The sequence below is a fragment of the Bidens hawaiensis genome, unplaced genomic scaffold (genome assembly GCF_021521415.1).
Source record: "Bidens hawaiensis isolate Kalapana, Puna unplaced genomic scaffold, B.hawaiensis_p1.1 tig00002132_1, whole genome shotgun sequence".
In the NCBI taxonomy this organism is placed as follows: domain Eukaryota; kingdom Viridiplantae; phylum Streptophyta; class Magnoliopsida; order Asterales; family Asteraceae; genus Bidens; species Bidens hawaiensis.
The window spans coordinates 734,851-806,939 of record NW_027491114.1 but is presented as its reverse complement, the minus strand read 5'-3'; the positions used below and the strand labels follow the sequence as shown (position 1 = coordinate 806,939).

The following is a 72,089-nucleotide window of genomic DNA, read 5'->3' as shown; positions in this document are numbered from 1 at the left end:
GCCACAAAAACTTATGGTTTTGCTCGATCGAAAGGGTAGGTAACCGTTGGGGAAGACGGTAATCTCTTCATTTTAGTTGCTTGCAGATTGGAATATGCTTCTTTGTTGCTTTATTATATGATTTTTTGCGCGCAGAAGATTAGGGGTTGCAGTTTCTAATTTATGAGGTATGTACTGTGTGGAATTGATAATTTTGATCTCAACTCTGATTGTGATCTTTTGGTGCGCACGTTAGCAAAAATGATTCGTGACTCAGTTCAGGTTTGGTTAATATTGATTTAGCGATCAAATAGGAATTACACGATTAGCAACCTGAGATATATTTGCAATCAACGTGGTGTGTATTTTTGTCTAAATTCAGCTTGCATAGATAATTGAGCTCAAAAAGGGACCCAATTGGGATGCTCCAAACAGCATTTACTGCTTTTGAAAGTAGAACTTGAAACACTTCAACTGATACGTTTTTGAACTACTGATTAGATATGGTTAATTTTCCATCGGTAAAATGGAATGTAAGACAAACAAACAAAAAAAAGTAAACATTGAATCATTTGGTGTAGGGAATAAAGTTATAAAAGCATATAGTGAGATTTTGTAATTGGGCAACTTTTGTTCCAATAGACGACAATAACATCCCGATTTTTACTATTCTTTAGGTATTCTTTTTATAAAACTATGCAACTGTTACACTTTGTAATGAAGCCATGCAAGTAACTGTTTTGAAATGAAGCCATGAAAGCTTAGTCTCAAGACTTTGTAACAACAAAGGCAATAATCCACACATCCATGCCCGCGCAGCGAAGCTCGGGTACGCATCCTAGTTATATATTTATTTTGGGAAAAGTATTAGGTTAAAAATACATTTAAAAAATATAATATATATATTTTTATTAGTCGTTAAGAAACTTATTAACGTGTATACACACATTATTTATTTATTTAGGAAACCTCATATCTAGTAAAATAAATAATGTTTTAACAAATAATTTAAGTACATTTTGTCGTGTGATCGGTTTAGTAAGCATGTTTATTAGTTCCTTTAAGATTTCTTGTTTTGATAACTTGGGTGAACCTACTCTAACATAACCTAATAACTAAAATCATATGAACAAGAGAGTGAGTTAGATCTAGGCTTACTATAGGTGGCAAACTCCTATGTTGAAGCTGAAGAAAAATAACATCTTTGACTTGAGTATCCCAAATCAACCTCTAGCACTTGTAAAATCTTCTTACTCCTTGGTTTTTCCTCTAGTACACAAACACCCTTTCCTTGAGCTTATTTAGGCAATGGAAGAACTTGTTTAATATTTAAAATGGGATTCAGAAGGTTATTGAGGGTGGTTTTCAGTTTACTAGAACCGAGAGCAGGTTGCGTGAGTGTGATTGATTCTAAAACGAGTGTAGGGAGGTAGGGATAAGATGGATCGGTTATGGTGGAGCTAAAACCGAAATGAGGGAGTGGTGGTGAGGTTTTGGGTCGAGAGAAAGCAATTGGGAAAAAGAAAAAGAGTTGTATGTTTGTGGTGTGGTTACCTTCAAGTCATAGGTCTAGTTTTATAACCCCTACCTTATGAATATATATATATAATATGTATATATATATTGCATATGTATATATCTACATGTAATGACCATGTGTGCATAACAATCGAGATACATATAGAGAGAAATGGAAATGGATGGTTGGTGTGATGGGTGGATATGGAAAAGTCTTGGAATGCTTTCTTTTATTCTGATTTGTTTATATTTATATTTGGTGTAAGATTATTTGGGATATATCTTTTACCTAGGTGTATGTTTGCATGCATGCATCCTACTACCCTTCACCAATTTGTGTAAGTTTAGGGATGTGGGTATGTTTTGTGTGTGTGCATATCGTAATAGTGAAAAGGTGAAGGGTCAACAAAGTTTTTGGTAAAATGAAAAGGGTTTAATGTGCTTTTTATTTAGATTGACTTTTCTTTATTCTCTTTTGATGAATAATTTATTAATGCACATTCTTTGATTTGCTTTTCAAATTGTACGCATTCATCCGAAACGCTATTTATGAAACATAGGGAGAGTAATTCATATGAAACCCCATTTATGCAACATAGGGAGAGTAATGTTATGTTTTATATCACATGGATAAATCAATTTGTGGTAGGAGGAACCGATTTCTTTTCTTTTTATCTTTAGTTCAAGTTGTATGTAAAGTTGAATTTAGTTTAGAGATGTTTAGGCTTAACATTGCATTTATAATAACTATATGAGTTCAACCAAATTACTAAGAGGTTGTGTGTGTATATATATATATACTTATGCGAGTTTGCTTATTTCATGCAAAGTACTGTTACGCTTCGGACATGGTTCAGAGTCATATGTATGAATAAAGATAGTATGTTATTCCTATAAAATATATATATGTTTCATTATAATATTCAGAATATAGTATCACCAACATACGTGTGGGTGTCGATTTATTGGGTGGGGTGTGGTAATACCCATAACTACCTAAGGTACTTGACATGAATGCATTGAGTTACTAGGCTTTGGCTGATATAATAAACATGCATGTGATTTGAGGTTCTTATGATTAATAATAATGTTTAATTTTCGCTAATAACTTGTATGGATGTTAAGGGTTGTCACAGTTTTTGTTACAAAAGGTGCGTATTCCACAATCAGGTTTTTTTTTTTTTTTGAAATTTGTTTTTTGTTTATTTCAATTGAGGTATATAGTTGTAGTAATAAAATATTTTCACACCCAACACTCTGGTAAAAGGAATTTTACAAAGCTTGAGTCTCAAAATTCGGGATCTTGATTCAATTATGTTTTCTTGTTATTCTACTTTGGGTTAATATAGAATATAGTGTGATCTATATGCCAATTATAATTAATGAATCACTAGTTAAAAAATGTCATATTGTAAATTTTTCACAGTTTGGTCTTGGTATTTGAATCAAGAATTACATGATTTTGTTTATTTGGAAGGTTGGAAAAGTGAGAGAATCGCAAAGAGCATGTCATTTTGCAAGTCCTATGTTACATAAGAGGTCCTACAACATTACTTTTAAGGTTATTGTATAGTTTTACGTTTTACCTCAACTGCACACGCTTTTCATAGTAATGTGTAAGCAATCTGTATACAAAGAATGTGTAAGTTCACATGTAACCCGCGTAGGTAGTTTTTAATATGTATAAGGCTCTTTAAGTTTATGTGTAAGTTCATGTCTGATTATGTGCAGGACTCTGTGTAGGTAATTTGTAATCTATGTGGGGCTTTGTAAGTTCATGTCTAATTATGTGTAGGTAATTTGTAATATGTGTAGGCTTTGTTACAACCCATGTGTAAGTTCATATTTTGGGGCCGTCTTGAATCTAAAAAAAATCTCATTATTATTGTGTATGTACTTTGTTAACTGTGTAGGTTTACTGTGTTTATTGTGTGTGTACTTTGTTTCTGTGTAGATTCACATACTTTTATGTATATGCTGGTATATTTTTTAAATGATCTTAAATGGATTGTACGATGTATGTTGAAAGCTTTGTTTGTGTAGGATGTTTTAGAGGTTTTTTTATAATTTTATTATACAAGATATGTAAGCTTTGTTTGTGTAGGATGATTTAGAGGTTTTTATTTTATAATTTTATTATACAAGATGTGTACTGTGTGGGTTATAGGATTATGTGTGGAACATTTGTATATTGGGCATAATGGTGTTATGGGTAGGTTTTAATGTATGGTATAATGTCTGTGTGTATGTTGTAAATTTATATATTTAGTTTATGATGGTAAATTTGTTGTTATGTTTTTTTGTTTATTATGTATGACGTAATGTTAATTTTATAAAATTCGTAACAGTAATTTTTATCTAGAATTTATGGCTTGTCATATATTAATGAATATATGTTTATTATGTCATGTGAATGAAGTTTGGTTATGCGGAATATATGCTCTTTAAAAATTTGGCGTTCAAAGATTTCACAATCTCAAAATCGAGGGTTGGGTTTGGTGAAAAACAATATCAAGCGCATTATGAATGACGATGTGACTAAAATCACATAGCCATCTATATATGAAGGTGTTGCGATATTGCTTAGATTACAAATTTTAATGTAAAATGTTTGTAAACCGTGTAGGTATTAGCGTTGATTAAAATTACATAAGTTGATATTTTTGAATTTGGTTGTGCAAAGCTGGTTAATGCATAAGTTTAATAGAGTATTGCACTCTGAAATGCACATTATGTTGAAATGGTCATGTTGTATGTATGGTTAAGGGTATATAAATATAAGATTTGTGTAGGATTAATTAAAGAAAATAACATTACTTTGTGTAAGTTTATGTGTAATAAATTAGCTTATTAATATGCTAAGTTATTATAATATGATATATGATGTTGGATATTTAAAAAAGTGTACTACGAACACTGGTTACGCTAAATCTATTAGCAAAACTGAGAATGCACAATAGATTGAAATAACTGGATGTAGGCTAATTTAATGATAATATGAAATTATTAATTTGAACTTATCTTCTTGAATTCGTTTAAAAATAAGAATAAATAGGAGTTCAATTAAAATTAATAAATTTGTAACTTCCTTAAAACCTACTAAATATGAAACAAACTATTTTTACAAATATACCCTTATTATTAAATTAATCTTAATACAAAAGAAAAAAATATGATTGGTAATATGAAATTATTAATTTGAATTTATCTTCTTGAATTTTGAAATTCGTTTAAAAATAAGAATAAATAGTTCAATTAAAATTAATAAATTTGTAACTTCCTTAAAACCTACTAAATATGAAACAAACTATTTTCCTAGAATTGTTTTCACCATAATTTGTAATGCTAAATGTCAAAAATTTGTTGGTTCTTACCATTCTTAGGAAACTCCTTATTCTTATTTGAACCATTTTCTATATATATATATATATATAAATTATAAATGAGTGATAAGCGTATTAGGTGTTCTATGTTCCAATAAACGAGTGTTCATTTACTAAAAGCACCGGATAAAAATAAATACTTGCACACATACATATAGTTCGCAACCGATCATTTATGTATTCATGCTTTTGCAATAATTAGCGCAGACTTTTGAGACTTTCCTCCATCCCTTATTTCTTGCCTAGAACCGGCCATACACATCTATACATTATGTATGTTTGCGATTCGCCCTACTCCGTAAAGTCTTTGATCGGTTCAGGTCAAATAAGAAGAATTAGAATATTCCATCTCCGGAAAGGGCCTCGCCGTTCAGAAAATAACAAAAAAAAAATCAATGTAGTGTTTGATATGTAAGAATGAGAGACCAAATGAACTAGGCCATTGTGCATGTATGGAAAAAATAGTGTTTGGTTGATAAATGAAATGTACTTCTCCATTTCATTCCCCGAATAGTACAATTTCGTCTCTTTGTTGCTCTAATTGACTACCTCTAATTGACTACCTTCCAAACATCCAAACATATACACATATACACTTGCCAAATTTAAAACACTTTAATTTACAACATTATCTATCTTAGATCCTCCCATGAACACGAAGATTTGCTTTAACCTTGCAACCCCTTCGTGTCCACTTTTTCACAGCAGTTTACAGACCCATTCCAAGCTTCCAAATGTCCTCCAAGTTCAGCCCCATATGTTGGTAATTAATATTCTCTAAAACGTTTGTTTGTTGCATTTAACTCGTGAGCCGTGAAAACCGGTAAGTTACGCGTTAAAACACTACGTAACTGGCACGAACACGGTGAAGTGCAGCCAGTCATTTTGTTTTGTAAAACTAATATTACTGCAAAAATATGTTCAAAACAGTTTACTTATGGTCCACATGTGTTAACTTGACCTTAGTTCTACGTGTGACCGGTTAGAACCGCTAAAACGTATAACGCTTACGTGGTGACAAAGCCTACTAAAATGGGACCCGAACCCTATGAATATATAAATAACCATTTAAAAGTTATTTTGATATAAAAAGGTTAAAGGTGATACTTGGTGAAACAAATGGAAATCCCCATTTTTAGAAGGGTGTTGTTAAACGTACCCTCTTACACCATTTTTACTAAATATACACCTCCCTTTAACTTATTAAATAAATCACTATTACCTCTTAACATTATTTATATACATATTAGTCCCTACAATATTTTTTCACTTAATAATATTCACTACATATATCAAATTAAAACAATCAAGTATTACTATTAATTTATTTTTTTAGTATTAATATTGTAAATATTTATAATATCTATTTTATTAATTTAATAGTATATATATTTATAATATCTTTATTTTACCTCTTTATCTTTTACAAAATAAACTCGAAAATCTAAAACTATAAACCCTAAACCTGAACCATAAACCCTAAACCCGAAACACTAAACCCGGTCCCCGCTGTGTAGCTCAGTTGGTTAAGGGGGGCTTAAGACTTGGAACAATAAACACTAAACCTGAAACCCGAAAACCTAAATCCTAAACCCGAACCCTAAACCCTAAACCCGAATCCTAAACCCTAAACTCTAAACCCGAAAACCTAAACCCTAAACCCAAACCCTGAACCCTAAACCCGAACCCGAAACCCTAAACCCAATCCCTAAACCCTAAGCCTGAAACCCTAAACCCTAAGCCCGAAACTCGAACCCTGGGCCTGATGGGTTCACCGTGGTTAAAAAGAGAAAGAAGAAGAAGACCAAGCCCAAGGTCCAATTTGCGGATGACCCTAATTCATTTGGGGTGGGCCGTAGTAAACAAGTAACGATCCAGGCTCCTAGCTGGAAGCCCACTTTAGCGCCGGGGGCGGGTCCATCAAAACAACCAGGGGGTTCAAGCCCATCTCAATTAACAAATGCTACATAAAAGAGGATGGAGGTCCAATCCAAACCGATTAAATTTGAGGTAACAAATTTTCTAACCTTGATCAAGACAACTTTGGTGAGGATGATTATCATATATATGAAAGGGATGTGGATTCCGACACAGATGGAACGGCACGTTACATGACAAATGACAGTTTAAGGAGCAAAAGAAAGAACAAGCATCGGAGAAAGCCACAGTATCATTGATTGTTGAGTTTCTTAGTTTGCTTTGTTTATGTTTCTATTATGTCTTAATTTGGTTTTGTGGTCTCCTCTCGTCCATGGTTTTATGTCCAGGATTGGGGAGATGCACTTGTTTGTAACCAACTTTTTCTTTTTTCAGTAAATTTTACCAAGGGCTATGCCCTTTTACCAAAAAAAAAAAACCGAAACCTTAAACTCGAAATCATAAAAAAACGCAACTTGTAAAAAATAATATCAAATTCTTATGTTTATGCTAATTTGGTAATTATATAATTCAATGGGTGATATGAAAGTTGGTTTTTCCAGGGGAGGGGATATGACAAGCAACTAGTGAGGGTACGTTTAGCCTGACCCTTTTAGAATAACGGTAAATTTAAACTCGTGATTAAATTATCTTACTAAAAATACAAATCAAGGCTTACTATATTATAAAGCGGGGTTTTTGTATATTTTTATACTTAAAACCACCGATGTATTTAAAACGTGTTTAATGTTTTCCGTTTAATATTTATCGAAACCAACAACAGTCGTTCGTAAATCACTTATTATTTTGCACATAAGGCTATAGGATGGGGTTAAGAGAAAGAACATGTTCTACGTGGACCAAAATGATGAGCACCCTCTCCTTCACTTCACTAGTGACGTGATGGGGCCGAACACCCTCAAACATGTCACGAAGTCTTCCCCTTCTTTTTGCCCAATTGCCTTTTTTTTCTTTTCTTTTTCTTCTTTTTTTCCATTACTTTTGGTTTTCAAATATCATAAATAAATGGAATAGTGGGCGTAGAATGATGGATAATGATATATAGCATGGGCATTTTGATGAGGTTGAGTGTTGGAGAAAACGCTAAAGTGACGCTGATGTATGAAATGATGAAGATAAGGGAGAATGAATCATACTGCATAACCTAATAGTTTGGAGATTTAAAGGACCCTAAACATATTTTAAAATCTTTAATTAATTATTAAAGTTAATATATGAACTATTTGGCGATTAGATTACGATTTAGCACGTTATCGACATGTTTACGAAATACCAGAGATATTTCATGGTGTTTTCTCTAAACTAAATATATAAATTCACATATATATTTACCATACAAAATAAGTCATGATATTTTATATCATCTATACATATATACTTTTTATAAAGACAGAATTACAAATTTTGTCCTTTAAAAAAAGCCAAATTACGGTTCGTGTCCTTTTCTAAGTTTCCTTGCAGGCGGTGTACTTTAAACTTTTTTTTTCTACACGTTATGTCCTTTACGCTAACTGGGTTAGAAAAACTCAGTTAAATGCCCTCACGTGAGACGCATGTGAGGGCATTTTTGTCTTTTCACCTGTACCTGCAACTTCTTCTTCCTCTTTCTTCTTCTTCATTTTGCAGACCCTCCTTCCTCTCTTATTTCTCTCTCTACGCCACCACCATCACCATACCACAACCACTCCTATGACGCAGACCACTATCAATCCCTTGTTCAGTCATCATCTCAACAGCACTTCGATTTGGACCAAGTATACATAAACAGCTCCGACCATGGGTATCGAGAGCATCTTCACAGGGTATCGAGACCAAGTATACATAAACATCTTTTCTTCACCATAACTCACAACTACTACTACCGCCGCCGCAGCCGTCGTCTCCGATTGACCACGGCACTTTCTCCGATTGACCACCACTTCCGTCGTCTCCACTGACAAAATAACATCTTTACAGGTAATTTCATTTCTAGGGTTTGCAATACAATATTTCAAATTAATCATTATCACTACTTTCTCTACAACAATGAACTTAAATTGAGCTCATTTAATAATCCTATACACGAATTAACTTTTAATAATTTTACAATTTCAATTGACACAGTGCAGAAATGGCGGGTGAAAGACGAGTAATAACCCTAGGTGGAAAAGGCTTCTCATTATCTTCGTCTTCGGTATTCGAACTCGCTACCGCTTCGCCTCCTCCGGTTCTCAAACTAGATCTTTCCGCTCTTTCGAGTCGAAAACCGGACCCGAAGTTGTCTCCAATTAAGATTCAATTATCAGTACCTGAGTTACTAACTCCTGAGGAAGTTAGGGCTTCTATTGTTTTACTATTGTACAAGCTATTGCTCGGTGGACCGTCATTGGCCACGACTGCTTCTCAGTTATTGGATGTTGAAAATAGTGAATCGGGAACGGGAACGATTGACCTTGACTTTGACCGGAAAGAGGATGCTGAGTTGATGAAAGAACAAAAATGAAGAAGAAGAAAGAGGAAGAAGAAGTTGTAGGTACAGGTGAAAAGACAAAAATGCCCTCACATGCGTCTCACGTGAGGGCATTTAACTGAGTTTTTCTAACCCAGTTAGCGTAAAGGACATAACGTGTAGAAAAAAAAAGTTTAAAGTACACCGCCTGCAAGGAAACTTAGAAAAGGACACGAACCGTAATTTGGCTTTTTTTAAAGGACAAAATTTGTAATTCTGTCTTTTATAAATATATATTCGAGGAAACAAAAATATATCACCAATGGATCATCTAAAAACTAAAGTATGAAATGTTACTTACGAAATAAGCGAAATGATTGGTTGGTTGAAAGAAGCTAACACGATAAACAAAACGACCAATTGGTGAAATTAACCAGCACAAACGAATTAAACGAAACTAACTAGTTGGGTGAAAGCGACTAGCAAAAACTGACTAGCGAGTCAAAGATTAGGATTAACTGATCTTATGCATTTAGGACACAAAAAGGCTACGGGGAAAGACGCTTAAACGATTTGCCAGCCAAGCATATATGAATTCACGAGTTGAGTTTCGTGATAACTGAAACTGATGTTAATCATTATGTGAACACGAGTTGGTAGATCTATGGATCGAAAGGTCATCACTTTGGGATCGAAAGATCATTCAATTTTGGATTAAAAATTATTCACTTTGGGATTGTTAAGATCAGACACACTGTAACCACTAACTATAACCTAGCCTTGAATTATGTGGTACTACTGGGGTGACCTCCCTGCTCATGTCGACACACATTATCGAGTGAGGCGCATATAGTTTTTAAAAATTAATCATGCAAGTTGGGTATACTTATGATTAATAAGTCTTGAATTGATTATGAAGTCCGAGCTAGCTCATATATTGCATATTAACTTTCTTACAAAGGATCATTCATGGTTTGATTTAATTCTCTCTCTTATTAAAGGTTTTCTTAATAACAACCGTTTTGTTATCGCGTTAATTAAATCTCTGAACTCACCAGTCTGATGCTAACTTTTTTAAAAGTATGTTTTTCTGGGAATTAACCAAAGGTTTTCTTAATAACAACCATTTCTAAAAGCGGTGTTAACTTTTTAAAAGTATGTTTTTTTTACATAATAGTTTTTATAAACAATAACATAAAATTAAGGGATTACAAAAAATATGTGACATGACATAATAATATTTTATAAAAGATGGAATAAAAATAATAGATCATAAAAAATAGGGTGTGTAACATAATAATTTTTATGAAAAATGACACTAAAATAGAGAATCACATAAAATAAGGACATGGCATAATAATTATTTTTAAAAATGGCATAAATATAAGAGATTACAATAAATATATATATATATATATATATATATATATATATATATATATATAGATATAGATAAAGGATAGAATATGAAAATCATGTATTGTACATTACGCTCGTGAGGCTTTGGAACGTTCGATCGATCTAGGATTCTTCGATCAGAATAGCGAGTAACAACAACGGCGAGCAAGTCTTCGTCCACCACTGCTCCGATCGATTCTGTCCACCTTCACCAAGGCCGTTCAAAAATCCGCCACTATCCAATGAGTTTGTCCACCGTCCACCATCCAACGATTTCGTCCACCGTACACCATCTTCCTCCTTCGCCACTTGTTAACAGCTTAGTTGATCAAATTGATCAATTGAAATTGATGAACTAATTGATCAATTAAACTTTGAAATTGATCCAATTAATCATCAATTTGAAGTTTCAATTGATCAATTTTGAGTTTTGAGTGATGGGTTTTAACTGAACGTTTAAAGTTTTAAGCCTGAACGTTTAAAGTTTTTGTTAGAACTTCTAAAGTTTTAAGCCTGAATGTATTTGAACATTTAAAGTTTTTTGTTAAAACTTCTAAAGTTTTTGTATTGAACAAACTTGAACGTATTAGAACGTTTAAAGACATGTTTTTTTGGTTAGAACGTTTAAACGTAATATTTTGAACCCTAATCAGAGCTCGATTGAGTGCATTATTTCTGCAATTCCATAATCGATTGATAAATCTAAATGCTTCTACACATCAATTCGATTGATTAAATCATTATTTTTTGATCAATTTTGAAGATTTCTTGATGTTCAACGTCGTTCGATTTTGATTTGGTTTTTGACTGTAGAGATTTCATATTTTAAGCTGTGATTAGAGTTTAGAAATTGGATTAGATTGAGTGACGAGTTCCGAATTTGGATCAGACTCGATTTGTAATCGACGAATTAAAATCGCGAACTACTGTTGGGTTATTTACGAAATTGCCACTGCGCGTTTTTTAATCTAACGCTCTGGAAAGTCGCGTACCTAATGTACAATAAGCCGTTATTGTACGTTAACCCACCCCTATATATATATAGTAACTTTTAGCCCCCGTGTTACGCGGGTTTATTTATCTTTTTCTTTATATTTTTGTGAATATATAAGGTTCCAACTTAAACATAAACTTTGTGGTTTCATTTAATTATGTCGAGAATTTTACAATTTTTTAGTTTTATTAAGTTTAGTTTATGAATTTTTAGTATGTTTGTATGAGTTTTTTGTAGGGTGCTTGTTTTGTGCTTACATGAGTTTATAATTGGGTTGGAATTTAAGTATAGTTTTAGGGTTTATTTGTATTAATGAGTTATGTATTGTATTAATGTATATTTTGTTATGATGTGTTGTTTCCAAACATATGCAAAGATGGCCTTTTTAAGTATCTTATTATTATTATTATTTAATACTTTATACATATATTCTAGTTATGTTTTTTAATTTTAATATTTATTATTTGTTTTTTTTTATTTTTTAAATTGGAAAATAGGTGTATTTAATTGCAGTCATTTTTTTGAAGACCACGCATGGGAATCTTACAGCAAAATCATTAACATTTGTCATCATAAAACATTAATAATGCTTAAGATTTAAAATGAAAATTTACATCTGATAAATATTAATTATACCCAGATATTAGACTCGTGCTTTACGACGGGACTGTTGAACAAAAAAACATTTCAAAATGCAAAGGTCAAAGACAAATATGATAATTGTTTTGGTCATGGTTTAAGTTGTCTTGTATTGGGCTATGTTTGCGGGTGTTTATAGTTGGTTGAGTTCAAGTCTAGTTGTTTTCTTCTTGTGGACTTAAAAATAAGTTTTGCTTGTGGTAGATTGTCGTTGGTTGGTGTCTTAGTTTGTTTTGATTAGTTATTTGTGTTTTTAGGGTTAAGGTGTCCTTAGGGTATGTCCCGGATCCCTAATGCCTTTGTTTGTAGTTAGTCTTATAATTTTTTTGTTGTGGTTATTCTCCCTTTTAACAAAAAAAAAAGGAATAAAAAAGATAAATATGATAAACATGTTACCCTCCTCAGACCCTACCATAGCATTGCTATTGGTGTGAACCCTCGGGTGGGTAAAAGTAAAATTGCACTAATTTTGACGTTATTTTACTAATCTCGTGAAAATAACGTTAAAAGTGGCGGAAGGTTAATCAGGCATCATGTGGTGGCGTTGATAGCCGAAAGACAAGGGCACATGCACCGATCAGCCGGTGTCCCGATGATTGAGTGCAATGTGCCTTATGTCCAAGGCTTGATGCAAAACTACTATCGAGCCGGGGGTCTCACCGGAAGCAGCCTCTCTATCCCTATGGGATAGAGGTAAGGCTGTCTACATCTTACCCTCCTCAGACCCTACCATAGCATTGCTATTGGTGGGATATACTGAGTACGATGATGATGATGATGATAAACATGTTCATGATCATTCAAGACAGTACAACTATAAAGTGTAATTAACTAATGAGTTAAATATGATTACAAAAATCACACCATTACATAATTAGAAAGCAACAAAAGAGACTTTTGATTTCATATTTTTGGTGCTAGCGAATCGAGGAATTTTTGCATATGCAGGAACCTGCACGCATGCACAATGTAATGGTGAATTAGTAACAAAATGAAAACGCCATAGTAGATCAAATTACATGACATGATTAACAGAAACAACCTGAGGAATGTTGACACATTTGATGTAATCTTCTAACTGGCAGCCATGGTGAAAGTGTTCCAATCTCCCGTCAACAATCTAAACATATTAATCATAAACTAACAAACACTTAAATAAAAATTAAAATTAAAACTTGAAAATTCATTAAAAATATATTAATTTATACTATCTATCAAACTAAAGCAATAATTAAACTTAAAACTTGAAAATTCAATCGCAATATATTAATTTATACTATCAATCAAACTAAAGCAATGATGAAGTCAAGTAAATTAGACTAAAAGATCAACCTGCGAATATGGGAATAGTCTCCTTCAAGTACTTTCCTGAATTTGTCACCAGTCCAAGTCTTTGTGATGTTACCAACATTAGCGTTAATATTGATTTAGAGAGTGAATACCACAAAGTCCAACTTGCAAAACACATCACAAAACTGAGTATCAGTTCCATCTAATATTGCCTAAATAAACATTAGTTTATAGTTTTATACAATTATACCTTCATTGTAAGTGGACAATGGCATGGTCTTCTTCGTTAAATCTTTGAGAATAACACATGCAATATATAAGTTAACTGAACTTAAACATACAACATAATATTTTCAATTTATTTTAACCTTATTATAAATATATCTATGCTATTTAATTTTAACATAATTCATATAATAAAAAATATGTGTTGGGCCATTCCAGAAATGATGTTTCTGATTCTTGACAAATATATAACTCAACATTTTGTTGCCTAGATACTAATATATAAAATTTTGTAGAATGTGCAGTTAGTAACAACTAAATAAAAACGACAAATAGATGTAAGGGAATGGCTATGCACTAACCATCGTATTTGTTTACTAAGGCTGAGGTGATCGCGACAACGTCTCTTAGTACTGTTTCGTCTCCAGTGTGGTGTCCCTTTCCAGGCCAAAGGGTGATCTGAACTGGCTTTGGCTGTGGAAGACTTTAAATTTTACTAAGTGACTTTGTGTTATGATGTTGTTTAGTATTGTATGTGTACTGAACTAAAATGTACCTGATATAGTGTTTCCAAAAAAAGCCTTTTTGTCGGTGGTTCTAGCGTTTGACTCTATCACTTGGGTCGCCTGCAAATGTTAAGTAAATGAGTTAGTTTGTCATTTATTTATAGAAAAATGTGTTTATATAAAACTACATTAGCTAGATATTAGTTTGGAACATATTAATGTCATATGCATATAAATGGAGAGAACTGAACACAACATGTTACACGAATGGTCAAATAAAGCTTATAAAACATACCCCACCCGCATCCTTCACTTCAATTGCATATACCTTCAGTTATGTCAGATCTACCCTTTTATGTTACATGCCAGGTCTATCCTATTAATCAACATCATATAACCTAATATTTGATTCTATCAACATAACAACCTTAGATTCTAGCAACAGTAACAATTCAGCCAAATTATCACTTACTAATCCACAAAGAAGTAAACAAATCGGCCACAAAAATCAATGAATTAACACAACAAAATGCTAAAAAATAAAAACTAATATGTATACTATGAATAATTTTATGAGTTAAAGCTTCTATTGCTTTTAGAGTTAGAGATGGACTTTTACTCTGGTCAGGTGGAAATGGCCAAAAAATTGATTATACAATTAAAAATTTTGATAAAGAAATACAATTCAAACATATTAGACTTATTAAAACATATCAACTAAAAAACAAAATAAAAACGCTTTTGATAATATGCAGCTTTTGTAGGCCCACCACATACATCATTAAAACATATAACAACCAATTTCTTTAAATTATATACTATTCATAACAGTGCCAAATCAATAACAAATCTAACAATGTTCAAGTAATTCATAATTATTGATTAAGAATATGTGTATGAGTGAATTGTGATATTCTAGTGTCAACATAAAAAGATATTAAACTATTAGTCAAGTGAATAGATTAACGGAAACGAATTAAGCAGGAGCAGATTAAGCAAGATTCAATTACCAATTTGTTCGCTCCTTGCCTTCTTCATTGCGATCTTCTCCGTTCAATTTTCTTTTGGGTGTCGGCTGCTACTAACTCATCAGCTCTGGAAGTTGATGTTTTTTTAAAAAAATTAATATATAATTCTTTTTTTTTAAAGATAGTAAGTGGTATATTGGTATGACATTACGTGAACATTATAAAAACAACTTACATTACCTGCATCAACAGGGTGTATACAAGTTCACCGGAATCTCATACCCATAAAACCTCCTACACACATAGAAAATTAAAATCAATTTACAAAAAGAAATGTAGCTCAAACCATCCAAATGTATACCACAAAGGACCAATTAGATAAGTCCTTGGACATACCTGGTATCTTTGACAGTTTTAGCAATCTCTTTAAAGCAAAAAACATCTCATATGACTTTAGTGCCTGCCAAAAAACTAAACACGCCATCATCCACTTCAATCCAGTTGTAGCCTTGTAACTTTTCTAAATGAAAAAAAATCTGTAATTTATTATTAGTTAAACAAATAATAGTTCACAAAACATAAATTGCAAAATTAAACTTTAGATATGTTTAGTGTATTTATTTAAATGACTTATAAGAAATCTTGAATTTTTTGTGTGGTTTAAGCCTAGAACCGATCCAACAACTACATTTATTAACAAACAGAAATATATATGCCCACATTCATAATTTTAAGCAAATTTTTAATCTTGTCACAAAATATGAGAATAGTAGGGCCGATTAGATTTAGCGGGTTTGATTTGGTAATGGCAGTGAACACGTTATGAGATTGATATAACCCGTTTCCAATTATCTGTCGATTATACAAACTTGCTGAAATCAAACAGTTTCATTATTTCCAGATTCAGTGCCATCCATCAGTAATCAAATTAAATGTGCGACAAATCATACGACGACCGTGAATCCTAGAACCCTAATTTGGTTCGTCTGAATCTAATTAATGATAAATTTAATAACAAAATGATGAACATATAGAGTGGAACCTGTAAGCGTTCGAGAAGTTGAGCTTTCGAAACCCTCGTAACTCCGATTGATGGAAGCCGCAAAGCAATCTTTAAGAAGAAGACTGAAACAGGATTTGAACGAACAAAAATTAATTCTGTGATAAATCTTTGTTTCCGTCCATCTCAAAACAATCAAACGAACGAAGCAGAGATGGCTGTGAAGCGCTGTAAGGTGTTAGGGTTGACAGTGAAAGCGATAGTGCAAAAACGGGTTATTTGATATCCGGGTCAGCAGGACGTAACATTCTACTTTCGATTATAATAGTGATTATAATAGTAAAAGGGAATTTCGGTTATGTAATAATATGTCGTGTATTGAAAATTTTAAAATGATGGGCTTGGACTTTAGAAGATGGAATGAGCTTTAGGTCCATGGGCTTAAGGGAGTATAAATATCCCATAAACCCTAATCATTTCCATTCTTATCCATCTCTACACCATAGCCTACACCTTGAAAAACACACACAAACACCATCCTCTATCCCGAGCCAAGATCCGAAGGTGTAAACCTGAGTTTGTTGGTGCTAGAACGCTGTGACGAACCAAACCAACATCAAGACTAGTCTGTGTTCGTAGATCGACTCTCTTAAGGTACGTTTGTAACGGAAACTCATTCATTTAGGTTAGGATTCGTTTAGTAATCCTAGAACTATGTACGTATGGTAAAAACGAATCAAACGAAGCAAACCTTACTGAAATCCATTACAGTTAGATAGGTTAATCATTTGTCTAAAGAACCGTATGTAAACATGAATCAAATACCCCATTAAACGTGAATGTTTGGATGTTTGGGTGGTTAGGGTTTGTAGGCGCTACTAATCCGAGTTCAATGATACCAAAATCATGTTATTTGGTCAAGATTTGAGGTCTAATTGAGAATCAGGTGTCTGTTGACTGTTTGGTGTTCTTGACAATTTTGACTTTGACCCTGAGTCAAAGTCTGGATAAGAACATATGCTAATTCGTTATGACAAACGAATCAGGTCATTCGTTATATGCCCAAAATAAGATAACGAATCAGGTGATTCGTTACTCACCAATTCGCTATGTTCAGAATAACGAATCAAGAGATTCGTTACTCACCAATTCGTCATAATAAGATAACGAATCAGGTGATTCGTTACTCACCATTCGCTATGTTAATATAACGAACCAGATAATGAATTAAGGAAGACAGTTAATGGAAATAAAATTTTTCCAAGCTGACCCCGGCCAGGGGTGTGACATTCGTCAAATTCGAATCTCTATTTGGATTCGTTTTGTAAACTTTTATTACGTAAAACCGACTCAATCATTTTTAGAACCTAAATTAATTATTATATAATATTATATAGACCTCGATCATCAATAATCGATGTTTTGTCATATTATAATGTGTTAAGAAAAACACAAGGGGTTTAAAATGATTTTCGTAAACTAGTTATAAGCTTTAGAAACCTTTTAACTCGTTTTAAACATTTATTGAAACTTGGAGGGCCATTTTGTAAATATGTGTTATGCATATATAAAAACAAAACCCTAACCCTAACCTTTCATACATGCCCAGCCGCCACCCCCACCCTCCTGCCGTTTTCCGACGAGTCCGGATTTCCGGCGGACCACCGACGCACCACCGACGCACCACTACTAACCTTCCTTCCCCCTCTGGTCCGTAAACCATCACCCGCGGCCAACCCCACCTCTCCTTTCCCCCCTCGGTTTTCCGGCATTGTCTCCGGCGGCCTGAGCTGCGGTCCAGCTAGTCCATATCACCATCTCCGACCTCTGCAACCCCCACCGACCTCAACCCAGTCGCCGACCCTTTCCCCTTTCCTGTTTCGTTATTCCGGCGACCGGAATGCCGGCCGCCATGCACCATATCTCTTTCTCTTTATCTCTCTCGCGTCGTCTCCCCCTCTCTCTCTCTCTTCTCCCTATCTTTCTTTCCGTCTCTCTCTCTCTCATCTCCGGCTGCTGTCATCGTCTCCGGCGGGTCCGGCTCGGATTTCTTTCCGGTGTAGCCACTAGTATATACACGTCTAATAGGTAAATTTAATTTGGGATTTAGTGGTCGATTGGCAGATTTAAATCATTAATAAATCGGTTATATTGTTTGACTATATACTTGAAACGGGTTGGTTTGTATATAGTGTTGGTTTGATTTGGGTAAAAGACGAACACCCGGGAAATGGTTATATTATTTTAATATGGGTTTAAATTAACAATTTTTTTTACCTTGGTTTCGGTTGAGTTAAACGTTAGTGATTTAAACTAGAGGTCTCGGGTTCGGGTCTCATCCTAGACCGGTTTTGGTATTATTAGTTTTATATACTTAACAAATTTGTTATTTCTAATAATATTAACATTAAAACATAAAAATTTTATTAATATTTTTACATATAACTTACTATTAAATTTAGTTATTGTTAATATTAATATTATTATTATTATTATCATTAATATTATAAATATTAAATTCATTATTATTATTAATAAAGATCATATTTTTATTATTTAGTAAAATCATATTTTACCATTTACTATTAACAATAGTATTATTATATTTATTTTATGAATTCGTTTAGAAATCAAACCGACATCGGGTATGGTATCATAAATACTATCAACATTATTTATTATTATTATTACTTTTATCAAAAACACATTAATAAATACTAAGATCGTTATTCTTTAACTATTACTATTAGTATTATTAATAATAATTATGGTTATTATTTTTACCGTCAATATCTTGCATATCTATATATATATATATATATATGAAACTTTACTTTTTGAAATTATCATTATCATTACTATCTTATCATTAATAATATTATTATAAACTTTATTATCTATTCATTTTTATAAAACCGAACTCTTAAATTAAGCCCGTCTAGTTTCTATTTGGATATTGGTTTAGTTATTTAAAAGCCCAATAAAATAATAATATTTCATCTTTAAATTATCAATTTAGTACGAGTCCCTAATCATTAGTAATACGATTTACAACCAAACCTTATCGTTCATTGTTTCCAATATAGTTACATCACGGTTTCAAGTTCAGTAATATATTACATTATTTATCTTTAGCTAAGGTGTTTATCGTTTCAAGTCGGATTCGTTCGTTTTGTTCACAAGCCTTCTATATGTCCATCATTAATTAGTTCTCAATTCATCAATCGAGGTGAGTACTTTCATACCCCGTTTTCCATCTTTCGTTTTGGGGTGACATTTCATACTTATTAAACTAAATGCTTTAATTACTTGAATCTTTAAACCCACAAACGTGATTGTATACTTTACCTGAATAATTGCTTGATTTGGTGTCCTATGCTTACATGCTTCTATGTTTACGTGTTTATCGCTTTTGGATGGTGGAACTATAAATCCTATACCATTTGGCAACCCCTCATGGTAAGGTGTCGTTAACGTAATGCAATTAACGATAACTATAAAATCCTAGAATAACTAGGTGGTGCTCATGTGTTTAGCAATTGTCATAAAATCCTAGATAGCTAGGTGGTGCTAATGTGTTTAGCAATTGTCATAAAATCCTAGATAGCTAGGTGGTGCTAATGTGTTTAGCAATTGTCAATTTATCCAACTCTAGTGCTTTTATTCATTGTTTTGTATACAAGTGTTGTGGCTTCTTATTACTATATATTTATATGCTCAAACTTATGAATTGCTCACCAACCTTTGTGTTGACAAACTTTATTTTATGAAATGTTACAGGTTTGACTTTTGTTGACTCGAGGACTTGACGAAAAACGTTACCAAGACCATTAGGGTATTAGTAAAACGAACAATATAAATGTTACTTGTATTCAATTTGTTTGTGTGGACGAAATGTGTTGTTTATTGATTTGTTGAAATAAAATGAGTTAATTAAATATTGTCACTCTAATTAGTGTCTTGTGTATTTGGGCAATCGGTTGCACCCCGGCATGTTCCGCCGCCTTTGATCGGGGTGTGACAAGGGGCACTGCCCCTTGGACCCTGCTAGGGGCTGCCGCCCCTAGAACCTCGCTGCCCATAGACCCCCGTTCGTTGAAGGTTATAACTAAACTAGAAAATACGATATGGGTAATGATAGTTAATTGATACGTGTAATTGTTATACCATTAGTTGCGCACAACTAAAAAAAGGGATAACCATTAACGGTGAACGTGACCGAGTTCATGTGAGTTTCTAGCCCCATTCCTTGTTATGTTTTCGGGGTTGTGTGCATACTCGATGTGATTAGTTAATACACACTTATCTTATGTGGTAAATGTATGCCATATATGTTTATGTGAATGATATGAATGATTGTTTGTCGGTACATGAATGATCTTTGGATATTGCATGTATTGTCAGGGTTATAATTAAAGATATGGATGTTATATACAATGTATGGATGATATATGTATGTTATTAACAAATATAAAGGTATGGCAAGGTATAGAAAAAAGGGACCGATCCCTGATAATACTCGAGGCAGAAAAGGGATCGGACCCTAATAATATTCTAGGCAGAAAAGGGACCGAGCCCTAATAATACTCGAGGTAGAAAGGGATCGGACCCTAATAATATTCGAAGCAGAAAAGGGACCGAGCCCTAATAATACTCGAGGTTGTAGGGCGTAATGCTCTTTAAAACGTAGAATTATGTAAAGCAAGGTTTAATATAAGAGTATGAAAGAAAGGAAAGTACGAAAGAAACAAAGAAAATATGTAGTTATGTATGTATGAAAGAAAAGGTAAGTAAGCTATATAATATGTATCTTCGGATGCGTATGTATAAGTATGTGTATGTATTGTACGTTACCTGATTAACTAGAACTCACTCAGCGTAGCTAACTTTTAGTATGCACGCAGGTGAGTAGAATGAGGCAGCTAGCTTGAGCGGGGCACATGGCAGAAGAATAAGAGGCTGACATCTGAAGACTCATGATATTTTATAATTGATGTTTTAATTTTGGAAGACAAAAATGTTTGTTAAGACATGTTTATGATTTATTATGAAATGTTTAATGAAAGTTTTAGATTTCGCGAAATTTTTAACTAACTCTGATAATTGGAACTGTGTTTATGAGTAAATCCAACGTCCAAAGTGAGGCACCGTGAACGGGGCCTTACAAGTTGGTATCAGAGCGTAAGTTCGAGAGAATTAAGCATCCTACATGCTTAGACTCTAATAGAGAATGGGACATAGGTAAGAAAAGAAGGAAGATGCTAGTTCAAGAAAGCCATGTGTCACTCAAACAAGCTAAGTAAAGGTAAAGTACGTGATTAATTTCATGTGTAAAAATGTGTAAGGAAGTTAGCTTAATTGCTAGAGATAGGAGTATATGATTATATTATCTGCTTGATTGTCAAACTGTTAGAAGTAGAACTAGCACAGGTGGACTCACAAAGGGAAGTGTATAGGACACGGAGAGTAACGTGATCAGCTAATCACAGCTGGCCAATGTTATTACCTGTTAGCCTTACTATCCTTGTACTAAATAGTTCCTTGAGTGATGACGTTTGTTTTTTCCCTTCCAGAATACGATGGCTGGAGCTGGGGTAGTTGTTGGAACAGGAGGTCGCACTGGACTTCGTGGTAGGCCACGTATTGTCCGACAACCTTCTGTAGAATCATCTTCTAACATAGGGGAAGAAGGAAGCACAGTGGGGCAAAACCCGAGCAACAACGAAGGGTATCAACTCGACCCTGCAGTTCAAGCAGCCATTGTTCAAGTTATGGCCGTTGCTGTGAAGAGCTTGAGTCCTGAAGGGTCTGCTAAAAGTCATGGAGAAATTGAGAAGTCTGGGGAAAAGAGTAAGATGGATGATGAAGGAGAGAAAGGCGATTCAAGTAAAGTTCGATCTGTTAAGGTTGATGACAGGAAGAGGGGCTAAGACGGGTGTAACTACAAGTCCTTCAAGGGATGTGGCCCGCTAAAGCTGACCGGATTAGGAGACGCAATCGCTACTCTTCAATGGATAACCGCCATGGACAAGGTTATTCGAATTAGCGAGTGCCCTCCTGATCAAGCTGTGGGTTATGCCACCCAATAATATGGTGATGAAGCCATGCACTGGTGGGAATCTGTTAAACAAAGGAAGACCCGGGAGGAGATCAAAGCTATGAGGTGGGATGATCTGAATGAATTGGTGATGAAGAGGTTTTGGGCGGATGCAGAGGTTGAAATGGTTGAAATGAAGTTCTTGAGTCTGAAGGCGGGTAAGATGGCACACCAAGAATACACCACTGAATTCAACCGCATGTCAAGATTGGTGCTAGACATGGTGAACAATGAGGCAAAGCGGATCAAGTGTTACATTAGGGGACTGCTGCAGAATGTTCGCGTATTGGTCAAGGCTAGTAGACCTGGTACCTTTGATTTTGCTGTAGGGCTCGCAGAAATGGTTTACGACGACTTGTCGACAGATGATGTAGTAGCGGAAGAGAAGAAGGATAAGAAATGGGTCGCTCCTGCTAAACGACCCGATACTCAAATGTGGAACCCTAAGAACAAGCAGCCGAGAGTTTGGGAGAAGAAGTTGTGCAAGACTTGTGGCAAGATACACGGTGGTGAGTGCAGATGGTGTAAGGGTTTGGACGTTTGTTATAATTGTGGAAAGAGTCATGCTGGTGAGTGAAAGTTTGGTACGAATGCTTGTTACAAGTGCGGGAAGGTGGGGCAATATGCTCTAGATTGTACCGCAAAGTCCGCATGTTACAAATGCGGTAAGACAGGTCACTTTGGTAGGGAATGCACCGAGAGTGAAGTTGGAGGAAGTGGGAAGAAGAATGGTGATCAAGCTAGGCCAAGGACTAGAGCCTACATGCTAACTCAAGAACAAGCCAAGAAGATTCCAGACGTTTTCACAGGTACGTTTCTATTAAACGGTGTTTCCGCTTCTGTGTTGTTTGATTCGGGTGCGAACAACAGTTTCGAAACCACACCATTTAGTAAATTAGCTAAAATAAAATGTCTTCGAGTGCCTAAAACCTTTATAGTAGAGACCGCTAGTAGCACCTCAGTTAAAATAATGAAAATGGTTAAGGACTGTAAGATAGAGTTAGAAGAACATGAGTTCCATGTTACTTTGTTGTTATGACCTTAGGAGGGTTCGATGTGGTTTTGGGAATGGATTGTTTGTCTGAGTTTGAGGCTTAGATAGTGTGTAAGAGTAGGATAATAAGGTTAAATTCCTTGGATGGTAGTGCAGTGACGGTCTATGGTGATAAGGAAAGTTATGGGCTTAATGTCATTTCGATGATAAAAGCCGAGGGTTTGTTAAGGCGTATGTTGTCAACGCTACGGCCAAGACAAAAGAAATGAAAGATGTTCCTATCGTGTGCAACTACCCAGAAGTATTCCCTGAGGATCTTCCGGGGTTGCCGCCGGAGCGAGAGATATAATTTCAGATAGATTTAATACCAGGAGCCCAGCCCGTCACGAAAGCGCCTTAACTTCTAGCACCGTCTGAGATGAAAGAATTGATGTCCCAGCTACAATAATTCCTCGAAAAATGTTTTATAAGGCCGAGTGTTTCTCCGTGGGGCGCACCGGTGTTGTTTGTGAAGAAGAAGGATGGAAGTATGAGAATGTGCATAGACTATCGCGAGTTGAACAACCTTACGATAAGGAATAGATATCCTTTGCCAAGAATTGATGATCTGTTTGACCAACTACAAGGTTCAAGTTGGTTCTCACGAATAGATCTCAGATCAGGCTATCATCAGCTTAAAGTGAAAGAGGCAGACATCCCTAAAACAGCGTTCCGGATGCGGTATGGACACTACGAGTTCCTCATGATGTCATTTGGTCTAACGAATGTTCCCGCAACATTTATGAACATGATGAATAGGGTGTGTCGGCCGATGTTGGATAAGTCGGTTATCGTCTTCATTGATGATATATTGATCTATTCGAAAAACGAGTCTGATCATGCCGAGCATCTGAGAAATGTATTGGAGACTCCGAAGAAAGAAAAGTTATACGCTAAGTTTTCGAAGTGCGTTTTCTGGTTACGAGAAGTGTAATCTCTAGGTCACGTGATTAATCCTGAAGGGATTACCGTGGACCCAGCTAAGATTGAAGCGATAACGAATTGTAAGACTCCGCATAATCCGACTGATATACGAAGCTTCTTAGGGTTAGCTGGCTACTATAGGAGATTCATCGAATGTTTCTCCAAGATAGCCGCACCGTTGACCGGTATAACCCAAAATTCGATAGTATTTAGTTGGGGTAAGTTTCAAGAAGAATCTTTTGAGGAACTAAAGAGAAGACTCACGCAAGCTCCAATCCTTTCCTTACCCGATAGTGACCAGGATTTGGTTGTTTATACTGATGCTTCGCATCGTGGGTTGGGTTGTGTGTTGATACAACGAGGAAAAGTGATAGCTTACACGTCTAGACAGTTGAAAGTCCATGAGAGTACTAATCCGACGCAAGCTTTAGAGCTAGCAGCAGTAGTGCACGCTCTTAAGATATGGAGGCATTATCTGTACGGTACTAAGTGTACTATTTACACATATCATAAGAGTTTAAAGTAATTCTTCGAGCAGAAAGAGCTGAACATAAGACAGAGAAGATGGTTAGAATTGATAAAGGATTACGACTGCGACATTAAGTACTATCCCGGTAAAGCAAATGTGATCGCCGACGCGCTAAGTCGTAAGAATGAGGAAGTCATTGCAACAGTGAAGTCATACCAGCTGATTATGAATTCAAGTCTTTTTGAAGAAATCATCAAAGTGCAGTCATAGGTGCTGGTAAATGAAGGGCTAGTGAAGAAAGAAAGGATTTTCAGTCAGCAAGACGAGTTGATAGAAAACACGCATGGTGTTAAGACTAGGTTTGACTGTATGTGGATCCCACGCCATAGGGATCTTAGAGGTCGAATCTTAGAAGAAGCTCATAAGTCAAGATAGTCAATTCATCCAGGAATCACGAATGTGTACCAAAATTTGAAAAGGGACTACTAGTGGCCAGGAATGAAGAATGATGTAGTAGATTAAGTCTGTAAGTGCTTAACTTGTTTACAAGTCAAGGCCGACATCAGAAGCCTTGTGGAAAGATGCAACCGCTGGAGATACCTGATTGGAAATGGGAACACCTCACCATGGATTTCATAACTAAGCTACCTCGTACAGCTAAGCATCATGATACCATTTGGGTGATAGTGGACCGTTTGACCAAAAATGCTCACTTTCTACCTATACGAGAGGCTATCTCGTCAGAAACGTTAGCAAGTTTGTTCATCAAGGAGGTCGTGACTAAACACGGAGTGCCACTGTCGATCAGGTCTGATAGAGAAACTCGTTTTACTTCGAGGTTCTGGAAGAAGTTCATGAAGCTATGGGAACGAGGTTGAACATCAATACGGCGTATCATCCTCAAACAGATGGACAGTCTGAAAGGACGATCCAAACCCTTGAGGATATGCTACGTGCTTGTGTTTTAGACTTTGGAGGAAGTTGGGATGATCATCTGCATCTGGCAGAGTTCTCCTATAACAACAGCTACCATTCAAGCATTGGTATGCCACCGTTCGAAATGTTGCATGGGAGACGTTGTAGAACTTTTGTATGTTGGGGAGGGATTGGTCAGAAAGAGCTCGGAAGTTTGGAAGTTGTTCAAGAAACCTCGTCAAAGTTCGATCAGATCAAGGCAAGAATGAAAGCCGCACAAGACCGTCAGAAGTCGTATGCTGATAAGCGGCGCCGGCCAATTGAGTTCAACGTTAGTGACAATGTGATGCTCAAGGTCTCTCCTTGGAAAGGGATTATTCGTTTGAGAAAGAGAGGGAAGTTGAGTCCGAGGTACATTGGACCGTTTAAGATTATGGATCGTGTGGGTGAATCGGCTTACAAGCTAGATGTACCCGAGGAGTTAGAAGGGATTCATCCAACCTTTCATGTTTCTCATCTGAGGAAATGCCTAGCTGATGACACATCGCATGTGCCATTGGTGGATGTTGAGGTTGATGAACAGCTGAACTACATAGAGCAACCTGTAGAGATTGTTGATCGCAAGAAAAAGCAACTTCGTCACAAGGTTATACCCTTAGTGAAAGTGATATGGAAGCATCGCAAGGGATCGGACGCCACTTGGGAAGTTGAGGAAGAGATGCGCAAGTTTTACCCGAATTTGTTTATGTAATAGTTATGTTTCGGGGACGAAACCTCTTTAAGGAGGGAAGACTTGTAACATCCTACTTTCGGTTATAATAGTAAAAGAGAATTTAGGTTATGTAATAATGTGTTGTGTATCGATTTAGATAATAAATTCTAGAAGGATGGGCTTGGACTTTAGAAGATGGAATAAGAAATGGAATGAGCCTTAGGTCCATGGGCTTAAGGAAGTATAAATACCCCTTAAACCTTAATCCTTTCCATTCTTATCCATCTCTACACCATAGCCTACATCTTGAAAAACACACACAAATACCATCCTATATCCCGAGCCAAGATCCGAAGGTGTAAACCCGAGCTTGTTGGTGCTAGAACGTTGCGACGAACCAAACCAACATCAAGACTAGTCCATGTTCATAGATCGACTCGTTTAAGGTACGTTTATAACGGAAACTCATTCATGTAGGTTAGGATTCGTTTAGTAATCCTAGAACTATGTACGTATGGTAAAAACGATGTTGGTTTTATTTTCATTAACTGTCTTAACACATTTTCCATTAGAATTTTTAATTATTTTCTAATTCATTAACTCATTCTTCATAACGAATTATGCCTCCTTCGTTAACTGATTCGTTATCTTACATGTCTGATTCGTTAGCTTATTCGTTAGCTGGTTCGTTATTCTGGTTCGCTAGCCTAATTCGTTAACTTAACGACTTAGGTGAGTAACGAATCACTTGATTCGTTATCTTAATATAACGAATTGGTGAATAACGAATCCTCCTGATTCGTTATCTTATCATAATGAATGGCGAATAACGAGTCCTCCTGATTCGTTATCTTTTCGTAACGAATTGGCGAATAACGAATCCTCCTAATTCGTTATCTTATCATAACGAATTGGCGTAGGTTCTTATCCAGACTTTGACTCAGGGACAAAGTCAAAATTGATATGAACAATGAATAGTCAATAGACCCTCAGATCTGCAATTAACCCTTCGAATCATGACGAAATAACATGATTTTGGTACCAATAGATTCGCAATATCAGTGCTAACAAGCCCTAATCATCAAATCCGTCTAACATCCACGTTTAGAGGGTGCGATTTACACCTAAGCACTTATGGCTCGTTTATCGATCGATTAACCCGTCAATCATTGTTTTCAGTAAGGTTTATTCTGCTAGGTTCGTTTTTATCATTCTCATACAAATCTAAGGTTTCCCAAACAAATTCGAACCTTAATGAACGATTTCTAGATATAAACGTACCTTAAACGAGTCAAACTACGAACACGGTCAAGTCTTGATGTTGGTTTGGCTTGTCACGACGTTCCAGCACCAACACGCACGGGTTTTCGCCTTCGGATCTTGATTCGGGTTTTATGATAGTGTTGGTGCATGTTTTTGATGGTGTAGGCTATGGTGTAGAGATGGATAAAAAATGGAAAGGTTTGGGGTTTAAGGGGTATTTTTACTCCCTTAAGCCCATGGACCTAAGTCCCATTCCATCTCTTATTCCATCATCTAAGGTCCAAGCCCATCATCTTATAGTTTATTTATCAAAACCGATACACGACACACTATAAAATAACCGAAACTTATTTTATTATTATAACCAAAAGTAGGATGTTACAGATTCTGTCCACCGTCCACCATCCAACGATTCCGTCCATCATACACCATCTTCCTCCGTCATGACTTGTTCACAGGTCAGTTGATAAAATTGACCAATTGAAATTAAAATTGTTGAACTAATTGATCAATTAAACTGTGAAATTGGTCCAATTAATCATCAATTTGAAGTTTCAACTGATCAATTTTGAGTTTTGAGTGATGGGTTTTAATTGAACGTTTAAAATTTAAGCGCCATTTGCAGAAACCTAGTTGCAGACGTTCCAAATTTTGTTCATATGATCGAATCGATGATTAAATTGACGGTCGATTGATAATTGTTCGATGATTACGAGATAATATGAAGTGATTTCAGTGTTCAATTTCATGTTACAGGTGTTTAATTTTTTTTTGTTAGTTTAGAAGTTCAGAACTGCTAAACTTTTTTGAACACCCAGAACTTCTTAGAACGTTTAAAGATGCTCATTTTTTTAACACCCAGAAATTCATTGAACGTATTAGGACATTTAAAGATGTTCACACCCAGAACTTCATTGAACGTATTAGAACGTTTAAAGATGTTCTTTTTGGTTAGAACGTTTGAAGGTCTTCAGTTTTGTTTCAGAACGTTTAAACATAATATTTTGAACCCTAGTCAGAGCTCGATTGAGTGCATTATTTCTGCAATTTCATAATCGATTGATGAATCTAAATACTTCTACACATCAATTCGATTGATTAAATCATCATTTTTTGATCAATTTGGAACATTTCTTGATGTTCAACGCCGTTCGATTTTGATTTGGTTTTTGACTTTAGAGATTTCATACTTTAAGCTGTGATTAGAGTTTAGGAATTATAATAGATTGAGCGACGAGTTCGGAATTTGGATCAGAGTCGATTTGTAATCGACGATTTTGATCGCGAACTACGTTGGGTTATTTACAAAATTGCCACCGTGTGTTTTTTAATTTAACGCTCTGGAATGTCGCGTACGTAATGTATGATAAGGCATTATTGTATGTTAACCCACCCCTATATATATATAAGGGTTTAAATAAGAATAAAGAGTTTCCTAAGAATGATAAGAACCAATAAATTTTTGACATTTGACATTATTAATGATGGTGAAAGAACAGTTTTAGGAAACTATGTCGGTTATAATGATGAAAGAGTAATTCTAGGAAACTATGTCGGTTATTGATAATTTTTTATCTCAACCATTTATTAACATGATCCAATGGTTATGATTTATTCCTAGTCTTCCTAGGAAACTACTTATTTTTAGGATAACCCTCTCATATATATACATATAGGGGAGGGATATTTTGAGAATTTGATAAGTTGTAAGAACTTAAAGAACTCAATTTTGAACCACACATTTAATTAAATGAGTTAGAATATGTGGCTCAGATTAAATTTGATTAAAAAATGAATCATGAGAGAAAATAAATATTTTTGCTGATTACACAAGTTTAAACTTTAGTTACACATGCGTAAAAAGTCGATTCGGTATGTAAAAAATTACGGTAATTTTTTGTACATTACTTACACTTACGTATTACACATGTGTAAAAAATATTTTAAAAAAAGTTGTTAAGTTGATTTCTTTCGAGTTCTTAAAACTCAAAGCGGTTCTCAAAAGAAATCAATCATATATATATATATATATATATATATATATATATATATATATATATATATATATATAATATGGGTGGGATCTAGAGAGAACTCCTCTTAAAAAGAGAACTAAACTAATAGAGAATTATTTATTTAAAAAAATATTTTTTGATTTCTTTTTGTTTCCTCCTTCTAACAAGTTGATATTGTTCATTCAAAAAAAACATGTCGATTTGGTGCATATATGCACTAATGTGTATTTTTTATATGCAATAGTATTTTATTACATATAATTCAACGCAATTGCATTATACAATTCACATTATTGAATATGTGCGATTACAACAATATTTGTTGTATGCAATGCACACTAATGCATATACGTAATACAACGTTAATGCACATATGCACTATATCGATTTTTTTTAACTTTTGTATATAAAATAATACTATTGCAAATATACAATACAAACAACTACACATATGCTATTCAACACTATTTCACTTATCAAAATACTACTATTGCACTATGCATTATAAAAAAGTCGACGTGTTGCACAACGAATTTTTTTTATTTTTATATTTTTTGGTGGTGAGGAATAACAACATATAAGAAGGATGAAAGAAAAAAAAAGTAAAAATTTTTTTTAATTAAAATAATAATATTTTTTTATTAGTTCTCTAGTTCTCTCTCTAAGTAGGAGTTCTCTCTTGATCATTTTCCTATAATATATATATATATACACACACACGCTTAAGTTCTGGAGAGAAATGATATTACCCCGAGAAATGAATATGAGCCACTAGTTTTATTTTAGGTTTTAAATGTTTAAAAATAAAAGGAAAATGATGAAAATACAACAATAAATGCACTCAATCTCTTCAGTTAATACAACTAATATAACCATAATAAATTTCTATCTAATTAATATACCTAACTAATTCAACTATAATAATTACAAATATAAAAACACTAATTCAGTTTTATAATTTATTTACCCTATCTTCATTTTATCCAACAAAAATACAATTTATTCATATAATACTATTTCTTGATATTAAAAAAAACAATTTCTTTCCACTAAATTTATCAGCATATATCAACGCGTATTTTTTAACAATAAAAATCAAAACATAATATATATTTTTTTTCAATTGATAAAAATTATTGTGATAAACAATAATAAAAAATATCATACAAATGTGTCCATTAAATACAAACAATAAATGTACAACCTACACTGTTTTGAGCAATAAAAACGTAAAACATACAAAAATGCATACAACTTACATATGTAATTTGACATCAACAATTATATAAACTACAAAAAGATACACATATCCTACACGTGTGTAGGTTAAATGTTTTTTGTGTGTAGGTTATATGTTTTCTTATTCTTAGAACAAGTGTATGTTATATATTTTTGTGTAGGTTGTATATTTTTTATTGACATTTAATACAAATATGTGTAAGATAGTTTTTTGTATTATTCATCACAATGTAACCACGTGTTGATGAATATTGATATATTGAGTTCGATTGGTTTTTGATAGAAAGGAATTTTAATGTATGAATAATTGTATTTGTGTAGGATAATTTTTTGTGTATAGGTTAGATGTTTTTCGTGTGTGTGTGTATTTTATTGATGCTGAATTTTGTGTGTAGGCTATATGTTTTTCGTGTGTAGGTTATATGTTTTCTTATTTTTAGAACAAGTGTAGGTTATATATTTTTGTGTAGAATGTACACTTTTAGTTGATATTAATGCAAACACGTGTAAGATAGTTTTTTGTACTATTCATCATAATGTAACTACTTGTTGATGGATATTATATATTGAGTTGGAATAAACTGGTTTTGGACATAATGAAATTTTTGTATGAATAAGTTGTACTTGTGTAAGATAAAAATCTAAGAAAGAAAAATAAGTTATAAATAGAAATGAATTCACATGTTAGTCATTATTTATTTGCATTTGTATTTGTTAAATATGTTGGTCATTTTTGAAAGTAGATAAGCACTATTGAGTGTTTAGATGAAGAAAAGTGTGTATATGTATGTGCATTGCCTTTTATAACTCAGTCACTAGAGATAATTGTTATATGTTTTGAAATACAGCTATCAGAAACTGATTTTAGAAAAAAAAAATTGAATTCTTTGTGGTGATTACAACCTGCAAATGCAGGTGCAGGGATTTTTTAATGCTTTATTTATATGATTATTAGGTCTAAATTTGTGAAGTTATTTAATTTTTTTGGATTTGAATTTGTAGCCTTTAGTGCTTCATGAAGATATTCTATACAAACGCTTAGATCTTATCATTTGAATTGCAAGGATTTACATAGGTTGAGGTTATGAGGCATACGTAAGTTATACAAATTCAAATCCAGTGGTCCATTATACATTGCGTGGATCCAATTGACCATGCAAACATAATAATTATCTTTCATATATGCTGTTTTATTTTGTAATATCAATCATAATTTTTGTTGCCTATTTTTGGGATCCAATTAACTACATTATAGTTTTTGCTTTTCAGGTTCTCCATTATATTAGGGAAGCCGGATACAATGTGATACAGTTAATTTGGGTAGTTGAGCACAAAGATTATTTTACAGAGTGAGTTTAATTTTCAACAAATAATTTTATATTTACATTCAAAAATCTAAATCCTTTTGGGTAAGTTTGCTAACAAAATAGTCACACTTACCCAAAAGAGAAAACGTATTATTTTGAAGTTTGATTGTAAATGGACAAAAATAATAGGGAAGGTCAACTGCTTTATTAACTGTGGAGTCAAAGTAGTCGACGTCCAAATTCGGTTAGTATATCAGTAGTCAGCTGTCATGTTATATAAGCCAAAAGTCCAACTTAATTTATATATGCAAAAGCCAACTATTAGCTAAATATAAAGACCATTATATAGTGTCTTAGTGTGCTAGAAATTGGTAGATGGTTTGGTATCTTTACTAAGGCTATAACAATCAGGAAATTGTTAGTTGATTTCCTTTTAAATGAGCTATAACAATCAGGAAATTGTTAGTTGATTTCCTATTAAATGAAAGTCAGCCCGGTCTAAACGAGTCAATTTAAAAAACAAATGTATTGTTCGGGTAAAAAATGGCTTGGAAAAAAATATGAACTAACCTTATTTTGGAAGACATATGAGATTGGTTAAGCCACGTCAACCCGAACACAACCTGCGTATTAGCAAGTTAACCCAAACAAGGCCCGTTTAACCATTTGAGTTATTCTTACATGTGCTAAAACCAGTTGACCTATTTATATAGGTAGGATTTATGGCCCATTGTTAAATTTAAAATTTTATAAATGGTTAGGTAACTTAGGTTGGCCTTAAACTCATATTGCTTCTAATTTATATCATCTAATATGTACTAATGGTATCAAAAACGGCTTTTGTAGGTGTCAAGATGGGGATGTTTGTTAGTAGTAATCTGGACTTTAACAGTTCCAATATCATTAAAAAATTTGTTGTCTTTATGTACTAATGGTATCAAAAACGGCTTTTGTAGGTGTCAAGATGGGGATGTTTGTTAGTATGAAATGCCATGTATAACGTTCCAACCACTTAAACATGTAATGCTTTAAACATGATCCGGCGCAACGCACATGTAGTAGTTCACTTTAGCCCTCGCCGCGAAGCGCGGGTAAGAATACTAGTTAATAATCTAAATTTGCAACCTTAATCCACGAAAATCACGTTGGTTCATTTGTTATTTACAATATGCTTTAACAAATAAATAAAGGACAAATGGATTTTAATAATCTCAACTAAATATTATTAATCAATAATAATCCTAATTAAGTTTATTCTCGTTGTTAGTCCCAAATTAATAAAATAATTGGCTCTCAGTGGTCCATCGTTAAAGAAAAAACTTAACGACGTTAAACCTTTATCGAATTTCATACTGATTTTTAAGGCTTTTGGTTGGAAGGAGAATACGGGTTGATTGATGTAACACTTAGCTCGAAACGATGCCCCAAACAACTTGATTAGTACTTCAAATTGAGTGTTTGAACTTCCAAGTAACAAAAATTAAGTCATTTGGAGCATGGTTTCGATCTAAGTTTTACATCAATCGCCTCGTATCATCCTTCCGATCAAAATCCAGAAAAAGTCAATATGAAATTAGAAAAAAACATTTAACGTCATTAAGTTTTTTTTTTAACGGTGAACCACTGAGAGGCATTTTTTTAAAAAATTGAGACCACCAGTGGAAATAAACTCGATTGAGATTATTATTGGCCCTAATTGGTATTATTAAAATCCAAATTTGCCATAAATAAATGCATGTGATTTGCTAATAATTAAAACACAAATGAACTAAAATAATAACTTTGGATGAAGGAGTTGGCCTACAATGGCATGAGGTGATGATTAAAACTTGAAATCTTATAGTCTTTGTAGAGGTAGGGTCCCAAACCCACCTATTTATAGAGTGCACGCTTCTGCCGGCTAGCCAAACGCCGGATACACATTACGACGCTATAAAACATATCATCAGGCGCCAAACATTCCCTGACACCTCGGAAAATAGTCCGTTAAAGATCTCCATAAACATGGTACAAAAATAAGGTATCATCATGGAAAAGGACACCCAACCAATATGAAATTGACAACACATAGTTAATAGTACTACATAGTACAAAACGTCCATGTTGGTTGGCCATATTGCCCACCAACTCCCCTGACGCGCGTATACATATACTGATTCTCATGCCGGAGGGTGGTTACGAGAAGACATCTCCCACATCCTTCTTGTAATGAGCTTACGGTGTTCTGTTTTGTAGGTGGCTCTGCTCATTTGTGTTGGATAATACTAAACCTCTTGTGGGAGATGCTTAATCTTAACCCCTGGACTAAGTTGTTAGGCCTAGGGGTGATTTCGTGTTTATTCATCCTTAAATATGAAATATAATTCAAGAGGTTTCCTGCCTGATAGGTTAGTTAAGCTTGAAGCGACAAAATTAATAGAGACTTAAATTAAAAGAAAAACAAACAAGAAAAATATTAGATAGAGGTAATTCCCTCGTGTTAAAAAGAAAAAAGAAAAAAGAAAAACACAAATGAAACATCTTTCTTATTACTAATTAATTAATTTATTACTATATATATATAAAAAGAAGAGAGGCGTTTAACATTTGTACGCAAGCCTAGAAATAATATTATCACAAATCCTATCCTTGTAATAACTGAATCAGGATAACAATATTAATCAACTGGTTTGTTAGCAGAAAGAAGAGAATCAAGAATGGGTTTGAAATCAGTGGAGTCCGTCTGCATGTCAGACATAGTTGAGCTCGGAATCCCTGTGGAATCCGCCAGTGAACTTCACCAGAAGGTGAGTGAAATCATCCACATCCAGAAGGCTACTCCGGAAGAAACATGGAAGCGAATATCCACCCGAGTTTTGAATCCGGATCTTCCTTTCTCGTTTCACCAGATGATGTATTACGGATGCTACATCGCTTTCGGACCCGATCCTCCAGCATGGCTGCCTGATTCGTAAGTATATATAAGTTTTTTCCTTCATTTCAATTTAGTAATGTAGCTGGCAACTAACTGATTACTACTCGTTGGCATGATATACATACAGGGAAGATGCAAAATCAACAAACATAGGTAGCTTATTAGAAAGAAAGGGAAAGGAGTTATTGGGTCCCACTTATAAAGATCCTATCTCAAGCTACCTTGCTTTTCATGAATTTTCAGTTTCAAATCCAGAGGTATATATTCAATTCAATCTTGAGGAAAACCATTTGGGATTTTTGTTGCATGATTATTTATGAGTTAATGACAGGACAGGTCTATTGGAAAACAATATTGGATGAAATGAGTGTGTCCTTTTCCATGCCTCCAAACCGCATATTAGTCGATGATCCATCTGAAGAAAGTCAACTCTTGCATCCAGGAGGTCAATGGCTTCCTGGAGCTTATGTGAATCCTGCTGGAAATTGTTTAAATTTAGACAGTAAGAGAAAATCAAGTGACATAGCGGTTATATGGCGCGATGAAGGAGGAGATGACGACGACTCACCCGTCAACAAAATGACATTCGAGAAGTTGCGTTCAGAGGTTTGGTATGCTTAATTATTTTTGGATACTTTTGTTATATGCTGTTGAATCAACTTTTATTCTTGTGAAATTATTTAGGCTGGTTGCATATGCTCTTGAAAAACTGGGATTTGAAAAGGGATCGGCAATTGCGATTGATATGCCTATGGATGTTAAATCTGTGGTGATCTATCTGGCAATTGTTTTATCAGGCTATGTGGTTGTATCCATTGCTGATAGTTTTGCTCCAAGTGAGATTTCAACAAGACTTGTATTATCAAAAGCAAAAGCAATTTTTACTCAGGTTATTATTTATTTACTTATTTTATCATTGTATAAGCGATTGAATAACACAATGTTATGTATTTGACTACTTTTAATTTTTTAATTTTTTTCAGGATGTGATTATCCGGGGTGACAGAAGCCTTCCATTATACAGGTGTTGTTCACTTGTTCTTGTATTTATAATTAAATTTTTTAGAAAAAGTTAACATTATTCTCACATAGTGGTAACATGGCACATTCTACAGCCGGGTTGTTGATGCTGGATCGCCTTTAGCTATTGTTATTCCTGCAAGAGGCTCAAGTCTTAGTATGAAATTGCGTGATGGTGATATTTCCTGGCATGATTTTCTAGAACAAGTTGAAAGTTACAAGTATGTTTTATCTTTTTTCTTAATCTTGTGACATTAACAAGACTTTTTAACGTGTGAAGGGTACGGAGTCCCTGTATAGTTACACACCATGTGTTTATAATTACACATCACGCACACACATATATGGGAGAGGGTTCTCTGCATAAGACAGTTTTCTACTAGAATAAGAAGAACAAAGTAAATCATTCGTTTTTTTTTTAAATTATTAAAATACTGGAATATGATTCAAACGCATCGTTTATTCATCTTTTTTAACATTCTAAAAAAAATACATACAACCTGCACATGGTAGCTTATGTGTATTATGCATTGGTATATTTCCTACGCATAATCTATGCATGGTAAACATTTAAAAGTGAAAAAAAAAATCATATGAACAATATAGTTTAGTGGTTTTTTTGTATTTATTTAAATGGTTTAGGCTTATTTTTTTTGTTCTCAATAATAAGTCAACAGTGGTTGCTTTTCCTTCCAATTATTACAAAATTGCCACCACCTCATTTCAGCCACTGATTTCCCTTGATCAATGGTCCTGGACTTCATACACTTCTCACAAAAAAGACTTTTTTATTAAATTCAGCCTCTTTCCGATGATCTGTCTCTGGTGAACCAATGATAAAATAATCAAGTACATTCAGAATGAATATTATTTATAATGTACAGGAATATTGAGTTTGTTTCAGTGGAACGGCCAGTTGAAGCTTTCTCAAATATCCTCTTTTCTTCAGGAACCACAGATAGGAAATACTATATTTGTTATTTTGTTTATTAGTTATGTTCAATATTATTAAACACCTGAATCTAACACAGGGGAACCAAAGGCAATCCCATGGACCGTTGCAACACCATTTAAGGCAGGCGCAGATGGTTGGTGCCACCTGGACATCCGCAAAGGTGACGTGGTTGCATGGCCCACTAATCTTGGATGGATGATGGGCCCGTGGCTCGTTTATGCATCGTTACTAAATGGGGCTTCGATTGCTCTATTTAACGGTTCTCCCCTCACTACTAGCTTTGCCAAATTTGTTCAGGTTGTTTTTTTCTTAACTCTATACCTAAAGTATCTACTTTTTCGAAATAAACCAAATTTAGAAATGGGTTGAAGCGTTGAAGGTTGCACAAATTGGTTTATTAATAAAAATATTTTGATTATGACTGTACTAGTATAGCTTTTGTAATCATATTAATGGTATTAGCTATTGTAAAAAAAGGGTGAAAGTTTCAGGGCTAAACGACTTTCATGCATACTAAAACTGACCGTTTTGGCCCGTTACCCAATCCATCCAACTAGGCCTGTAAACGAACTAATATTCATTGTACAGTTCGTGAACCATTCGGTTGGAAGTTCATTTATTTAATACTTAATAAATGAATGTACATGAACTATAAATTTTGTTCATTGAGCTAAATGAACGAACATGAACACATGTTTTGTTGGTGAGCGTTTATTTACGTTGGTTCATTTAAATTCGTTTATGTTCATTCATTTACTTTCATTTATGTTCGTTGGTTTTTGTTTAATTTCAAACATGAAAACATGTCTCGTTCATTCATTTATGTTCATGAACATTTGTTTATGTTTGTTCATTCATCTGTTTATGTTCATTCATTTACTTTCATTTACGTTAGTTTAAGTTCGAACATGAACCCATGTTACATTCGTTCATTTATTTTTGTGAACGTTTGTTATGTTAAATTCGTTTAAGTTCGTTCATTTACTTTCATTTATGAACGTTAGTTCACGCTTGTTTAAGTTCATCATTTTAATATTTATTTAAAATTTCATTTACTTTCATTTATGTTCGTGAATTGTTCATTATATCATTAAAGAACTAGCATAAATGAGCACGAACATGTTCATTTACTTAAGAACGACAACGAACAAGAAAACCCGTTCGTTTAACTGTTCGTGTTTGATCGTTTGTTCAATTAAAGTTAAAGAACTAACATGAGCATGCTGCGTCCGTATTCGTTCGGTTCATTTATAAGCCTACATCCAACCAAGCCTTATGTAATGTATTTTCATTGTTGAAACTTTTCAGGATGCAAAAGTAACAATGTTGGGAGTTATTCCAAGTATTGTAAGGGCATGGAGAACAAAGAATTGTACAGCTGGCTTTGACTGGTCAACCATCCGGTGAGTATTGCTGATTCTTAATATTAGCGTCAAATCACTCCCTTTTATTCTGGTCTACTACTATCTAGGCCTGTAAACGAACCGAACATTCAATGAATTGTTCGTTAGGAAGTTCGTTTATTATAGCCGAAACTTTTTGTTCATTTGGTTAAATGAACGAACATGAGCACATTTCGCGTTTGTTCATTTAAATTCATTAGTGTTCGTTAGTTTACGTTTTTCCTCCGTCAACGTTCGTTAATATATTCATTTGATTTTTAGGTCCATTGCAATTTAGTCTAGTTTTAGTAACTTTTTAGATGCAGCACATCGTTGTTCACACTTACTTTTAATTGGTTCGCTATATATGTTCAGTTATATTCGTTCGTTTACCTTTGTGAACCGTTTGTTTATACTGTTAACGACTGAGCATAAACGGAAACGGGTGGGTTCATTTCTTAACGAACGAGTCAACAAACACAAAAAAAACTCTGTTCTTTTAATTGGTCATGTTTGATTGTTTGTTCGGTTGTAATTAAATGAACAAACGTAAGCATGCTCTGTTCGCCTACTACTATCAGATGAAAACAGTTTGTTTTCTTTTTCTAGTTAAACTCTGAATATTAGAAATTGTTAGCATAATGTACAAAATTTTATTTGTGGGCCAATCTGGACCGTTTTAAAATCGCAGTAAAGCAACTTGTTTCAACCGAAACCTGTTTCAATATGGTAGGTGCTTTGGGTCAACTGGTGAGGCCTCTAACGTGGACGAATACCTTTGGTTAATGGGGAGAGCTCGATACAAACCGATTATTGAGTATTGTGAGGGCACGGAGATTGGTGGTGGGTTTATTACAGGATCATTATTGCAGCCTCAATGCTTGTCTGCTTTCAGCACACCAAGTTTAGGATCTAATCTGTTTATTCTTGGCACAGATGGAATTCCTATAGTAAGTACTATCTTTCCATAAAATATACCCCTCAAAAGATAAAAAGAACTACAAGAAGAAAGATGACAATTTGGATTATATGTTATTTTTAGTGGCTAACGAAAGAAGCTTAGCTTAGAGAGAACATAGGCCTGTAAACAAACCGAACGTTCAATGAACTGTTCGAAAAGAAATTCGTTTATGCTATTTTATTAATAAATGAACGAACATGAACAACAATGTTTGCTCATATAATAACCGAATGGACATGAACGCATGTCTCGGTCGTTCATTTATGTTAGTGAAAGTTCGTTTGCATTCACTCATTTAGATCCGTTTACATTTTTTGGTTAAGTTCGTTTATGTTTATTTTAGGTTTGCTCATGTCTCTTCAAGTATTTCTCTAAATTTTTTATGCCCATTACAGTTAGTCTAGTTTTTATGTGATTACAATATCAGTATATCACCATTACATTTAGCCTAGTTTTACCAACTTTTTAGGCGCAATAGATTGATATTGACGTAAACTTTTACATGGTTTTCACTCAATGTATTCTTTCATCAATGTTTAGTTACGTTTGCTCGTTTATGTTCATAAACTGTACGTTTATACAATTATACTGTTAACGAACGAACATGAACACATTCATTAGCTTAATGGATGAATACAAACAAGAAAACCCTCTTTGTTTAATTATTTGTGTAATCGTGTTCAATCTCTTGTTCGGTTAAAGTTAAACGAAGAACATGAACATGCACCGTTAGGTTCGTTACAAGGCTAGAGGGAAGCAAGTCGCATGTTGTCCAAAGTGTATTTTTATTACATAAACCTAGTAAATCATTTATTCAAATAATTAAATAATTATTGCAATATATAATTTTTAAGATCATATTTGACTAGAATATGGGATGTTTTGACTTTTTTGTAGCCAGCAAATGTACCTGGAGTTGGTGAGTTGGCACTTAATCCCCTAATGTTTGGAGCATCAAGCACATTGTTAAATGCTGACCACTATGATGTCTACTTCAAAGGCATGCCTTCTTGGAATGGGAAGGTTAGTAATAAGTCACCTTTATTGGGGTGTTAAATGGGTTATGTTAGTGGGTCAAATCCGACGCAGAAAATTCGGTTGCTGAGTTTTTGAAAACCTCTCGATTTCAGTTTGGTTTTTCAGTTTACTATTTGAGCTTCAAATTTCTTGGAAATAAAATATTGGCCCAAAATAAAAAGTTTGGCCTGAATCATTTTGTTATTTAATAATTAATTGATTGTTATAGGCTTGGGCAAAAATATTTCGGTTCACCCTATTTATTGAATTTTTATAAACTACTTAACATTCTTATAAATTACTTAACATTCAAAATATAAAAAATTCATAAATTTAGAAATAGTTTTGTAGAATATTTGATAACTTTTGGTGTTATATATATATATAGGGGAGAGATATTTTGAGAACTTGATGAGTTGTAAGAACTTTAAGAACTCAATTTTGGACCACACATTTAATTAAATGAGTTTGAATATGTGGCGGAGATTAAATTTGATTAAAAAATGAATCAGGAAAGAGAATAAGTATTTTTGATAATTGCACAAGTTTAAATGTTAGTTACACATGTGTAATAAGTCGATTCGGTGTGTAAAAAAATACGGTAATTTTTTGTACGTTACTTACACTTACGTATTACACATGTGTAAAAAAAAAAATTTGTTACGTTGAGTTCTTTCGAGTTCTTAAAGCTCAAAGCGGTTCTCAAAAGAAATCAATCCTATGTATATATATATATATATATATATATATATATATATATGCATACACCGCTATCCCACTGCAATAACCAATATCTCAGATATCGGTTTGGTTTAAAAAAGCGTTAGGCGAGGCGAGGCGTTTTGGTCCAAATAACCGAAGCGCAAAGCGCTAGGCGTGAGGCGAGAGCTTCACGTACGTGAGGCGCTCAGTACAAAAAATACTAAAAATTAATTATACATGACATATTCTACTTGTTAGTCAATAATAAAAACAATACATATTTATAAAACTAATCATGGATACTTTATATGTAGTTTAAACATTATAAAAACATACTTAAAAGTTGCAAAACACTTATACGTTCTTAAAAAACGAGCTGATTAAATATAAAAAAATGTATTACACAAGCGTTTAATAATAAAAGAAAGTATAAATGTATAGTAAAAAGGAATAATGAAGAAAACATACCTTGAGTCATAAAAAGATGTGTAATAATTAGGAGAAGATAAGTTTGAACTAATTAAAAAAGATGGGAGTAATAATCGAGGAGCAGATAAACTTTGAATATGAAAATTAAAGAGTGATTTGAGTTGAAGATAGAATGATAAATATATATATTATATGGCTGATAATGTTCCCAACGTTAATATTTTAAGCAAATGGTCCCAAACAGTTACGTTTTTTATTTAATTCAGACTGCATCACATGAAGCGCTGCCTCAAGCGCCTCACGCCTCACCCGCTAATGCGTCGCCTCAGGGCGCCTCATGTATTTTATCGCCTCACGTAAAATAAGGCGTTTTCAAAAATGCCTCGAGCGCCTCACGCAGGCGCGCCTTTTTAAACCAAGGATATCGGTCATTGACCATCTCGGGTCTCTTCCAACAAATCACCCTTTAAACATGTTTTTAAACGACGCCCGGGTTACTCGTTTCTCCGTGTCTTTGGATGCCAATGTTTTCCATACCTTCGTCCTTATAATCGACACAAGATGGACTTTCGATCCACTCCGTGTGTCTTCCTTGGATATAGTCCATTTCACCATGGTTATCGGTGTTTGGATTTGGCCACCGAGCGTGTTTATGTCGCCAGAAATGTTCGTTTCAATGAGGAGATTTTACCATTTCAACTGTCCACTTCACCATCACCTCATAAACCTACTGATCCATATATAACCTCTTTCCCTACTAGTTTTCCCACCACAGAATCTGTATCTAACACTTCACCTTCCTCCGAACCTGCCTCAACCAAACCTCCCTCCGAACCTGCCTCAAACAAACCTCCCTCCGAACCTGCCTCAACTGAACCTCAATCTGATCCTACTTATGCTGCTTCAACCAACTACACCAACCCCACCACCACCACCTACCCGCTCTCGACCCGCCAATCTTCGGCCTAATCCCAAACGGACCACGCCATATAATCCCTCATCCTATCACACCTCAGTTGCTCCCAATCTCCTAACTGAGCCTACATCGTTTACCGTCGCTAACAAATCTCCCGAGTGGCGACAAGCCATGACTGACGAGATGGATGCTCTTGTTAAGAACAGAACATGGTCACTCGTACCCTATGTCAAAAACACTAATCTTATTGTTTGCAAATGGGTATACAGGTTAAAGAAGGATGTTGTTGACAAGGTAACCCGTTATAAAGCCCAACTCAAGGTTTTAGGCAACAACCTGGTGTTGATTTTCATGAGACATTCAGCTCGGTTATAAAGTCAACAACCATTCGTGTAGTGTTGTCTCTTGTTGTCACAAACAAATGGTCCCTTCGACAGTTAGATGTACAAAATGCCTTCCTACATAGTGATTTAACTGAAATAGTTTACATTCGGCAGCCACCTGGCTTTACTGATCCCAAATGGCCTAATCATGTGTGTCTTCTTCACAAGTCATTGTATGGCCTTAAACAAGCACCAAGAGCTTGGTTTCATCGCTTGTCTACTACTCTTCACCAACTCGGTTTTTATGGGTCTAAAACTGATCCATCTCTTTTTATTTTGAAGAACGGTGACACGCTTGTTTATGTTGATGATATCATCATCACGGGCAATGTCGGTCCCGAATAATCACTCAAACTTACAATAAATGTCACAACCCACACAATAAATGTCACAACCCACACAATAAATGTGTCGACAAGAAGGTTGGTGACGTTGCTATTTTGGAAAGATTAACTATTTGTAAATGGCGGAATCAGAAACAAAAAGAATTGTTGCTTAAGGATCTTAAATGTAGCTAACACAAACAATCACTCAAAAGATTTCCATTTATATAAAGGTTCATACAAATGCAAAATCAATTAGGGTATCTTGTTTGGAAAGTTTATTGGTACAATCATAGGACAGCCGTCACACTCAATCAGGAATATTCGATTAGGTCTGAAAAGTGTAAAGCTAAAAATCCGTAGTAGGCGTGCCCTAAATTATTCTATTTATAGGCCTGTCACCACCTGATAATCTGATATCTATCCTGTCTTCTAGAAACCCTAATGATAGGTACATAATCAAATTACATATTCATAATTATACTAAGTGTAAAAACAAATCTTCCGGTTAGATTTTGTATTAGTTGTCTTCTCCGAGTAGGCACTGTGCCTTTTGTCTTTTACGAGTAGACCTGGTAACCTTGAAGTGTGCTGGAGAACAGTTCTCTGGGTAGACTTTACTGTGAGTATTTTTCAAAGAAAATACTCACCTAGCAGACTTCAATCTTCTTGATCATATCAAACTTTGCCCGATATAACCTAACGAGCAAACTTGTTCTTCAGAAATCCTTTCAACTCCTTGTTAACGAATAACTTATTAGCAAAACAAAGTGTGCTGGTAACACTGTAGCTTGCTTGGAGTTGAACCTTGCCCGACGAAGTCCTTAGGATTATTCTTTATCAACTTCCATCAAGCATGCTCGGACCACTGAATACCTTGCTAGATCTTCCAAATACTTGGCTTCAAAAGCTTGGTTAGCCAAGAGCCTACTCGGAAGTAAACCTTGCTTGGCTATGAAGAACAACCTTGCTAGACATAGTGAACCCTGCTCGGATTGACACTAAAGAAGAATTCTAAATTATAACCCTGCCCGAAGAGCAAAATACCTTGCTGGGACAAGTAAAACCTGCTCGGGAGTCCAAGTGTGCTCGGATTCCGTACTTAGCCATTTCTGGGGAGTGTTGAGAAGATTCCAATCTTCCTTAAGTCATATCAAGTCAAATCTTTGACTCAACAGGCAACAACGATCAGGCTATTAACAACATAATTAATTGGCTCGGTTCCATTTTTTCCATCAAAGATCTCGGCGCATTAAACTACTTTTTGGGCATTGAAATTGTTCCTCACGGTAACAATATTCTCCTATCTCAAAGGAAATACATTTTGGATCTTCTTCAACGATCAGGCCTTTCAGAGTGCAAATATGTTTCTTCTCCGATGAGTGCTTTCCAGATCTTGACTCTCAATGACAGCCTATTGTTTCTTGATGCAGTCAAGTACCGCCAAACTGTTGGTGCTTTGCAGTATGTCACTCTTTTGCGCCCCGACGTCACTTTTGTTGTTAATAAGGTTTGTCAGTTTATGCATGCTCCAACTGAAAACCATTGGGCTGCAGTAAAACGAATTATGTGCTACTTAAAGGGCACATCTAGGTACGGTCTCTTCATTCGTCATGATTCGGGCTCTACTCTCCATGCTTTCACAGATGCTCACTTACCACCCTCTCTTCGAGCTTATTCTGATGCCGACTGGGCCGGCTGTCTTGATGACCGTCGGTCCACGAGGGGTTCGCTATATATTTGGGACACAATCTTATCTCGTGGACCGTCCGCATGTAAGGCCCCAATCCCGGTGCCCTACATTTCATGTCGGATTTACTCATGAATACAGTTCTAAATATCAGAGTTAATTAAAACTTTTCGCGGAAATGTTAACTTAAATCATTCGTTACAAAACATACAAACTTGTCATTAAAACGTATCATAATACATCATCATTAAAACATAATTTCTTCCGTCTTTAGATGCCAGTCGTTCAATCCTTTCCATGTGCCGTTCTCATGCTAGCTCCTAAAGCGTATTTACCTGCGTGCATACTAAAAGTCAGCTACGCTGAGTGAGTTTTAGTTAATCAGACAACTTATCATACAACCATTTCATGCATTTATATATACATATGCGTCCGAAGACACATAGTCATTCATCTAACCTGCTCACCTCACCGCTAACCTCTTTACTGCCCCTACATCTTAGCCACTTAATTATGGAAGCACATTGAGGCTTGCCCTCCCACGTACTTACGTATTGCCACTTATTTAACGAAGGCATGTAAAGGCTTGCCCTCCCACGTAACATCGGTGTGCCACTTAATAACGAAGACATGTATAGGCTTACCCTACCACGTACTATCGTCATGCCACTTACACCATTACCAACTTGTTACCAATTCTACCACACTCTACTCGACGTGCCTAAACAAGTCACAACATAACATCCATACACACTGCTTATTACCTGGCAATCATTCTCTTGGCGATGCGGGCAATATCCGAAGATCGTTCACGCACCGACAAACATTACTTTCCCTGTCTACGCGTGCAATATTCGAAGATCGTTCACGCATCGACGGACATCCATTCATAACATCTATATATATATATCATATCAAACATTATAGCATACACTTACCACTTAAGGTAAGTGTATTCACACTTCACATCGAGTATGCACACATCCCCGAAAACATAACAAGAAAGTGGGGCTAGAAACTCAACTGAATGCGGTTACGTTCACCGTTTACGGTTATTCCTTTCTTTAGTTGTGCGCGACTAACTGTATAACAATTACTCGTATCAATTAACTATCACTACACATGTCGCGTTTCTAGTTTAATTATAACCCTCGACGAACGGGGGTCCGGGGGCAGCGCCCCTGGCAGCAGGGTTCTAGGGGCGGCAGCTCCTAGCAGGGTCCAAGGGGCAGAGCCCCTGGCTGGGTTCGAGCTTGGAAAAAAATTTATTTCCATTAACTATCTTAACACATTTTTCATTAGAATCTTAAATTATTATTTTATTTGCTAACTCATAAAGTTCGAGGGCTTCTTTGTAATTAATCCATTATATCACAAGTCCAGGGACCTTTCTGTCATTCCTTCATAGTCTAATTCGTTATCCAGTTCTCAAATTCTAATTTGTTATTCAGTTCTTTAACGGATGGGGATTCTATAACGAACGGGTCTTTTATAACGAACTGACCTTTATAACGAACTGACCCTTATAACGAATTGGCCCGTATAACGAATGACCGCTCTGTAACGAATTGAACCTTCTAACGAATGAGGGTTCATTCGTTATATCTCTGTTAGCGAATTACTTAACGACTAGCTTAACGAACTGCTTCTAATTCGTTATCTCCTCTTAACGAATGAGCATAACGAATTGCTTGTTAATTCGTTATGTCTCCGCTAACGAACTAGGGTTAGGTCAGAGATTGTCAGAAACATTCTCTGACATTCGTTAACCTCGTACCCACATCTCCGGCGCAGTCATCACTGGAAAACCGTGATCTCGCCGGAAAAGCGAGATCTCAGTTGTTTTCCACCGTTTTCACCGTTTTTTGTCCAGTTCGATCCAAATCTGAGCTAGGGTGACCCCTAAACTCGTCTTTTGATCGGTTTATACCCGATTCAATCCGGATCCCGTGACTTTAACGGTTTAGGGTGTCGGCTCGTCGTTTCGCGACTAGATCTTGCGGGTTTGGATCCATACAATAACATACTATCATTACCTCGGGTCGGGAATCGATTCTTCTTGGTTTTAGTTGGAGAAAGAGAGAATAAGAGAGAGAGCTTAAGTGTGTGTTTTGGGTGGTGTATGGAATGGGTGAATGAATGAATTAAGGAAAGGAAGTGGCTTATATATTACGGGTCATAGGCTTAAGCCCATGGTCTTTCTCCCTTCCTTATTAACCCAAGTCCACTACCCATATTAATTAACCCAACACAAGCCCGACTCATAATAACTCATATTTTATTTTATTAACCGAAACGAGAAAACAGGATGTTACACCACAAACAACATACGGTCTCCCGTTCCTCTACTGAATCAGAATATAAAGCTCTTGCAGATACGGTAACAAAAATAATTTGGTTAGAAGCTCTTCTACATGAGCTCGGTATTAAAACTAAAATCTCACCCACACTATGGTGCGACAATCTGGGTGCCACCTATTTGTCTGCAAATCCCGTGTTTCATGCACGAGCAAAACACATTGAAGTTGACTTTCACTTTGTCAGAGAAAAGGTGGCTCAAGGCAAACTAAATGTTTAGTTTATATCCACAGGTGATCAAATAGCTGACATCTTCACAATGCCTCAACCATCACAACGTTTTCTCCTTTTACGGTCCAAGCTTCAGGTCGTTCCCCGCCCTTAGCTTGCGGGGGGCTGTTAGAACCATAGTCACAGGAAACGTAGAATCACCCGCGATCTTCGTTCTGGATCGCACGTACCAGAAACGGGTACAAAATCGTACCGATCGCCGATGGTGCGCGGCCCGGATCGGTGAAATTGAAAGTTCCCAATTGTTGCATGAACCGTTCTACTTTAATCCGATTCGCGTTCCCGGTGAACGATATCGGTGTTTGGGAACGTTAAAAATTGCATTCCGGTACAGTTCCGGAGTCGGCTTCGATTGTTACGACGGTGTTTTCAATTTTTCCGGTGGTGGTTTTGATTTTTTACGATGGGTTGCTTTAATACGCATCGGTTAGATAAATAGTATTAAAATATATCGTAATTGGTGAAGGAAACGTATATCGGAAGCCAAATAGATTGAAAACTAATATTTTAAAGCATACTCATACTTATTATTTGGTCTTTTATCATGTTGTCTAATTAAATTTAAACTAATTAAACTGATTGTTAAGTGTTATTTAATATAATATTAATTAATTATTTAATATATACATACATATTATATATATCTATATATATTATGTATTCTATTATTAATTAACTATATATATGCAGTGTTATTCAGATACACTGTACCAGATTATATGGTACACCGTACCGCGTAACGAATTGGCGTTTCGAATGAACCTACCATCCCTCGTACCGAATTTTAGAAATGCACGAACCGCGTACAAGTTCCCTTACCACGTACCGGAACGTACCGCGATCCATGTGACTATGGTTAGAACGTTTATTGTATTTTATATCTTTAGATGGTGGTAATATGTAACTTTGTTCCCTATATAATGGGCTATCTTGTATCTCTTTAATCATCAATCATAATAACAAAACCCTTCGGTTCATCTCATGTCGAATGGTACAAGAAACTAACTTGTTTTATTTAATTATTTTGATTATTATTCTAATTCCATTGTTTTTTGTAATCATAGTTTAGTCATAAGAAACAGAAACTAAAATTCTTTTCTGGTCAACCATACCTGATCCAACCTGTTTTGACCCGTATCATAAGAACCATTGCAAATTTGCAACCCGAATCGTTTTTTTACCCTTTTTTAAAACTTTTTCATCTTAGGTTCTAAGAAGGCATGGAGATGTATTTGAGCGCACGATTAGAGGATACTATCGCGCCCATGGCCGTGCAGATGATACCATGAATCTTGGCGGTATTAAGGTATAGCTCTTTGTAATTATATTTAACAAACTAATTCTTCATAAACAAAAAAAAATAATTACACAGATAGTCTATGTGGTTTGCTCATATTATTGGTTTGAGCAAATTACAGGGACTATTAGTGTAATTAGTTATTAAAAAACATAAAAACTTGTGGGAAAAAGGGTTCCGTGTCAACCCTACCTGTCCAAAAAGTTATCTTTTTTGACCCGTTAAAACAATGTGCTTGTTTTGCCATCTCTGGTTAGAGGTGTGTAAATTTGTAATTAGCTTTTATAAATATTTATGATTACAAATTTTATATATAATAGAATATATATTATTTAGTTATATATATCATAACTGTGTATAGAATATAGTTATTACATAAATATATAATCAGTATATTAAATTAAATAAAAATTATGTAAATAATGGGCTTGCCAGCCAACTCAAGCTCGATAAGTAAAGCCTGGGCTCGGGCTTGGGCTCATCTGTTGAACAAGCTTATTATTGGCCTCGAGCTCATTTAAGCTCGACTTGATTTGAGCTATTGACGAGCCTATCTCAAGTGGCTCACGAGCGGCTTGGCTTTTTACACGCCTACCTCCGATTATTAGAAGTACTGTTTTAAGATAAATAACGGGTGGTGCAGGTAAGTTCGGTTGAGATTGAACGTGTATGCAACTCGGTTGATGACAAAATCCTTGAGACCGCAGCTATAGGGGTTACACCAGTTGGCGGTGGGCCCGAGAGGTTAGTAGTTGCGGTTGTTTTCAAAGATGGCAATGATTCGACACCCGAATTAAGTAGTTTGAAGCAGTCATTGAATACAGCTTTGCAAAAGAATCTCAACCCTTTGTTTAAGGTATCATTTTATTACTTAAAAAACTATTTGACAAGCTATGAATTCTCATGATTTGACTTTTAACTTTTGACTTTTTGGTTTTTAAGGTTTATGATGTGGTGCCCCTTGCATCACTTCCTAGGACAGCAACAAACAAGGTGATGAGGAGAGTTTTGAGACAACAGTTGACTCAAAATGGTCAAAACTGCAAGTTGTGAGTTGTTATTAGGTGCATATATGTTGCATGTTCTGGGTAACAAAGTAATGCTGGATTCAATACCTAATTACAATGTTAATATTGTTATTTTTCTTCATATTTAAACCTCATGCATATATGTCTAATTTAACTTCATAAACAGTGTCCACCAGGTTCAGCCAAACTTGGTGTTTTTTTCGGGTTTATATGGCCCAATTTCATATATACCTTTGCAAACTTAAGAAATATCATATATACCCATCCAAAACTAAAAATGTCATATATGCTCTTATAAAGTAATTAAAATATCAAATTCGTTAAAATGTTTTTAGTAAATGACCACTTTACCCTTTGAACTCCACACATAATTTCTGTAACTGTATACCTAGATACTTTTTTTTTGGGACCCCACGAAGATGAAACAATTTATTCACACCTGCAAATTGGTTCAAAGCATGGTACGCAATTTCTTTAAATATAACTTTTAAAATTATTGGTTCAAAGCATGGTACGCAATTTTTTTAAATTTCTTTAAATATAACTTTTAAAATATTTTAAACACATTTATGCGTACCTAATGATGATGATATGAATGCGTATCTCAGAATAAATAATTGAGTTGTTATGCGGAAAAACAACGGTCCATTGTTTTTATCTTATAATTTTGATGATAAAAACTTTACACAACCTTTAGTTTGATTATACCTTTAAAATACGACTTTACGGTTTTCATTTCAATTTTCTCCAATACAAGTTTACAAAACATTCTTAACATATTTTATACCAAACATGAGGTATTGAAAGTAATCATTTTCACATTTACAAAAGGTATCTTTGTTTAATCCGATCCGAGGCCTTAACACAAGCCTTCCTACTATGGAGCTTTACTTTTGTTAGTTTCATATGTTATGAACAAACTTAAATACTTGATGTCCTTACTCCTTACATCGTCTCATTTACTTGTCCACGAGATATTGCCTCATTCAATGTCTTATCTTCTCCAAAAAATTATCTTCATGTTCCCATTCTAATCCCGAGCTAAGATATAGATTTTGTTTTTTTTTACCCAAGGAATTACACATCACGATTAGTATTAATCATACAAAAATGTATATAAACCAACATAACTTGTTTGTAATTTATCAAAAATCCAATTTCAAACCGTGCCCAACGTAGCATTTGCTAGGTCAGTGTTCATCTCCATATAGACGGATTCAATGTAGCCACCCCAACCCAACGTAAGCTATGCTAATACCAAGGTAGCCTATGCTGGCTGCAGGACTGCAGCCCCATATTCCATTTCTTTTTTGCATTTCCAACTTGCATGTACGAACCCGAGCTTTCATAACTGATTCTTTACATTATAATCACATCAAATGACATTAAACGGATGATACATATATGAACCAAACCACTTCACAATCTATTAATATCGCAACTCGAGATCGGTTACTTCCAATTCCATTTCACATCCCATAACGACCAAAACCTCTTTAAACTAAACAAGCCACTAGACCTACCACAAACGTGATATTAATCTCGTGAACTAATTCATGTTATTTCTTTGTCATTATTACTACAAGGTTAATTTAGTTCACGTTCACTAACAATATTAATCATCATGTAACGGGTCAAACTAACGTCAACGATTGTGTCAAATAAGTAACAAACATTATTACAACTAACACTTTACCATACAATTTCCAAACCCATAAACAGTGATCTTCAACTAATCTATTTTACCACTTAAGTTTCCATGAGTGAAATAAATACACAAACGCTAAAATGAACCCTATACATAATTATAGTGTAAAGTTTACATACTAATTAGAGTACTCATGGTACTCACCTTTTCACGTTAGCTTGAGTTTGATAGCAACTTGGATTCTTCCTCTGCCCGTTGACTCATAGTTATTAAATGTGATAGGCGCACATGCCTCCTCTAGGCGCAAAAAAAGTGTGACCTGAGAGAAAAAAAACGCACTTAAACAAAAGAAAATCACAAACAAATTTTGTAATGTCAAACAACACTATTCAAATACAAAAAAAATTTCGAAAGCATAATCCTCAACCATAGTTTCGAAAATCATATAAAAATCCAAAAATCCAAATTGTTGATACCCAAAAAAAAAATCATAAAGTGATAAATATAAAACGAAAGCCATCGTACTAACCCTCAATTAAAAAACAAAACAAAACAAAACAACCATTAACACAGTGAACTAAATTAACAAAACAACAAACTAAATTAAAATAAACAGAATATTACTAACCTCATAATAAAAAAAATAATAATAAATATTGTTAACCTCTTTTCTTCTGGTAGGCTCTGTAATCGTGTTATTGATATGCGATAAGAATGACCAAATATGCCGTTCATTATAAAGAGAGATTAAGAGTTAATTTTGTTAATCCCATAATTTTAGGTAAGTTCAACAGATTAATTAAACAAAACCAAGGTAAATAAAAAAAAATAAAAACATATTTAGTTGCTGATTTTTCTTCTATATTTGCGACTGTAGTCAAACTCGGGCGATGGATGAACGCTTTGCCCTAAAATTGCGCTTAGGCGCCAAAGAGCCGCGCCTTTAATTACTATGCGTTGACTTCCAAACTTTTTACTTGTTTATAGAAAACTAAATCATGTGTAGCCCTTTCTGTGCAGTTGTTTTCACCGGATGATGTCACCTGCTAAACGACCATATTTCCTTTTCTTCTAAAACTCTACAGAAAATAGACTCTACAAGGTTTTCAAGCATATAAAGAACACCCAAAATGGACGCTCGGTTGATTTTATATGATTTTATCAAAACTGCCTATACCTGTGTAAAAGTTGAGAAAATCATGTTTATGCTTCATCCTCAATTCGACCCAGCCCGCCATTTTTAACTCTTTTTCATAACTCAAACACAATATTAACGCTTCTATTATGTTAGAAACATCAAACCTAGAATTACGAACCAAATGATATTAAAAATCCATTCAAGAAACATTTAGTCACATGCTCACTATATTCATTTACAAATCCCAAATTACTAAGAACCCAAGTTTTATGATTCATCCATGACTAAATTAAACAATGAAATTGATTATTTGTTTTTACATATAAACATAAATCATGAAGTTTATAAACTAAACATCATATAAAACCCAATTCCATGGAATTCAAATTAAATTCACAAGTAAGCTTCAAGGTGTATTCATGGTGATTGAGGAAGATAATAAAACTTACCAAAATCTCTTGATAGGAGTAGGGTGATTGTGGTTAAAACCTTGAATTCAACCTCTAATTTCATACAAAAATCGAGTCTCCCACCATCTTCTTGTTCTTCCCGTCATTCTTCACCATACAGAACACACACATCAAAATAAATGATGATACATGTAATTTCCATGTGTTTTACACCGAAGCTTGGACTAAAACACCGAGGGGGCAGACTCAAAATGTATACAAAATTTCACAAACAAAGGGATCGGGCTCAAATTTTCCACATAAAATAGCTAAATTTACACTACATATAAAAAATTCTGGTCGAATACGACTAAATTTACACTACGTATAAAACATTTTGGTCAAAAATGGCTAAATTTTACACTGTATATAAAAATTTCGGTCAAACGGCTAAATTTACATAACGTATAAAAAATATCGGATGAAAACACGGGTAAATTCCCACTACTGCGTACAAAAACCGGGGGGTGGGGGGTGGGGGTGGTGGGGGGTGGGGGGACCAAGTTCTGTAACACCCCGTAACCGCAGCGGAAACGTAAACGGGATGCAACAGACACTTCTGATATCAACCACATTGTTTATAAAGAAAACTGAATACATTAATATACTTCAAATTACATTATCTCATATTTCATTACCGTCTAGGTGATACACACATCATACAATACGATACATAATTCTATTTAATATAATGTATCATAACATCTCGCACGCAAATCTTACACACATCAAGCACTTAGAACGTAAGCAATCACTTCATCTTAATCGTACCTGAAAAGCATGTGAGAAAAACGGGTCAGCTACGAATAGTTGGTGAGTTTCACAATTTGAGTAAACCATGATAAATCAATATCATAATATAATATTATCGATGTAATTATGCTGAGCCCACAAGTGAAACCTCTGACTATCCACACACAACCCCGTGGCATACTCCGCCCACGGACCTGCCCCAAACCGCTATGCCTAACATTACATAGCAAAATAAATAACAATAAAATAGACATGTGCAACTGGCTGGGAAACATCAGCAAATCCATGCCGGACCAGTTGGGTTTGTCAGACCAATAGTACTATTCACACTCTACCGGCTTTTAGCTAATCACTCGTGTTGCGGGGCATTACAATGTTAGCAACTCAGACAATTACCATCTTAGTACATTTCCGTACGATTCCCGTACAATAAAACATATATAAATACACGCAAATCCATGCGTTCAGTATGTACTTAAACATTTCAATAACAACATGCTTTCCGCCCCGGGAAAATATTTAAAAACAATTCAGAAAAAGGGGCTCGTGAAACTCACCTTATCGCAAGCAAGCAGGTAACACAGTACGTAAGCTACTAGTCCGGATCTGTAATACGAACCCTAAGCTCGTTACTATACAATCACTATTAATATAACTTTAACCGTGTTAACCGGTACATCTGGGGACACTGTTAACCCAATACTGTACCCGTTCCGGGGGCAATGTTAACCCAGAAACACTTCTCCGGACTCAGATTGTGATATCGTTTAGAGTTCAATAGTTAAAATTACTATTAGTTCGTTTTCCCCGTTTTGCGTGCCTAGCACGGTTATCCGTTTTTACGCTTCAAAAATAAGTTTGGTCACACACGACCCGAAAATAGTTGTTGACTGATAATTTAATAGTAGTTGTGAAATTAGAGCTCGGTTTAGACGCCCCGATTGGCCGCGGGACCCGTTTCCGTATTCAGTGTACCGGAAATTGTTAAATCGGGTAAAATTACCCAAATCATCCGAATTATTTTCGGATGATTTATTTTTATCTGTTTAACTTAGTTATATGAAAATAGTCCATTTTTAGGGTTTTTATACACCAGTCAGCTCGTTTAGGCGAACTTTACCGGTTTACGCGTTTTAAACTTTAAAGGTTTGTTTTTACACAAATAATTATCCGTTTAATCTCGGATCTTGAAATTTTGCACAAATCACTTTTTGACAGTGGGGAATTTTATAAAAATATTTCCAGAATTAATTTTTATATTTAAAATTTATTTATCTATTTTTAAACACCATTTAAACACTAAATATGTCGTAAATACCAAACGACCTTAGAAAAATCCCAAATTTTTCCTGGATGACCCCTGCCATCCACATAGTCCCCTGTAATTTTTCCAGAATCAAAATCTCTTTTTACATGCCATTTTCACTAAAACCGAGCTAGAAAACCCTAGAACTCGTTTAACCGAAAAGCCTACTTAGACTTCTCCAACGGATCTAAAATTTTGTGTGTGACTTTTACATGTTATAAAAAGCTTACCTGAAATTTTCCAGAATTTTTCATGATATTTAACTATTTTTCACCATTTTTGGCCAAAACCGAGCATTAAATTCACCAAATATTCATCCTTTATCCAAAAATTACCAAATTTTCACAGAACTCATAATTTCATATATCTAACACCTCTGCAAAAGTTCATGACCTAACTCTATACGTATCACAATCTGTCCAAATCACAAATATCATACAAAAACCGAACTACCTTGTGTTTCTAGCTTCAAATCGCAAGGATCTCGCTTTCTAGCCTTTGCTAACAACTAGATACAACACCTACAAGCACAATAACACCAAACCAAGCAAGTCACACCCACAATCAAGCCATTTCTTTCATGGTTTCGGTTATGATTTAAAAACAAAGATTTAACCGTAAAAATTCGTTTTTGGTTCGTTTCACTCCTTTCTTGGACCAAGATCCCTTGTATAACCCGTATACATCACTTGATCATGCAAGAATCGGTTTTCATCTCGGGTTTTCACCCTTTTTCACTTAAAACCTCATTTTCTTGCAAGTAAACTCAAGAAACGAAGATGAACACGTAAATAACTCGATTTTTACCTCGGTTTTCTTGCTACAAACTCGGGTTTTTGAGTGGAAATGTGGAGAGGATTGAAGAACTTGGAGATGTTTGTTATATAAAAAAAAATAACAAAACAAGGGGTTTAATCCCCTTGTCCGATCGGTCCAAAGAGGAGGGTGGGGTGGGACCCACTTCTCCATTTCTAGCCATTCATTTAGATTTCGGCAATCTGGATAATGTTTTGGATAATCTGGTTCATTTCGTTTTTCGGTTAAATGTTTAATTCGGCTTAAAACGAGGCTAAAACGGTCGTTTTCGGCTTAAAAAGTGAAATTTATATAAAACCGATTTAAAAACTTTAAAAACTTAGACCATGGCATTTACTATCTTAGAACATCATAATATTAATAATTGCGCATCTTTTTCGGCTTGATCGATCGTCTCTTGCTCGGTTTGGTATTAAAGGTTTCGTTTAACGCACCGACGTACCATTAAATCGAAACTTCTCTTCTGTGCTTTAATTCACTTATCCCGAAGCTTTAATACTTCGTAAACATCACTAAATATCATATATCTCGTCTATAATGTAATCCTCGATTCGTTGGGGTTTCAACAACCGTTAATCGGTTGATCGTATTTCCAATACGATTAACTGTATAATCGAGTATAATCCGTACTGTGAATCATACATACTCGTATCAACGCATCATAATTCATATATTCATTATTAAATAACACATAAATAGTATATACCGGCTAGGGTATACCTGATTTTGTCGGAATCGTTACATTCTCCCCCCGTTAAGAAATTTCGTCCTCGAAATTTTACACGCCCACTATCCCCTTCCGAGAGAAAGGTGGGGGTTTTTCCTTCAGAATTCACCCTCGCGTTACCAGGTATAATCTGGTCCTCGCTGTGAATTCCACTTAATCTTAATCAATAAAGCTTGGTGTGTCCAAACTGTTTAGTTTTCCCGTCTACTATTTCTACGGAATTATTTATTATATCAAGCATGTCTTCTATGAGTACCTCCATTACTAGTACTTTCGTTGCCTCATTGCTTAGGTACTTTTCAATCCGTATACATGGCAAAACATCATGTATAGTACTTAGCCCCTGGAGTACTTTAATCGATAAACTAAATGACCAATCATGGAGATAGTCTCATAAGGTCCAATATATTAAGGAGCTATTTTCGGTTTTGCCAAACCTTATATCACCTCTCGAAGGTGATGCCTTAAAATGCCTTGTCACCTCTTTCCAGTGACAATGGTTTCCTTTGAATGTTGGCATAAATCCTTTGCCAATCTCGCGCTGCTTTTAACTTATCTTAAATATTATAAATCCGAATGGTTGTTTCTCGAATCAATTCAAATCTTATGGCTTGAGTGACGCCCATTTTCAATTTAACAAATTGGTGATAATTACTTCACCCATAGAAAGCCTCAAGCTCTCGATGCTTCCTTCCCCGCCTTCCAATAATGGAAGTAGGATGACTATTTCGATCTAAGATAATTGAAAATGGTACTCCACGACGAGATACCATTTCACCATCATGAATTTGGGCGAGAATTCGTTGTGGTAATCGTCATGGATTGGGATGAAATGCGAGGATTGGTTAATCGATCCGCGATTACCCAATTTACATCATGCCTTTGATATATCTTGGGAATTTGCGTCCCGAAATCCATTGTAATTTATTCCCACTATCATTGGCGAATTTTCTGTCGTTGTGGCGTTCCCTAGGGTTTTCGGTGTGCAGCCTTATCTCTTGCATAACTTAAATATTCACCAACGTACGTAACCATATCTTTCTCCAAACTCGGCCATTAACAAAATCCTTTCAGATATTCGTATCATCAATAGTCTAATCCGATCCTCTCTACTTAATCATCGGCTACTACGTTAGCTTTGCCGGGGTGATAACGGATGTCACAGTCATAATCGCTTAACAACTCGACCCATCTTCGTTGCCTCATATTCAGTTCTTTCTGATCGAATATGTGCTGCAAACTTTTATGATCGGTGAAGATGGTGCACTTCGTACCGCAGAGATAATGTCTCCAGATTTTAAGTGCGAAGATAACCGCTCCCAGTTCTAAGTCATGAGTAGTGTAATTTTTCTCGTGTACTTTTAACTTTCGGGAAGCATAGGCTATAACCTTATTGTTCTGCATCAACACGCATCCTAACCCTCTATGCGATGCGTCACAATACGCGACAAAACCATCGTCTCCATCGGGGAGACTTAAAATCGGCACTTGGCACAATTTTTGCTTTAACGTTTGAAACGCTATCTCCTGCTCTTCTCCCCATTCATACTTTCGATCCTTTTGAGTCAGGAGAGTTAAAGGTTGGGGGATGCTGGAAAAGTTCTCTATAAATCGACGATAATATCCAGCTAAGCCTAAGAATTGGCGGATTTCCTTTGGCGATTTAGGCGTTTGCCAATTCTTAATTGCTTCAACCTTACTCGGATCAACGTGTATTCTTTGATGGTTTACAACGTGACCGAGGAATTGCACTTCTTGTAACCAAAAGTTACACTTGGAGAATTTTGCATACAACCTCTCCTGATTCAGAAGCTCTAAAATTATTCTTAAGTGTTGCTCGTGCTCTTCTTTACTTTTCGAGTAAATCAAAATATCGTCATTAACACGATGACGAATTTGTCGAGGTAAGGTTTACAGACTCGATTCATGAGGTCCATGAACACTGCCGGCGCATTTGTTAGTCCGAAAGGCATAACTAAGAACTCGTAATGGCCGTAACGAGTCCGAAACGCTGTTGTTACAACGTCCTCCTCTTGGATTTTTCATTTGGTGATAACTATATCTAAGATCAATTTTCTAAAAATAAATCGCCCCTTGCAGTTGGTTAAACAGATCATTTACTTCGAAGAAGTGAACACCTATTCTTGATCGTCACTTTATTCAATTCTCTCTAATCAATACATATCCTAACACTTCCGTCCTTCATTTCCCAAATAACACTGGTGCACCCCATGGTGACTAACTAGGTCGTATAAAACCTTATCCAATAATTCTTGCATTTTAGTTGGTGCAAGTCGGTAAGATACTTTGGCAATAGGATATGCTCCTGGTATTAGTTCGATACGAATTTCAACTTGTCATGCTGGTGGTATTCCGGGCAGTTTTTTTTTTTTTTTTTGGGAAAACTTCTGGATATTTACGTATCACCGGAACATCTTCTATATGTTTTCTTTTAAATATGTAGCAATCACGTTTGTTAAATACACCACGTCTTCTTGACGTAAATATTATAACATCTCAAGATGAGATTAGAGTGGTAACATAATACCGTACACTTTTCTCTGTATCTAATCGCTTCATCGTCCGAAAGAGAGCTTTTAATCATCTTCTTTTCATATTTGATTTCAGCTTCATGTCGAGTTAGCCAATCCATGTTAACTATTACGTCAAAACTTCTTAACTTTACTGGTCGTAGGTCAATAAGGAAAGGTTAATCGTTCAGAATAATAGGACAATTCCGAACAATTTAGTTAACCATTAGGGATTTATCGTTAGCGATTCTACAGAATAGGGTTCTATAGTTTCACTAATCGGTATCTTTCCAAATGGTAGGAGGTTAACAGGAACTAACTTCTATCGGCGACCGTAAAAATATCACTGAAGCATATTGATTTAAAACTACAACATACTTAATACCACCTTTGGTTCATGACGTGCTTTATTCGAATTACTCACAAAAGCACGGCTCCTTGCTTGATCAGAGGTTGATGCTTGTCATGAGGTTCGTCTTCCAACGACACCTTGGTTCAACTTTGGGCAATTTCTCTTGAAACGTTCTGTACTGCCACATTCATAGCAAGTACAACTGTTTGGCATAATTTGATTTCTTTGGATGGATTATTATTGAAGCTGTTGGGTTCGGAGTGGTTGTACACGAATGGGTTGGGGTTGCCGGTTCACATGGCTTCAATTGGTTCTACAATTGGGGCATTACGTCCATCTTTACCACACCTGTGGCCTACTATCACTCGACATTCTTCTTCCTGCCGATAACCATATTTTCCACATTTAGGGAAGGACCCTTCATGCGGTTCATGTTTTCACACCAGAACTAGTCTTAGTATAATTCTGGGTTGTAGGACATACCTACTTATTCAAAAGCCTATCTTGCACTATACCTTTATCATTTCTCTTCTTTAACACTCGACGTCTCACCTAACGTCCTTCCATTCCGCTTCCCATAGAGTCAAATATATCAATGCTGGCTTGTGACACAACCCTTCCAAAGGTTGTATATTTTACAGGACTGTCACACCCTCAAAATCCACTAACGGAGTTTTACCGTCAGAGGGTGTGAACTGGCAGGATCGGAATCATTAGTTATAACCAAACCAAAGAAAACGTTTAAATGAAAAATAAGTGCGGAAGCGTAAAACCTTAATTCAAAAGTTGCGTCACGCAGGACGACTTAAAACCAAATGTAAATGTTAAAATTAAGTTTGCAGAGTAAGATGTTTAACAATTAATGCATGCTCCTAAACCGCGCGCCCGCCTCGGCTACCTGAGAATAACATACTAAAAGGGGTCAACACGAGGTTGGTGAGTTCACAAGTTATATAAGATAAATCGTTTAGCGTTTGAGTTCAGCGTTTTCGTTAAGTGTTTTGCGTAACCACGTTACGGCGTTTAAAAGTTTTGCGTAACCACGTTACGGCGTTTAAATGTTTTGCGTAACCACGTTACGGCGTTTAAGTGTGTAACCACGTTACAGCGTTTAAGTGTGTAACCACGTTACAGCGTTTAAGTGTTACCAGATAATGTTATGTCAAATTATATATCGATAGGTAGCTAATCTATACAACAAGTATTACTAAGTGGTTCGAGACCGAAGCTGACTGTTTATCAAGTGCCCGTCACCAGGTCAACCCAGACCATGGTAAGTGTTAGCCAAAATTTACACCCTCTCAACCTCCAGTTGAGCTTAGCGTCGGGTGGGGTTTGTCAAACCCAGTAGTACTACCCAAAAGTGACTCGCTATTCCAAATATTAACCGGTCCGATGTGTGGGACTTCAAATGTTACGTATGCCGCTTAGCCTTTACAAGTGATATATAATTTATAACAAAATCTTAAATATGTGTTTATCTCAAAAATGCGTTTATCGGAGTATGTTATCTCCCCCAAGTGAAAAACGTTTGAAAACAGTTCAAAGAGCGGGGTAAGTGAACTCACTGTTTGCGAAGAATATTCCAAATTAGATCACCGAGTGATGCGCGTCGTAGAAAACTCTCTAGCGTTCTAAAATAACAAAGAGATTTTCTAAGTATCGGAACGTTTAACGAGTCTCTAGACTCGGCACATAATACCTATGCACGTATCATGTTTCGTGTTTCGTTTGTGAACCGTGTGTGATTTAAACAAGTACAATTGTGATACGATACACGAGTGAGCAATTACTTTCGTGTCATGTATTAATAACATACTTACAAGCAATTATTCCCGTAAGGGCATTTTGGTCAACAAACAAAGACTAACTAACCATTATTCCCCATAAGGGCAATTTGGTCAATTCATGGCAATCAAACTAGCAACTATTCCCCGCAAGGGTATTTTGGTCAAAATACAACAATTATATAAAAACTATCATATTTCATGCATTCCTACACAACTCAGCAGCTAGTTTCATTGTGACAGAATTTCTACTTGAAAGATTGTACTATTTCACCGATCATATCATCTCAATTAATTCACCAAAAATCACCACTGAAACATACATGTCTTAGGTTTCCAGAACATATTTTATATTATTTTTATTCCATATAGATTTCTCATAATGATCAAAACACTACAGTAAACTCATATCAGTCAGATTCATGCACAACAGAATGTTATTTGCAATTCCCGGTAAACGAAAAATCCAATAAATGCAAGACCACTTGGGTTTGGTTCCTAACTCAGTGAGTCAACTTCCAGAAGTGGAACCAACCCAATTGGCCTCGTAGTTCATGAGATATAGAATTTACAATATAACCTAACAGCAGGTCTAACAGCTCAGCTTTGCATCACGTTTTTGTAAAATCATAAAAGTATACTTCCACTTATCCAAAAATTACGAATTTATACTTTATAGAAACTAGACTCAACCTAGTTTACTGCAGTACCCACAATCTCAATCAATTTTCACGTTTACACTTCGTTACAGTCAGTTAAACATCGTATATATATTCTGTCCAGAATCTGTTCACATCAAAACTCAACATCATAACAATCTATGAACTATCATGCATCCATATAACCCTCTAGACACCATAACTACTATCCATGCATATAAATCACACCATACATACAAGATTAGGGTTTGTGTTTTAATTCAAATCAAGAACAACAATCAATCATGTATCAATATCAATCTAGTTATCACTTTATCATCAAATCAATTCAAGAATCACATGAACAATATAACACCTAGAATCGGCCAGCTAGGGTTTGTTATTAACCCAACAAACATCAAATTCAATCAACAAGGATGTGAAGGATGATCAAATATACCTTCCTAGCACTTAGTTCTTGGATCAAAGACTTGAATTGATGGTGTATGTGGGTGTTCTTGTGGACGGCAGCCGTGGAGAAGGGAGGTGAGAGAGAGCCGATCAGAACTTGTAGGTTAGGGTTAGGATAATAATAATAGTTAGGGTTAAGTTAATAATATATTTATAGATATACAAGTTACATTCTAATCCCTCTACTTTCCAAGTGTTGTTTTTCTAGAACATTCTATCATACTTGCACAATAAGTTAACATGACCATAATATTATCACATAGCACATAATCCTAACACATAGTAATCACATAGTTCGTGTTTTGACGTTTGTCGTTTATTTATCAACTCGTTTGCGTTTCGGTGCAAATCCCGAAAGACTACTACACATGTAGTAAATGTTAAGCGTCATTTAAACCCTAGTTTAAATGTAATGAAGTATGCGTTATAGATTCAACGATCTTTAAAGTTTGAATTAACGGAGTTGAGTTAACGAGGTTAACCTGGAATTGACGATTGTCACATCATTCCTATGTTAAAGAATTTTTGTCCCGAAAATTTGAGTCAAGTCGTGATGAGAGTCTGAAAGAGTAAGAAGAAAAATTTCAGTTTGTCATATCATCCCCTAGTAAAAAGAAATTTCGTCCCGAAATTTAATTCATACCTTCGGTGATGTTTGACGGTTTGCCGGGTTTCGCGGTTTTCGGTGTTTGGTTAGCCCTTCAAAAAGGTGAGGATACTTTTTCATCATTTGATCCTCGCGTTCCCACGTGAACTCCGGTCCACGTCTCGAGTTCCAACGAACCTTAACGATTGGAATTTTGCTGTGTTTGAGTGTTTTGGTTTCCCAATCCAAAACTTCGACTGGTTCCTCAATGAACCGTAACTGTTCATCAACTTGCAGTTCCTCCAAAGGGACTACTTGGGTTTCATCAGATAGGCATTTCTTCAAATTTGATACGTGGAATACATCGTGTACGCCACTGAGTTCTGTTGGTAGGTCCAGTCGGTACGCCACCGGACCAATGCGCTCAGTTATCCGGTACGGACCAACATACCGTGGGTTGAGTTTGTTTCGCTTACCAAAGCGAACTACACCTTTCCAAGGTGAGACTTTGAGTAACACCCGATCGTTCACTTTAAATTCGAGAGGTTTTCGGCGCTTGTCGGCGTAACTCTTTTGGCGATCCCGTGCTGCTGCCATGCGATTTCGGATTTGAACAATCTTTTCCGAGGTTTCGAGTACCAGTTCTGGACCAGTGATTTGGCTGTCACCCACCTCTGCCCAGCAGAGTGGTGATCGACACTTCCGTCCGTACAGCGCTTCAAACGGCGCTGCCTTAATACTTGCGTGGTAGCTGTTATTATACGAAAACTCTCCCAAGGGTAAGTGGGGTTCCCAACTTTTTCCGAAATCTAAAACGCATGCACGCAACATATCCTCCAGGGTCTGAATAGTCCGTTCACTTTGCCCATCCGTCTGAGGATGGTATGCTGTACTCATATCGAGACGTGTGCCCAGTGCGCTTTGCAGCGACTTCCAAAAGTGTGAGGTAAAACGAGAATCTCGATCGGAAATGATCGAGACAGGCACTCCGTGTCTAGACACCACTTCTTTCATGTATACTCGAGTCAGTCTTTCCATTTTGTCCGTTTCCTTAATCGCTAGGAAATGTGCCGATTTAGTCAACCGGTCAACGATCACCCAGATGGTATCGCATCCCGTCGGTGTCTTAGGCAAACCCGTAATAAAATCCATTGAGATGTGCTCCCATTTCCACATTGGGAGTTCCGGTTGTTGCAGTAGACCAGATGGTTTCTGGTATTCAATCTTGACTCTGGCACAAGTCAAGCATTTGCTCACGTAGGTGGCAATGTCGGCTTTCATGTTCGGCCACCAGTAAAGTGCCTTTAAATCATGATACATTTTATCTGAGCCAGGGTGGATAGAATATCGGGACTTGTGAGCTTCGTCCATCACTAGAGTTCTCAACTCTCCGTATCGTGGAACCCAAATCCGGTTCTCAAAATATCGGACCCCGTCCGATCTGGTTTCAAGTTGCTTGTTCATGCCCCGCATGAGTTCCGATGGAAGATTTTCATCTTTCAAAGCTTCCAGTTGCGCATCGCGAATCTGATCGGGTAAGCTGGCATGAATCGTAAGTTGCAATGCTCTTACTCGTCTGGGTTTATCTGTTTCTTTTCTGCTGAGGGCGTCGGCCACCACATTGGCCTTGCCCGGGTGGTACTTGATGGCACAATCATAATCTTTGAGCAGCTCGACCCAACGACGCTGTCGCATGTTCAGCTCCTTCTGATCGTAGATATGTTGGAGACTCTTGTGGTCGGTGTAAATGGTAAACTTGGTACCGTACAAGTAATGCCTCCATATCTTAAGAGCAAACACCACAGCTCCGAGTTCCAAATCATGGGTCGTGTAGTTCTTCTCGTGAACCCGTAGTTGTCTAGAGGCGTAGGCTATAACCTTCTCGAGTTGCATCAGCACACAACCGAGACCTTGTATAGATGCGTCACAGTGTACCTCAAAATTTTCTGTTCCCTCGGGGAGGGCTAAAATAGGGGCGCTACAAAGCTTGGTTTTCAACAGTTGGAAAGCGGATTCTTGCGCGTCACCCCAGTTGTACTTAGTGCCCTTGTGAGTCAAAGCGGTGAGGGGTTGAGCAATCTTTGAAAATCCCTCGATGAAACGCCGATAGTAGCCGGCCAGTCCTAGGAATTGTCGCACCTCAGTCGGAGTCTTAGGTGCTTCCCAGTTTTTGATGGCCTCTACCTTACCGGGATCGACATGGATACCATTCTCGTTGATCACATGTCCTAAAAAGTGAACCTCGCGAAGCCAAAATTCACATTTCGAGAGTTTAGCATACAGTTGTTCCTTCTTCAGCAGTTCCAGAATTATCCTTAAGTGCTCTTCGTGGTCAGTCTCGTTCTTGGAGTAGACGAGAATATCATCAATGAAAACAATCACGAACTTGTCGAGGTACGCCTTGCATACTCGATTCATGAGATCCATAAATACGGCTGGTGCGTTGGTTAGGCCAAAAGGCATAACCGAAAACTCGTAGTGACCATACCGTGTTCTGAAAGCCGTCTTTGAAATATCTTCTTCGCGCACTCTCAACTGGTGATAACCGGATCGTAGATCGATCTTCGAGTAGTAACTCGATCCCTGAAGCTGGTCAAATAAATCATCAATTCGGGGTAAAGGATAACGGTTCTTGACCGTCACCTTGTTCAATTCCCGGTAGTCGATGCACATTCGGAAAGTCCCGTCTTTCTTTCGAACAAACAAGACAGGGGCTCCCCATGGCGATGAGCTAGGTCGGATAAAACCTTTATCCAACAAATCTTGCAACTGGGTGGACAACTCCTGAAGTTCCGCCGGTGCGAGCCGATACGGGGCTCGTGCTATGGGTGCTGCACCGGGTGTCAACTCGATTTGGAATTCGACTTGACGAATAGGAGGGAGTCCGGGCAATTCCTCTGGGAAAACTTCCGGAAAGTCTCGCACAACCGGTATGTCTTCAATTCGTTTCTCCTCCGCGGGTTTCTCAACAATCTGCGCCAAAATTGCCGGATGACCCTTTCGTAGATACTTCTGTGCCTTCAAAAGGGTAATGACGCTGGTGGTCATGCCGCTTCTCTCGCCTCGGACCGAAATGATCTCGCCAGAAGGGGTGGTAATATGGACTATCTTATCATGGCATATAATCTCCGCTCGGTTCTCGGATAACCAGTCCATGCCGACAACGACATCGAAACTACTAAGCGTAAAAGGAATAAGGTCGATATCAAAGACATGACCTAACAGTTTCAACTTACATCCCGCAAGTATATGAGTTGTTACTACAGTTTTACCGTTAGCTAATTCGACAGGAGACTTAGCGTCTAACGGGGTTGGAGTAAGGTCTAAAAGTTGGCTAAAGGCTTTCGACACAAAACTCCTATCAGCTCCAGTGTCAAACAAAACAGAAGCAAAACAATCGTTTACAGGGAACTTACCAGACACCACATGCGGATCATTGCGGGCTTGACCCGATCCAATCACAAACGCTCTTCCTTTGCCATTGCCTCCACCATTACTGCCACTTCCATTACCCCCGTTATTGTCATTCTGTTTCAGCTTGGGGCAATCCTTCCGGAAATGACCTTCCTGCCCACATTCAAAGCATCCCTTAGTTGTCATCGGTGGCTTAGGAGCACCCTTTGCCGCAAGGTCTCCTCTACATTCTTTCGCTTGGTGACCTATCTTTCCGCATCTTTGACACTTGACACGGTCACACTGGCCAACATGATGAAAGTTGCACCTGTTGCACTTTGGATACTTCCCAGCATATCCGCTCGAAACCTGCCCGCTACCGTTGTTGTTGGAGTTGTTGTTGTTGTGATTCTGAGTGTTAAAGCTCCGGGTGAACTCGGGTTTACGGTAGTGTTGTTGCGGTGGGAGGTTCGAGGATGAAGATCTGGTGTTGTCGAACTTTCTCTTCCCGCTGTTCGGGTTGCTGTTGTTGTTACTGTTGCTGACGTGGTCATTACTCGGGTTGGCACGGGCTTTAACAGTCGAACCCCTCGGTGGTAACGCACCCTGGGTCACAGCCTGATCCGTCAGTTTGTGAGCTAAACGGATCGCTTGTTGGATCGTGGCTGGTCGGGAAGACGTCACCATGCCCTGAATTTGCGGTGCTAAACCATCAATGTACATTTCTATTCTCTTGCTCAGCGGATCCACCATCCGCGGACACATCACTGCCAACTCGTGCGAACGAGTAGTGTAGCTTTCAATCTCTGAACCCACCATTTTCAACGACCAAAACTCCGACTCTAACTTCGAAATTTCTTCCCTCGGACAGTACTCCTCTCGCATCATGTTTTTGAACTCCTCCCAGTTCATCGCGTTAGCCAGTTCCAATCCAAGAATTTGCACATCTGCACATCGTCTGGGGACACCTCTGAGTGTGCCTCTGGCTCAGCCGGTTCTTCCTCCGGTTCTCCTTCGGGTTCCTCCTCGGGATCTTCCTCGGGATCCTCCTCAGGCTCCTCTTCGGGATCTTCTTCAGGTTCGGCTGCGTTCTGAGTAAGTTGCATTTGTAAGACATCGCAACGCTCTCAAGCTATCTCGGTTCGGGTCCTTGCTACCTGGAGTTGCTCTTGCAAGTCTATCATCTCGGCTTGCATCTTCATCATAACCTTGGTTTGTTGCTCACTAGTCTCTTGCATTTCTTTCATTGCCGCTGCCATGCGGGCAATCTCCTCCTGAGTCTCGGTTCTATCTTTAAACAGTCTGGCAACATTTTCTCTAGTGTAGCGCATGTAACCCACATCACGCTCCAAACAAGAAACGACAGCTGCGAGAACTCGCTCTACAGGTTCGGTTATAGGTGGTAGAGTGTTAGGGTAAGCAGGGTGGTTCGGGTGAGGCAATGGGGGAACTTGTTCACGGTAGACCATACGTCTGATCATGTTGGGGTACCATTCCCAGCTAACGTTGTTGTCATACAAGCCTCCGGATAGGCGGTACCTCTTTGGTGCAGGAGCTTCGAGTTCCGGGACTACACGGGGTGGCGAGGCAGTAGGTAACTGCGGTTCCTTCCCGTGAGCATGCGTCATCGAATCGGATGATGATGAGGGTGGCGTCGACATTCCTACAGGTAAGCCGGGTATATGCGCGCGTATGAGTGAAGGAGATAAGGAAATAAGATTTCAAGACTACACAAACCTATGCAGTGCGTATCATTATAACTAATGGGTCTTCGCGGTTATAGTCTAGTATGCATGCAGTTTCTAGTTCGCTATAACCAATGGCTCTGATACCAATCTGTCACACCCTCAAAATCCACTAACGGAGTTTTACCGTCAGAGGGTGTGAACTGGCAGGATCGGAATCATTAGTTATAACCAAACCAAAGAAAACGTTTAAATGAAAAATAAGTGCGGAAGCGTAAAACCTTAATTCAAAAGTTGCGTCACGCAGGACGACTTAAAACCAAATGTAAATGTTAAAATTAAGTTTGCAGAGTAAGATGTTTAACAATTAATGCATGCTCCTAAACCGCGCGCCCGCCTCGGCTACCTGAGAATAACATACTAAAAGGGGTCAACACGAGGTTGGTGAGTTCACAAGTTATATAAGATAAATCGTTTAGCGTTTGAGTTCAGCGTTTTCGTTAAGTGTTTTGCGTAACCACGTTACGGCGTTTAAAAGTTTTGCGTAACCACGTTACGGCGTTTAAATGTTTTGCGTAACCACGTTACGGCGTTTAAGTGTGTAACCACGTTACAGCGTTTAAGTGTGTAACCACGTTACAGCGTTTAAGTGTTACCAGATAATGTTATGTCAAATTATATATCGATAGGTAGCTAATCTATACAACAAGTATTACTAAGTGGTTCGAGACCGAAGCTGACTGTTTATCAAGTGCCCGTCACCAGGTCAACCCAGACCATGGTAAGTGTTAGCCAAAATTTACACCCTCTCAACCTCCAGTTGAGCTTAGCGTCGGGTGGGGTTTGTCAAACCCAGTAGTACTACCCAAAAGTGACTCGCTATTCCAAATATTAACCGGTCCGATGTGTGGGACTTCAAATGTTACGTATGCCGCTTAGCCTTTACAAGTGATATATAATTTATAACAAAATCTTAAATATGTGTTTATCTCAAAAATGCGTTTATCGGAGTATGTTATCTCCCCCAAGTGAAAAACGTTTGAAAACAGTTCAAAGAGCGGGGTAAGTGAACTCACTGTTTGCGAAGAATATTCCAAATTAGATCACCGAGTGATGCGCGTCGTAGAAAACTCTCTAGCGTTCTAAAATAACAAAGAGATTTTCTAAGTATCGGAACGTTTAACGAGTCTCTAGACTCGGCACATAATACCTATGCACGTATCATGTTTCGTGTTTCGTTTGTGAACCGTGTGTGATTTAAACAAGTACAATTGTGATACGATACACGAGTGAGCAATTACTTTCGTGTCATGTATTAATAACATACTTACAAGCAATTATTCCCGTAAGGGCATTTTGGTCAACAAACAAAGACTAACTAACCATTATTCCCCATAAGGGCAATTTGGTCAATTCATGGCAATCAAACTAGCAACTATTCCCCGCAAGGGTATTTTGGTCAAAATACAACAATTATATAAAAACTATCATATTTCATGCATTCCTACACAACTCAGCAGCTAGTTTCATTGTGACAGAATTTCTACTTGAAAGATTGTACTATTTCACCGATCATATCATCTCAATTAATTCACCAAAAATCACCACTGAAACATACATGTCTTAGGTTTCCAGAACATATTTTATATTATTTTTATTCCATATAGATTTCTCATAATGATCAAAACACTACAGTAAACTCATATCAGTCAGATTCATGCACAACAGAATGTTATTTGCAATTCCCGGTAAACGAAAAATCCAATAAATGCAAGACCACTTGGGTTTGGTTCCTAACTCAGTGAGTCAACTTCCAGAAGTGGAACCAACCCAATTGGCCTCGTAGTTCATGAGATATAGAATTTACAATATAACCTAACAGCAGGTCTAACAGCTCAGCTTTGCATCACGTTTTTGTAAAATCATAAAAGTATACTTCCACTTATCCAAAAATTACGAATTTATACTTTATAGAAACTAGACTCAACCTAGTTTACTGCAGTACCCACAATCTCAATCAATTTTCACGTTTACACTTCGTTACAGTCAGTTAAACATCGTATATATATTCTGTCCAGAATCTGTTCACATCAAAACTCAACATCATAACAATCTATGAACTATCATGCATCCATATAACCCTCTAGACACCATAACTACTATCCATGCATATAAATCACACCATACATACAAGATTAGGGTTTGTGTTTTAATTCAAATCAAGAACAACAATCAATCATGTATCAATATCAATCTAGTTATCACTTTATCATCAAATCAATTCAAGAATCACATGAACAATATAACACCTAGAATCGGCCAGCTAGGGTTTGTTATTAACCCAACAAACATCAAATTCAATCAACAAGGATGTGAAGGATGATCAAATATACCTTCCTAGCACTTAGTTCTTGGATCAAAGACTTGAATTGATGGTGTATGTGGGTGTTCTTGTGGACGGCAGCCGTGGAGAAGGGAGGTGAGAGAGAGCCGATCAGAACTTGTAGGTTAGGGTTAGGATAATAATAATAGTTAGGGTTAAGTTAATAATATATTTATAGATATACAAGTTACATTCTAATCCCTCTACTTTCCAAGTGTTGTTTTTCTAGAACATTCTATCATACTTGCACAATAAGTTAACATGACCATAATATTATCACATAGCACATAATCCTAACACATAGTAATCACATAGTTCGTGTTTTGACGTTTGTCGTTTATTTATCAACTCGTTTGCGTTTCGGTGCAAATCCCGAAAGACTACTACACATGTAGTAAATGTTAAGCGTCATTTAAACCCTAGTTTAAATGTAATGAAGTATGCGTTATAGATTCAACGATCTTTAAAGTTTGAATTAACGGAGTTGAGTTAACGAGGTTAACCTGGAATTGACGATTGTCACATCATTCCCATGTTAAAGAATTTTTGTCCCGAAAATTTGAGTCAAGTCGTGATGAGAGTCTGAAAGAGTAAGAAGAAAAATTTCAGTTTGTCATAAGGATTGACTATACTCCTTATCGATGGAGTTAGTCTCCAATATAGCGCTCACTTCGCTTAGTTTCAGGAGTAATTAGCCATGTTACCAGACATGACAAATCCTTCAAACGATTAGCGTGTTCTAAGTGATCAGCACACAACATTTCTATCTTCCATAGCTCAGTTTCCAATCTCTGAACTTAATTACTCTAATAAAAGTGCTCTAGCCCAAGAATTTTAAATTCCGACCATATCATCTGAGTAATAATTTTCTAACTATAATTTTGTACCATCGTGTTCCATCACGATACAACATAATCTACCAACATATCTATAGCATATTTCACTACACAATGTTCTAGACTCTTACCAATATCCTTAACCATTTCGATCTTTTCTATCCACTCGCTAATCTATTCCTCCCTTTACCATCAGTAAACTATTAATAATTTCCTTAACACAACCAACAAACATATCCTTCATACCGGATCTAAATCATTACGACTACTATTCATGTTTAGTTTATAACTAATACTTGTAGTCATAATAGTATTCGGTGGGACATTATCACTCTTAGTAATAACACTAAGAATTGAAATATTCATATTCATGTGATTGCTCGATCTATAATTATGCGATCACATTTGCATCAACACTAGCGGTGATCTGTGATACGACATTCGGTATCATCATCTGCTATCTTTGAGCAATCAACTGAATCATATCAATCTCCATCATTGGAGTTACTCTTTTTATGTCATTCTGCCGTACCCATCCCGTACGCAGTAATCAATACAAATCTCACCGTATAACTCGTTACCAGCTCAATCATAACAGCAGGTACACATACACACCAAATATTATCATACATATTACACATACCAGTATCTAGTATACATGTCCCACAAATATAATAACATATGGACTTAACCTGACGTCGGTTAACGTTTAAATATGTTCCCTAACCCTTGTCACCAACTGAC

General features: G+C 36.2%; 1 protein-coding gene across 1 annotated transcript; it reads left to right on the top strand.

The window, feature by feature from the left end:
• Window positions 1-34,935: 34,935 nt before the first annotated feature.
• LOC143608266 (putative acyl-activating enzyme 17, peroxisomal) lies at window positions 34,936-50,034 on the top strand. Its single transcript, XM_077083359.1, has 14 exons — window positions 34,936-35,190; window positions 35,282-35,411; window positions 35,491-35,765; window positions 35,839-36,043; window positions 36,138-36,178; window positions 36,270-36,395; window positions 37,059-37,117; window positions 37,191-37,426; window positions 38,438-38,532; window positions 39,245-39,461; window positions 40,370-40,495; window positions 48,729-48,827; window positions 49,462-49,674; window positions 49,761-50,034. The coding sequence occupies exons 1-14, from the start codon at window positions 34,937-34,939 to the stop codon at window positions 49,869-49,871; spliced, it is 2,187 nt and encodes a 728-aa protein (XP_076939474.1). The 5' UTR covers window position 34,936; the 3' UTR covers window positions 49,872-50,034.
• Window positions 50,035-72,089: the final 22,055 nt, after the last annotated feature.

Coding starts and splice junctions, on each gene's coding strand:
- LOC143608266 (XM_077083359.1), top strand. CDS start 34,937: ATGGGTTTGAAATCAGTGGAGTCCGTCTGCATGTCAGACATAGTTGAG. Junction 35,191..35,281: donor CCAGCATGGCTGCCTGATTC/GTAAGTATATAT, acceptor ATATACATACAG/GGAAGATGCAAAATCAACAA. Junction 36,044..36,137: donor CAAAAGCAATTTTTACTCAG/GTTATTATTTAT, acceptor AATTTTTTTCAG/GATGTGATTATCCGGGGTGA.